Raw genomic sequence first — 72,089 nt, forward strand, 5'->3', positions numbered from 1 at the left:
TTCGAAAATTCAAGATTCCAGCAGTATTTTCAAGCAGATTGCTACACTTACTGAGCCGTCAGTTACGAAATCAATTCCTTATAATGAACGGAACCAGATAATTTTGGATTTTCCTAAGGATATTAATGCTTTAAAATACCCGTGCTATTCACAAACAGAAGAGCACTGCGTTAAATTAGTTACTGATGCATCAGCAGCCATATGTGGAAATGACACTTCAGACGGATTTATAAGATCAAGGATAGCGTCTAGAAACAAAGAGTCAATATTGTGGAATTCTAGAAAACAATTAATCTAGATTTTTGAAGACAAAAGGTGGTAGCATTATTTACCTCTCTATGCAGCTACCTCCACCTGATCAGATCTTGTTTTTTTTCTAAGAGAAAACTTGCAAAGAGCTGAAGTAAAACTTCTTGAATTTTACAATTTCTTAGAAATTTCAATCGCAAATGGACAGCTAAAGATATTGCCAAAGGAAGCTGAAATTACAGAGGAATGATTACACTTGTATGTGGCTAATTTCACGCATATATGCTAATTTATTAAGAGAAACATTTTTTTAGAACGTTTTCACTCCACCCTATTGTACAATTCTTCAATAATAAATTAATTTTTCAGCAAGAAAAATTGCAATGAATGGCATTTTCTGGAATAGCATTGAAAATTTTCGAAGGGGGTTTGAGCACTAAAACCCCATCCAATAAATATGGCTCTTATTTTAACGGTAGATAATCATTCATTATTTGCTCACTTTTCTTTTCAACCCAAGTCTCAAATTCTTTTACATCATCTGACTCATCACTTGATGAAGTTTCCACTTCCTTTTTCTTTCGCCTCTTTTTGGCTTTTTCTTTCTTCTTTTTCTTTTCTTTCTTCATTTTCTTCTTCTTGTGTTTCTTTTTTCCTAAAAAAGAGTAAAAAGAGTCATCAAATATACAGGGTGCCCACAAATAACTGACGGCAAAATTCATTTGTGCATAATTGGCGCTCAAGATGTTCTTTAATGTTGGCAACACTTAACAGTTTCAGTTTAATTCTATAAGCAATAGAGCAGATGATTTTTAAAATTAAAATCTGTTTCATTCTTTGCATTATCAAGATGGATGGTAAACGATGTTTAATTCTCAAATTGCATTTAGAAGGTAAGCGGAATTGTGAAATTTTTAAAAAATTGAAGTATTTAAATGTGTCTAAGAGATTAATTGAAGTAACTTTAAAACGTTGTAAAGAAACAGGTAGTGTATAAGTAAGGAATAGTGGTGGAAGAAAACGCAGTGTACGAACAAATAAATAAATAAATAAAATGCATCCGTGAAAGAATTCGAAGAAATCCTGCACAATCTGCCAGAAAAATTTCACGAGACGGAAATTTATCAAAAATATGGCTGGAATCATCACAATACAGGATTTAAAATTAAAAGCTTACAAGAAAATGACAGTCCATGGATTAACAGAGAAAAATTAAGTAGAAAGACTAAGAAAGTGCAAAGAGCTGCTGAAAAGACATGCTGCTAATTAGATAATTTTTTCAAATGAGAAATTATTTTTGCAACAAGCATTTCATAGTGGCCAAAATAACAGGATTTATGCAACATCAATGTAGAATATCAGTTCAACTAACAGAATTGTTCAGAGGTTCCAGAAACCATTTTCAGTAATGGTTTGGGGTGCTGTAAGAAGGAGAGGAAAACTGCCTCTTCTTTTCATTGAAAAAGGTATGAAAATTGACAAAAATTATTATTTACAAAAAGTATTGAAATCTCACATGATTAAAGAAGCCCAAAAATTATTTTAAAATAATTCATTCACAATTCAGCAAGATTCTGCACCCGCCCATAAAGCAAAGATTGTGCAACAATGGTGCAAACAGAATTGTCCATCCTTTATTTCCACAGAAGAATGGCCAGCATCCAGCTCTGATCTCAATCCACTGGACTATTGCATATGGGGATATAAGGAGAATAAATTGAAAAACCTAAAACCAATGTCCACAGTTAAATTTAAAAATTTACCACTAAAGGTATGGAATGAAATTCCATTCTCTGTAGTGCATGCCGCTGCAGAAGCTTTTCCAAAAAGATTGTCATATGTGGTTAGATTTAAAGGCGCGAAAATAGAAACCATTGCTTAAACATTGATCAACAATGATGTTACTTTGATTTAACATTTATTTTATCATTATAGAAAAACTTGTATTACAGTAATAAAATTTTTTTGAACCGTCAGTTATTTGTGAGCACCCTGTATAGAGGGAGTTCACCAAAGTCATACCCCCTTCTTATTTGGCCAAATATGTGGCACATTCTATCATCTCAAGAATTACTTTTTAAATGTGAGAAATTTTAATCTTTACCTTGTTTTCCTACTATACACAGTGAAAAATGTTTGACACAAAACTGAAGGGACAGAATATTTTTTCATGTTAAAAGATTTGAATTAAAGTTCATAGTATGTTTTCCTGACCGCTATATTAGATGTATTTCAGTGTAATATAAAGTTACAGTATTGCTAAATGAAATTTAAACATGAATGTTTCTGCTTTTTGTTCACTCACAATGAATTCTGCTGCAGAAACTTTTACATTTTTCTGCAGGTGCACTATTTTTCTCTTGCTCTCAATAATTTAGGAATATTTTTTGGGGGGATCTCCCGGATAATCTACTTTCCATTAAATGAGAGCCGACTGTACAAAAGAATATATGAATTATAAACTGAAACTTTATAGTTTTCCTCTTTAGAATAAAAGAAATATATTTATATGGACAAAAAAATAAAGAGAGAGAGAGATAAAAATTTGAATATTAACAAAATTAATCTTTACCACTTGTTTTTTCTTTTGTGGATTCTAAGTCTTCTGTGTCATTTTCATCAGTACTGAAAAAAAATAACAATAATAATAATAAAATTTCTACGCATATATATATATGTATATATTAAGTTACGAATGTTTTAAATTTTAGAATGACCATTTTCTAAATCCCATTTTAACAACAAGAAAACTATTTTTATACCAAAATTACTAAAACTCTCCATTCATAGGGATCTTAGAAATCTTTGTTATAACAGAATTTTTGCTACAATGGTTTTTGATAAAATGAGATTTAACTGTATTACATTACAATTATTACAGTATGGTGGCAATTAATTGAAAAATGCATTTTCTTTTTGCATAAAACTCAAGATTTTCTATGAATACATTCAAAACTAATAATTGAGTAACCTCCTACAAGACTTTATAATATCACAGACACATTTTAGTTAGGAACGTACTAAACTGGCACATAGTTTTATTTTCAACATCTCTTAACCATATGGCAATAAAGGTCGAAATTAGTTCATCCATCGTTGTGCAGTCAAAGGTTTAGCGTGTTCCAAGTCCGGTGAATTCCCGAACCAGTTCAATTCAGTAAACTTGATTTCTGAGCAAGAATATTTGATTCACTTCAAAATGGCATCACCCACTGTCTTGTTGGAAAACGCAAATTCCAAGGGCACCCATATAGGGGGCAAGTGGGGGCTGGAGCCCCCCTTAGAAATTAGAACTTACTTGCTTTTAGTGTTTTTTTATTTACAAAAATGTAAAAACATTTCTTCTCCAGACATTAATGAATAAGTTATTAAAAATGTCAAATTTTAATGGCTCTAATCTGTCCTGAAATCAGTTTCCATGGGCAAAATATCCCACTAAACCATAGGGAAAATATCTGAGCCCCCCCCCCCCTTACAATTTTGCATATGGTCGCCCATGGCAATTTCTGTTCGGGCTTCATAACTTCCCCTGTTCATCATTCCTTCTACGGGAACAAGAGATTTAATTTGCAAAACACAGAAACAACCCAAAATATCACTTTGGGTGGATACTTGGGTGCTTGATTGATGTAGTGCTGATTGAGAGTTTCTCCTTTGATCCTTCTCATGTACTTGGATTTAAATCCCTGAACCACAAAATCTATTGCATCAAAAAAAAAAAAAAAAAAAAGAACCTTCTCATTAGCCATGTTCACAAGACACTTTTGTACCTTGCAAATCCCGGCTCCTGCTCCGAAAAAAACTGGTTGAAAAATTCCCCGTTTATATGTAAAAAGAGGTTGCCCAAAGAACCAGAGAAAGCGGTTTTTACCCAGCATCCTTAGCAACTATACCCAGCAAGTAGAACTCGTTTCCCGTAATAGGTAAAAACTCTGCATTTACGCCAGAAGGAAGCAGGAGGGGGAAAAATCCACAATCCCCTGGTAAATAACCTGAATACGGTGAAAAGCAGATTTTCTGCGGGGTCGAAAGTGTCCTTGTGAATTCGGCTATTCTATGTTTTGTATTTCCATGCCCATTCTAACCTCTTTTTCTTCATACCAGACCTGAGAAGCTGATTCTTCTACAGTCAACATCCTCTCATTTAGACAGCCAGTATTACTGTTGAAGGCATTATATTGATACAGCTGCTGCCATGGAACTGTACTGCTCAAAACTGGTTAATCAAGAACTTATAACATTCATTCAATGTAAAGTTTAGCTGTCACAGGCCAAGGTGTTTTCTAGCAAGGTTGGTTTTAGCATTTCTTGCTATATAAAACTGCTTCTATACCCTCCTGACACTTTCTGTACTAACTACACACGTTCTATTTCCTCTAACGTCTAAGTGTTCTCTAAGCGTATGCTAATGATGACCTGTGCAACAAGTGGGAAACTAACACTGTGGAATACCTACCACCTGGCGGAGGAATTTAAAGACCTGCGACTTACCAGGTACATGGAAACGCCTACTACTTTGATAATAACTGCCATTTGATCTCTGAGCTAATTTGGAGTGCTTTTTTGTAGGCTTATGCATGATAACCCCTCCCCACCCCCAAAAAAAAACATTTCTCAATTGATTGCCACAATACTGTATTTTATTATTGAAACAAGTTGCACAGGCATATGATAGGATTATCATAGAAAAGCATCATTGGTGTTTATAATTTCTATTTCAAACAAAAATAATTCCCTTTAGATATATTATTGAATCTCTCAAATAAAATTTGATCAAACTGCCTTAATGAGTTTTACTAGCAAATAAAATTTTGTAATGAATATAAGTTTAGGACTTTTTGATTATTAAACAATCTTTCGATCAGTTTTTTTTTTTTTTTTTTGATAAAAACAAAACTTAAGGTCATTAAAAACCAAAATTAAAAAGATTGTTTAAAAATTAAGGGGGAAAATCGTTTTTTTTTTAATATGGGGCTATCCATAAATAATGTAATATGTTTTTTTAAATAAATTGAATCCCCTTCCCCCATTTGTCACAAAACTTAGCCCCTCCCCTTGTCATGTGTCATTGTTTTCCATAAGCATATAGTGATAAAAAAGGGGGATGTCACACTTTGTTTTACCCTCTCCCCAGGAGTGATAGTAGACTCAAGTAAAATTTTCTGAAGAATGTTAATTTTTCGTAAACTATGAGGAAAATTGACCCCCTCCCCCCCGTTAAAACTTTTCAAATATGCATACAATATCATTGAAAAAAAACATTTCAAAAGTTTTTTTTTTTTTTTTTTTCAAATAATTTTTCAGTTTTAGAATGTGTTTGTTGTCAACCCAAACTTTTGGGAAACAGCAACCTAAAATTTTCAGAATTTTCGGATCACAAACATCCTTGCCACTCCCCTTTCCTTGAGACAAATTGTCACATTTTTGTGAAATCCTGTTATCCTCCTGAAAGTGTGACATCATTTGAATGACCCCTATAAGGAAAAAGTACTTTGAAGTAGTAATTCAATTCAATATATACTCAGATATTTTCTCCGGAGAAGTAGCCCATACAGAAGGCACTCCTTTTTCACCAATTTTTTTTCTTTCTTCACGCCTTCTAAAATAGAAAAAGAATTAATCCTTCAACTTTTTGTAAAATCTAGAACATTCTAAGAGCAATGCAATTAAAAAAAAAAATTGTAAACCTCTTTTAAAATAGTAATAAAGAGTTAGAATTACGCTTCGAAGCCAAGTTCTTATAGTTCAAAATCATTTGCAATTATAACATTTTTTGTCTCAAAGAAAAGAATGATGATAGCATTTTTCAAGCCAAGATGCCCGTGGTGTGGGTCAATTTTTAGAAGACCATGAAATGGAAAACTTTTAGAAGATTTAGTAAAGCAACAATGAAGTTGGTGAAGACCCAAGTAGTGCTGATTGTTGTGAAAATGTAGATAGCTCTAATATAAATAGTGCTGAAGTAGAAGTTGGTCAATACTTACTATCAAACGGCACGACCTTGAGGGCCACAGATCTGGACGAAATTCTTGATTTAGGTCAGTTCGCACAAAATATGAGCCCAGGTAAAGCGGTTTGACTACATGGTCCTAGTTTGCCTGCGACGGGGGTCCAAAGTTGCTAATTGAATCCAAATAAGCAACGGTTTTTCATTGGAAATTCAGCTTTTTTCACCCTTTTCTTGGAATTGCATTGCAGTATGACCCAACTAAATGCATTCACAACATAGAATAAATCAACCCTCCTTTACGTTGCATTGACAAGAGACGCTGAATGTGTTGAGAGGGCAAATACTGCGTACGAACTTTGTTTAACACGCGCTGCGGCGGCGTGCTTGGGAGAACAGTAACTTTTAACGAAATGAAAAACTTTTAAAATCTGATATTTAAGTAAAAACAATATAAAAGCGAACTAATCAGACCATAATGTCAAAAGTCTAAAGCGGACTTTACCATAAAACACGGACTTTGGCGGGAAAAGCGAACCATTTGGGAGCCCTGCACAGTAGGAAAGATAAAATGGCGGCTGCACGTGGATCGCGGAAAAGGCGGTAGCCAAAAGTCGAGGGGAAAAGTAAAAAAAAAAAAAAAAAGGAATCGGAAACTGAAAATATAGGAATTATAGGAACTTTTTCAGAAATATAGGAATATAGGAACGCTGCGATGCCTGCTCAGTCTCGGGAACACTATTTTTAACAAAACGCAAAAGGTCATTTACCATGATGTTAAAAAGGACAGGACTCAAAACTGTGATAATCTAGAACTCGAGCTGAGTCAATCAATAACCAAGAATCCGTGATAATAAGAGTTCTCGAGTGATTCGATTATGCCCATCACTAGCGCCCTTACCCATCTGCCTTCAAGTATTTATATACAAGTACTAGAGAACCCGACAGACGTTGTCCTGTTCAAACTTTGTAAATTAAAAAGCTAAAAAATTTCAATCAACTATCAGGTGTTTGAACCGTTTTGTTGAAAAAAAAAATAAGTAAAAAGAAAATGTTTTAAGCTGCTTGGTATCGGAATGCGTATATTTATAACAACTTGATTTATTGTTTCTTCATCCATACTCAAAGGATAAAAAGCGTCTTCAGATATTAAGTGTAAAAACTAACTACCCATCTAGAACAAACGGGAAATTCTGCTGCAACATCCCCCATACGAAAAAGAATAAAACAATCGAAAGGATATCGTTTAAAAAAATGATAAAGGTAAAACAGTTCTCTGAATAAGCGAAAATCACTCATCCCCCCCCCCCTCCCGATGTAAAATAAACGCATTCTTCCAACTAAAATGACTAAAAACTCTACATATTTTGAACGAAAACTTTTAAAACTTCATATATTGCCTAATTTGTTCTTCCCACCAAAGATAAAGATCTCCCACTGCACTGATCTCTTGTGTACAGAACTCTACCCTGTTGTAATTTATCTTCAATTTCGGTTGCTCTTTGGGCGATTACGTGCTCCCTTGTCTCAATGAAGTTTTATATGCTCTGAGTCTCTCAGCAGACGACTTATGAGCTTCACTGTTTTCGTGGGATTTGAATTTCTCAACACCAGTTTTGAAACCCTATTTCTCTGAATGTTTTTTCTGCACAACCTTGAAGTTCATTTTGGTACATTCGACATGGAAAACAAAATGCCTTGTTCAATTCTCCAAAATATTCCAACCATGGAAATTGCTCAAACCAGTTTTTCTGGAATTTCCTCCCATTATTAACTGTGGATATTGAATGTCCAAAGGCTGATTGAGGGCCTTCCTTAACTTCATTTTTTCTGATATCATGGTTGTCGCAAGATGTCGTCTCTTCATTAACTATCGAGATTTCTGTATTTGTATTGATTGGCGTCGTTAGCATGGACTCAGACAGTGTTGCATTGAAATTAAAAAAATCTGCGTCTTTTGATTGACTTTCACCTGCATTTTCCACAGCAGGAATCTAGGCAGAAACATGCACTCATAGTAGGTTGGTTTTTAAGTTGCTTTGTTTAACATCGTTTGCACAAAAATGAAAACATTTATATAGAAAAATAAAAAAACAAAACCATCTCAGAAAGTAAACGTGTATACAGATTTTTTTAAGCTGACAATCCATATTCTTTTCTTTGCACCGATTCAAAAATCATTAAAATATTGTATATACTTTTTGATATTTTCAAATGATCATTACGCGTTGCATTGGATTGTTCAAGGACACAAAATATTAGATGAGCAGTTCAGCACAATCCATTCCGACTTTTTCAAATATAGTACTTCTTTAATGCACAAAAAAAGCTTAAAAGAGTACAATCAAGTTGAAGCAAACAAGGAAATTCCCATTACTAGGAACTAGGAAAAATGCACTTAATGCAATGAATTTGATTTAAAACGCCTTACTATGCAATGCTAAAAAAAAATAATTTTATCAACATTTAATTGAACAGGCCCAAAAATTTCTGTGCATGCCCCTGGTGAAACCACCTGCTCCTTACCATATTTTAACTGCAGTTCAATTTTTGTCCCAAAGCATTGCTAACACGTATTAGTCATTTTATAAGGTACAACGGACTTTTAAATTGTAGTATCTTGTATGGCACATTAGGTTTTTAAATGACCAGAAAAATGCTTCACACTGCTTTTAACACTAAAATTACGGCGATCTTTGTAGACCTAGGAATATGGCGGTGGGTCATTTTGACCCATGAGAAGAAATTTGCATAGTTCCTGACAATGTTTTATATTTGCAAACATTAATTTGCACTTTCATTTTCGTTTCAGAAACTAGAGACTTATGCTCTCCTTATATGTACAAAACCATTATAAATACTTCTAGTTCTTGCAATGCTCTAATGCTATTTCTGTTATATTCTAAGGAGGCATTTTATTAGGTTCTATGTTTTAGATCCAGTATGTTATTTAATTTTTTTTTTTCTCAAAAGTGTCAAAATGACACCTACCCACACTTTTGGGCATAACCTTTTAGCTTGGGTTAGGAAAACATTCAGTATTCTTTAAAGCTTTATAGTAATTAAGAGCATCATTATTTAGGAAAAGTCACGGAACTTTTGCAGATAAAACAATTGTTAGGTCTTTAGCAGGGTTGCCAGAAGTTAATCCCAAGTAACCAGAAGTACCTAAACGGAGGGTGCATCCTTGACGATTAGTAAGGCCACACAAACCCATTTGTCAACTTTACCTGTAATTTGGCAGACCCCAGTGACTTTGAAAAGTTTAGCCAATGATACTTGCAGTAATTGGTGGTACAATGTTCTGTATCAGCTTTCGTCCAATGCTACACAAGTACTTGCAATCATGTCGTTCAGGTAATTAGTAGGCCACCTTCTGGGGCATGTCAACTCATCACTATATCTACCACTTAATACAAATTAATCAAGCAAGACTGTACTGGCTAACTTCAATTGTGGGTCAATAAGTCTTTGCATGCAAGCCGGAAGTTGGTCCTTCCTGATCTAACCAGGAAACAAACAGTTTAATAATGAAAAAGCTGAGGGGGAAAAAAAAAAGAACCAAATTGAGACACTTCTGGATACATGTTTTAAACTTAGCACTTTTAAAATCTTTGCAGACATTAGGACCCTATATCAGGCGAACAAGGGCAAAATATTTTTTAACCAAAATTATGCCTCAAGATGCTTTTTTAATCTCTACCTATTTAAACTCTTTTCATTATTACACTACTAGAAAATCACCTGTCAAGGTATGACAGGTGAAAATTGCTTCTACATTTGAACAAAGCAATGGCCTACTGGAAGCTCATAATGAGCATTGCTCTTCCCAGAACTTAAATCTTTCACATTGCCAATGCGTTTAACATGAAATAAATCAGGATAGATCGAGCACACCATTGCCAAAATCATCTATTTGTAAAAGAGCGAAATTCACTTTAGAGCTTATCTTAGGCCCTCCATCTGCAGTTTCTCTATCTTTCTGAAGCAACATAACAGGAAACTCATAAAAAAAAAAAAAAAAAAAAAAAAAAAGCAATCCAAATCTAAAACCTAGTTACCTTACAATTTTGCCATATAATCTTGCAAACTTTTAATACCTCCAAAAATCTTACAATGTAAGGCTAAATCTTACAAGTTGGCAGCTATGAGCTTGCTTGCTACTGTACAGCAAATACATCTCTACATGAATGTCAACTTGATCTCAACACTTAAACTTACAATTTTCAAGAAATATAACACCAATCACAGAACATGAGTTTAAACCTTTTATTAACTTCAACCGAATACAAAATTTGGAATTTGTATCTCAGTAGAAAGTCTTTTTAAATTTTCTTCTGTTGCTTCAATTAAGAGACTAATATGCTTTTGATCTGAAAAATAAACAGTGCAATTAATACTAGATTGTAATAGTATTGTCCAACCACAGATTGCATGGAATTTTCAAATGGCCAGATTAGACGAATCTTTCTATGTGAATAAGGGGGGAAAAGAAAAATTTGATGTGCATATTCCGCTTATTTTAATGAGATCGCTTCTGCAAAAGCTGACATCGGTAAAAAAATCATAGATTCGTCCATTTCCCGCTTGAAAAACGGATGTTTGTCTTTCCATACAATCCGTGATCAGACAGTATATTAATATATTTATGAACTCTTAACTTTTTGCATAAGTTATCTGAATAACCCGATTATTCACAGAATTGGGTAGCACAAGTGCTGTGGATATACTGCAAGAAAGCTAAAATGAGGGACTAATAATTTTTAAAAAATGTACTTCAGTTGCGGTGCACTTAAGGGGGGAAAAAAATACCAAAATACCATGGTGTCATGACAAACTTTCATAAGTCAAACAAACTAAAACAGCAAATATAAAATATGAGGGAATATTAAAAAAGGATAACATTTCAAATTTTAATACTGATTCATATGATTCACATCAAATTCAGAATACATGGCAGAAAAATAATTAAAAATAAACAGTGCAGTAAGTATTTAGAGAGGTCAAAAAGCAAAAACCGAATAAAATTCAATCTTAGTTTATAAAAAAAGCTGGTTAACAGAAAAATCTGTAAAAATCTACCAGGCATATAAATAATTATCCCTAAGTATTTTGTTCCAAGTGTATTAACCACTTCTGGAGCATAGGACATAACCAACTCTATCAAATCGTTTTTTTTGATCTCTACGCAATTATTTCCAAATTGCTACATGAGCATAGTCAATGCAAACCTGAAATTGTATAACACGATGATCCCTTTGCTCACGTTTTCCTCAAAAGGATCTATTTCACCACTTAAATAGATTGATGGCATATGAATTTGATCAATCTCAGCTCGGGAGAAGGCAGCATACTCTAAACACTCAAACAACCCATTGGTTAAGTAGAGAATGAGCTGACGGGCAGTAGGCATCACTTAATAGATTAGGACACGATTTTGATATAATTTTAGAAAACATTAGAACAACAAAAATTAAGTTTTATAAACTTAAATGTAATTTATAAGTTTGATTTTAATGTTTCAAATTCAATCTCGAAAACTTCAATAAAATGCAATCAATATCTAATTCTCCAACACAGTAACACATTACCAGTTAGAATAAATGTATGTCCAATAGGGAAGTTTTCGATTTTTCAATTTTATTTTTATATGGTAGAGTAACATGTATGAACACCATAGGTGAAAAAATTTTTGCGATACGATAAGTAGTTCTGTTTAAATTAATGTTTAAAGTTCAAGCGCTTGTGACGTCAAATGGCATAGGAAGTGATGTCATGCGCTCTTCCGATAGGGGGAGAAATCGAAGGATGTGCATTCGACTTCGAAGACGAAACGTACAAGGCTTATCTCCTTGCGTTTCTGGAACATTAAACCTCTCATCCTCTCGGAAATTTTCAAATATCACCATTGATGTTAATTGAGGAAGATTATTTAGATTGTGTTTTAACGAATCCAGCCTCCATAGTGTGTTCAAAAGGATTGTTGAATTTCTAAAAAATAAAAAATCAGCGTGCTCAAAATGTCCCTAGCGAAAACAAGGGATCTTCAGCGGAATGCTGCCCATTAGTGGCCTGTGACGTTTTAGAAGAGCACTTTTGCGGTGTTTTAAAATTCGGCGATGGTGAATTTTTTAGTTTTGATGGTCAATTAACAATTTCCAAAATATGAACATTTAATAGGTTGCAACTTCCCTATTGCTTCTTTATTTGCATTGCTATTTTATCATAGTGAAATACAAATAATGATTAAAAAAATATCCTTAAATAAGGAGGGATTTAAAGTAAAGTGTCAAAAATGTATTATGTACTTAAACTTTTATCAGATAATTTGATACTTTTTGCTATCTTAGAATCATCAAAATTATCGTTTAAAATTAGATAAATAATTTAAAGGTGCAAATGAAATTTATTTACTGCAACAAAATTTAAGAAAACATTTGCAAGAACCAATAAAGTGCTTGCCATTTTTGAAAGGTAAAAAAAGGGGGGCTTACAAAATACAAAAATTTTAAAATAATGAAATTAAAAAATTAGGACAACAGCATAAAAGATTAGTGAAAGAACAAAAGCATAATAAAAGCTCAATGAAGGTTTTAAAGCCTTAAACAAATGATTTGAGAACCATCTACATTGGTTTTGTGGAGCAATTTTTTTTTCAGAACAATTCAGTATTGTATTAAAAAATCATATATAAAAACTAACTAACTAAACATATATAAAACATAAAACTAAACATACATAAAACTAACTTCAGTAAAAAACATCATCAATGGGCTGTTAAAAAAAAGATGATTATGAGAAAAATGAAGGGCCTTTTTTAAAAAAGTCTTGTGTAAAAAACTAAAAAATAAAGCACTTTAAAGGGCTCATTGTAACAGGTCGCTGAAATAAAGAACTTTAAAGGATCCATAGGATACCTGTTTTTGCTAATACGGAAACTAGGAGGATTATGCAGTTCCATATGAAAAAAGTAGTTTTGAACTGCGTTCAACAATAAATACAAAAAAAATAAGTATTTGGTTATACTTACAATTTCGGCTTCCTTGAAAGTAATATCCGTCTCAATAGCGATAGCTATTAGATTCTTCAAACCATTTACAATAGAATGAGGGGCTGATGCTGTTGTAGGATAACCAATTTCCAAAGACACTGATGCAACGTTCATGACACCCTATGAAAATGAAAAGGAAAGTTATTTGTTTTCTTCCTAATAGTATCTGAGAATAAAATTATTATTGAAAAAGTAAATTCAGTGCTGTATCTGCAGCATTTATTTAATCATTAAATACCATCATTACCTATCATATGAACATCATTTCTTAAAGTACTCTTTTCCAGACTCAAAAACATTGAAATTCTTAAAATCTAAAGGGCCCAAGTTCTAAATTGAACAAACTTTTATCATTGTCAAAGAGAGCGTGCTTCTACTCTTTTGAGTTACATGTCATCTTTTACAGTTGCTTAAAATGTGCTACAATTTTGAAACATTTTTTAATTTCCCAGTAAGAATGTTTTCCACAAGTTTATTTCGAATAAATCTTGACCCCAAACCTCTATAGCCAATTAGCCAAATCGACACCTTTAGACTTAAGGACCTATTAATCACAGGGTTGGTATTTTGTCCACTTTTTTGTAAAAAGTCCGAGACACCGAAAGAATCTGGACAAAACGGACGAAATGAAAAATCAACAGATTATCCATACACAGAGGCGTAACTTGGCCACGTAAAGTAGGGGGGCAAACTTTTTATTTCAAGGAAAATTTATTTGATTCATATTTTGCCATCCAACTAAAATTCTAAAAAAAATTTACTTTTTCAAAAAATAAATGAATTTAAGAAATTATAATAACTTTTAACGCAATGTACGTTATTCAGTATAAACAGAATAGAGCTACAGAGAGTAATGCACACATACATCCGGAGAAGTATCACTCTTTCCCAAAAAATATGCCGACACTCTTTTGCTGTTGTATTTATAGTTTACAGGATCACTGGCGCCAAACAGTTTTGCAATCCTAAAGTACGGATATCGTTTTCTAAGTTGCATTGGTTTTAATTCTCGAATAATTCCATGGACTAATTAGAAAGTTCAAGGAATTCTGTACTTTGGAAATGATTTTTCTTTCTTTCCGAAGTTGTTTTCCAGGATCCCAGGAATGAAGAATCTGTACAGTGGTACACCTTGCTATTAGTGACCTATGCCCTGAACCAAAATAATATTCTACTTCAGTAACGCAACCAGGAAAAAAATAGGGAGGGGAGGAGGGAGCACATCGAAAAAGAAAAGAAACATTTAGAACTGATAGGAAAGGGGGGTCCGGGGGTCCTCCTCCGGAAAAATTTTTGAAACTTTTAGCTTCAAAAACACAATTTTAGACATTCTTCGTTTATGTTAGGGTGACAAAAGGTACAGGGGTCTCAGCGGAATTTCTAGAACTTGAAGCTTTAAAAACGCGATTATAGGCCATATTTTATCGACATTAGGGTGACGGATGGAGCTCAAGGACTGTCCTCGATCGATTTTTTTTATAGGTTGAAATCAATTCCTCCTCCCCTTGCTTTCGCCATTGAAGTTTAAAAAGGCAATTTTAGACAAACGTTGAAGATTTTATGGGAAGGAGGTTCTGAAGCTCTTCCTTGGTAAAATTTTTAAAATTATGGTGCTAAAAACTAAAGCAATGTTTTATAATCGGGGACTATTCCACTTAATTTTTTTTTAAAGTATAGTTTAAAAAACCAAACTGCTTATGGTATTGGAGGATGGCGACATAGGGACCCTTGTCCAAATATTTTCTGAAATTCAAGTCTTAAAACGCGGTTGTAAGACCATATTTTGTAACATAAGGGCCAGTAATATTTCGAAATTAAGACTCCAAAAACATAATTTTAAGCGATTTTCAATGTTGTTCGGTAATTGGGGGGCTTTCCCCTGGAAAATTCGCGAAATTGAAACCTGAAAATGAAATGTCTAATGCTCCATAACGCTTCCGGTGTGTGGGAGGAGGGAGAAGGCTCTTCGGAGGAGCAGTATTTTGATAACTTTCTTATTTTTAAACGAACAAGGAAAAAAAAAAGAGAAAAAATAGGACGGAAAGAGTGGTGGCGGGGGTGATTGCTGATCAATAAGCTGTTACTTTTGAATATTTTTTATTCAAAGATTTATTTTTAAAAGAAATTAAGATTTTCCCGTAACATTACTATTAATTTCTAAACATTACTTTGTTTTCGAAAGACGTCTTCTCATCAATAATAGTTTTAAAAAACGTTTAACTCAAACATTCTATGGGGCTCGGGCTTTAAGCTTCCTTTCTGGTTGTACCACTGTTCTATTTTGACCCGTCCATTGCATGGTTGGTTGTTCATTCATGTGAGCTCTAATTAAAGGATTAAAAGTAAATTTCGCTTTAAGAAAAACTTCGGAATTTTGCAGCAACATTTCCCCTTTTTCCCGAAAACACTCATTTTTTTGGTCATGTAATCCTAGTTTACTACCCGAATTTAGTAAGCTAGGATTACATGCCTATATGTATTGTGAGGGGAGGGGGAGAAGTTCATCATCATTTCGGGATTAGGCGATCAGGTACATGGGCCTCTTCTGGGCTTCAGTTGCGCCGCCTTGATGCAGTTTAAAAACAAATTAATTATAGGTTGAAATTGCTAATTGGTAGTTGAAGACAAGGGTACATCTTTTGCATATAATTCATGACAATTGCATTGATAATATGCGAATTACATTATATTATCATTTGAAAATAATATATTGATCATTTGACAAACAATTTTAAAAAATCCTTTGCTTAAGAACTAGGGGGCAAAATAATACTTTGCCCATAGCTCAAAAAAACTAGGGGGGCATTTGCCCCCCTATGCCCCTCCTAGTTTACGCCAATGTCCATACATAAATTTATTGTTATGGTGTAATAAAATTAATATATAATTCTAATACATTATATATTATGAATTAATCATTTAATATAATAAAATTTACCAATGTGAATTACACTATAATGTATTACAATAAAAAAAATTAAACTCAATTGAAAAGTCAAATGAAATGCTTGGAAACAAACAAAATGAAGATTTATAGACATTTTATTGTTTTATTTTTCGAATTTTTATTGATGTTACCCCATAGTAAAATATTTATGTACTCTGTGTGTTTTAATGGATAGGTTAATACCATACAAATTACAGTGAAACCTCCCTTAACGGACACTCCCGAATAACGGACACCTCTAATTAACGGACATTTTTTCAAGTCCCAGTCCCTCAATACAGGCCATTCTATGTAATTCCCTCCGAATAACGAACACTCCGAATAACGGACAGTTATTTCACAAAAAATTTCCCTTGCGATCGTAGCACTTCCGATTTTTTTTCTTTTCACAGAATATCTTAGTAACTGCTTGCCTTATTACAAAGCTTTTCATCCTCCACAACTGATATTCCACCCCCCCCCCCCCCCGTCATTTCCTTATCACTGTTTCTTAGAATTAAAAGGGTGGTAATGGGCACAGGCAGCAATTGGGGCTTAAAAGTTGGGGGCAGAAAAAAAAAAAAAAAAAGATCTAAAAGGCATGGTACTTTTTGCGGGCAGCAAAAAATGAAAAAGAAAAGAAAAAGTCAATTTTTTTATGGCTAGTTTTGAGAGTATTGAAGCTGATAAGTGAAAACTGATGTCAGTCTAACAATTAACGTACGTTTTTCTTAAGATTTTAATGAATTTTGTACACAATAACTATTTAAAAGTTAAGATAAAAAAGAGGAAACTGGGCGCTTTTTCTAACTGGGGCTCTCGGGAGATGCAATTGAGCAGACCGGCGCCGGTAGTAGTCGGCTTTATGGCGCCGTGGTTTCGTTGGGTTGTTTAATTTTTAGATATGAAAAAGATTTGCCCATATTCAAGGTTATATTGCCAACTGCCAATCGTGCAATAGTGATACTTGAGATAAAATAAATAAATTAACCATAAAAAGTGTGTGGGGGAAGAGGGTTACTCCGCCGAATCGCTGCCGTTGGTAATGCAAAAAAGAGATGTCAAACTGTTTTAACTGATTATTTTAATTGATTGAATGCTTTTTAAGACAAGTGTGTGCTGTCAGTATACCTTTATAAAGAAAAAACAGATTAATTACACTTGACGTAAAACGTAGTAAACCTTTTGCAATTGTTTCGATTGTGTTCTACAAAGGGAACAACAGCATATTTTGAAAAAGGTAAATTAAGTAGTTCCTCCTAATAGCGGACACCTCCCAATAACGGACAAAACTTCTAGTCCCTTGACTGTCCGCTATTCGGAGGTTTCACTGTATTACTTTAGTAGGATTGTGGGTACTCAAAACAGTGTACTGGAAGAGACTAGAATGAGCAAGGGGGCCATTTTTTAAAATGGCCATTAATCTTCATTGGGGACTAATAAATTGACTAGGAACAGCCAAGCTGGGTTCAGAATCTGTTGCATTTCCTTTATTAATATTTAGTACTCCCCTCCCCCCTTTTAAATGATTTTTAATGTTTTAATTTACATACACACTTACACAAACTTCAACAGATCTTAATTTTTACTTTCTTCTATATCTAATATATAGAAGAAAGTATAGGATTCGTGCAAATTTTCGAATTTCGATGGATTCGAACGTTTTGAGGTGTGCTTAGTCCATTTCGACTATTTTTGGAAAATGTCTGTCTGTCTGTGTGTGTGTGTGTGTCACGTCTGTGTGTGACCAGTTTTTTGTGGCCGCTCTACAGCAAAAACTACCGCATGAAATCGAACGAAATTTGGTACACATATGTGCCCCTATGTGAACTTGTGCCCATTGGTTTTTGGCACGAATTCCTCCAAGGGGGGTGGAGCAATGGGACATTTTTTGAGTTACGCGTGCTTGCTATTCCTCAGGAAGTAACTGGCGGAATCAAACAAAATTTGATCCATATGTTGCCATTAACAGGAACAGGTGCTGATTCAATTTTGGTGTCAATAACTAAAACGGGGGTTGAGCTATAGAACGTTTTTTGTCGTCAATTGTGACTGCTGTATATCTCAAGAAATAATGAACGGAATGAAAGAAAAATTTATCGGCAAGTAGCCCTTAGTGGGTATAAAAGCTGATTTTATTTTGGTGTCAACAACTAAAAAGGGGGTAGCGCAATCGCCCGTTCTTTTTTTCCCATTGTAAGTGCCCTATCTCAAAAGTAATGCTAAGTTCTGGTTGAAATTTGGAATATATGTGAATCCATATGCAAACAGGGTTTGGTTCAATTTTGACGCCAATTGCTCCAAGAGGTGTTGATTTTTTTTTTGAATAAAAATAGCTTTACTAATGCAACAATAAGAAAGATAAATCATAATTTATTGTCGTCTGCGTATTTCTCGTGATTTTAATTGTATGAAAATGATCAGAAATTTTATCTCAATGATTTTAAATTTTTAACTGTTGCCGTCTTATGTTTGTTAACAAATAAAATATTTATAATTAATTCAAGCAAGGCTTTTAAAATAACTTTCAATTTTCGCTCTTTGCTTTTGCAATAATTCAGACATTGGGATGGTCGTCAAGTTTTTGCATGTGTAATTTTGTTTTTGTTGTGAATATTGCGTCCTCGTCAAGCATGGGGAGGGATCAGAAAAAAAAAAGAGAAAAATATAGAAGAAAGTTTCGTGACGGCCACAACATACTAGTTTCATTTTCAATTTAAAATATTTTTCAATCAATTGTTTATATACATATTTATATATGCTATTTTTATATTAAAATATTACTTGAATAGGAAGAATCTATATAATTACTTATCATTTTCTACTATATATTACCATTTATTACTATCTTTATATACGATATTTATCATTTTCAAATTTCAAAAACTAAAAACTTTCAGTGCAGGGAAAAAGTGGACAAAATGACTTTTTGTCTGGGACAGTTTTTTCTGGGGTGGACAAAATAGGACAACCCCGAACAATCAGCAGTGAAAATCGAAGATAATTTTTTTTAACTGATGTAATTACTTAGAAGGGCGGTTAGGAAACAGGTATGCCTTGCAGGATGACTGCAGTTAAATGAAAAAGGATTAAAACCTACTTACCTCCATGAACTTAGCTCTGAGGTCTTCACTAGTTATATCCAAAATCTCCGGTGAGAAAACAGTTCCTGAATCATACACTTGCCTTATCTTCAACCCATATGTAAAGGGTGAAACATTTAACATGTTTAGCAGGGTTGCTTCAGATGCACCAACTCTATCTTCTTTTTTAATTAAATGTATTTCATTCTAGAGAAAAAAAGTACCTATCAGCATCACTCTTTTCATATAGGTTTTTATATATTACTCATTTGGACTAGCTTACACTATGAATAACAAATAATTATTTTCATTAAAAAATTCAATTGCTACACTAAAATTCAGAAAGTATTTACTTAATTTTAGAATTTTCTTTATAGTTAGTCAAATTTAGTTTTTTTTTTTTTTTTCACTTTACAACAAGCTTATTTTCAAACTAATATATTGAAAATAAATCCTATTAAAGGTATTACCAATTCTCGATAAATAACGCCAGGAGAGCAACATTTTCCGTACAACTTGCCTATTAAGTAGGCCCAGCAAAAATGTATCATGCCTCAATTTTGAACTTCAATAATTTGATCAAAACACTCAAGGAACCTGGGGACAAACTAAAAATACAGGATGCACACTCAACTTGTTTCTTTAACGATGCATTTTTTAAAATATATTTCACAAAAATTTGTACAACTCTAATATTCTTTTTCCTTTCACATGCAATACACTGAATGCACAAATGTCCTAAATTTATATTAAAATATGCATTTACTGCTTCTTAGACTTGAGCAGTCTTGGAATTAAATTCAAATACTTGGGGGGGGGGGGGAACCATTGAAATGTTTTATTTTTAAAATGAGCAATATTGATTGAAAATTAATATTTGCTCAAAAACAAACAGGACAAACTTCAAACACAACAAACAATTTTCGGGAAAGCTTGTGTTTGACTTTGGCATAGAAAAATGAGGTTACTCATATGAGATTAAAATATGGAAAATTTAATTTAAACACACATTGTTTACATTATTTGACTATTTGTAGACCATTTTAAAACTTCCTGTTACTCTACGCTGATAAAGATAGAATTTTGAGAATTTCTTCTAAAACGTATGAAAAAAAATTGTAATTCTAGGAAATAGTGGTACTACTGCTTAGCTTTTAAGTTGCTCTTTAACCTGTTGAAAAATATGTCGATTCATGTTTAGCAAAATAAAAAAATTGATTTAATTAAAAAAAATCAAACTTTGCCAACTACAGATATTACATGCAAAAAAAAAAAAAAAAAACTAATACCCATGGCAGATGCAACGAGATTGCGATAAGTGAACGCGTTAAAAATATAAAGAACAGCACATAAAAGAATTTAAGTAAAATTTGGAATTGCATTTCAGATCTCTACAATATATTATTAATAACAATCAACGTAATTGAAGCAAAAATCAAAGCAATTTAGATTGTAACATTTTGACTCTCATAAAGGACATAGAATTTGGCTTGAAAATCTTAACTTTGTGGTTTTCATAGGAATAAAATGAAATTTTATTTGCCCCCTAAAAAAGCATAATGAGCATCAAAAATTAAGAAAAATTTTGATTCTCATATCGAATGCAAAGAGGCGGGGCTCTTCGGACATAATATTGTAAGGACTTTTGAGAATCATATATCCTACTTTCTGATTTCGGAATTTTGCCAAACATGTAACATACAGGTTGGTTTATACCATAAAATGATACAACAGTGTGTTGAAGAAAATGCTCAGACTTCCTACTGGAATTTTAAATCATTACATTGTCCTATACAGTCAGTGGGTTCAACCATTTCTGGTTCTGACCAAAGAACAATTTCAGGAGAAAGTTTCATCATAGCATCAAAATAATTTCACTACCTGTAATAACAGGTAGTAAATTCAACATATGACCTTAAGTCGCTTCTATCAAAAAATTTTAATACCTTAATGCAATAAAATATTCGAAGACAATAGAAACTAGTGCCATGCAGTTCCTTTGCTTGAGCAACCAGTTAGTGTTAGTCTTTACAGCTTTAAGGTTTTGGGGAAAAAGAAATTGAAAAATTGTGCTTTGCATGGTCTGTCTATCCAGTCACAGCCAAAAATCAGCTCTGGATAGGTCATGGAATATACATTGCTTCAGCCTTCATCAGCTACACAGCTGGAGACATCATTGATGTACGATACAGTGGAAAGGACCATGCTACACAATATCAAGTAGCTCCAAAGCCACAAGTATAACTAAAGCAGAAAAATCTACTAAAGTTATACTGTAATGCATCGACAAATATACACATGTTCTTTTCACAAGGAATTACAAAAGAATGCTTCATAAAAAAACTTAAGTATTTCATACAACTTATTCTTCAAACTAGAGATGTACCAAGTACTCGGTTCTCGGCCAAATTTTCTCCAGATACTCAAAAATATTGTTTGAGATAGATTTTACAATTAATAAAAAATGGCAAGCATATAATCTACTGCAATCATTTACAATTCAAACTTATCTATTTATGTTACTAGAAAAAAATATATATAAGGAATATAAATATACCCTTGCTTAAAAAATAAAAGCAAATAAAACGTTAAAAAGCACAAATGGGTAGGAACACTGCAGACTCGTGTTTTGGCGTTACAAGGAATGACTTTTTCAAAGCACAAAATGCGAGTTTATGGATTTAAAGACATCCTACAAAAGTTGGATTTTATTGCTGAATATCTTTGCATTCATTAGTCCACATTTAATGCACTGAAAAAAAAAGTTGCTTGTAATGCAGAAACAGGGTCTACAGTGTGCCTGCCCATTTGTGCTTTTAACGATTTATTTTCTTTAAAAAATTATTTATGGCCGGGAGACAACTATAATAAATTGATATAACTTGTTTTAATTCAAACTTGATTAATCATACCTTTTATATATTTGTTTATTTTTTATTTTAAAAATAGCTTTTGTAAAATTTTTGACAAATGAAATCTTAAATGATTAATTAAATTTCAGCTAGAATTTTGTTTTAAAAACTATTATATGGACATGGAGGTCTATACTTCTTCTTCTTCTTCATCAGCACGACAGCCTGGTGCAGGCCAATACTTTCTTCGTCTGCTTCCTCCAGGCGGTACAACACGTTTCCAGGTTTCTCCACCTGTTCACTCCCAAAATTTTAAGGTCCTTCTCAACACTGTACAGCCACCTAGTTGCTGGTCTTCCCCTTCTCCTTGCACCCTCAAGATCTATACTACTATTCGAATAAGTTTAAAATTCATAACGTGTGTGTCTGTGGTTCTTCTAACATAATTGGTACTCGGTAACTCGGCCGGGAAGCGTGAAAGGCCGAGTACTTGGTATGTCTCTACTTCAAACAATATAAAAGAAGGAAAATTGCAAAATGCACCTGGCAGACATACAAAATAAGTTGAGTTGAAGAGCAACTAATTTTTAGGTAATTGAATCAGACTTGCTCTAAACATATATGCATAGAATGTTATCCAAAATTAAAAACATGTGCGCTGGTAAATAAAAACTAATTATACTATAATTACTAAGAAAACGACAGAAATAATTTCAGTATGAGCATTTTGAATCATATCAATCATAGCCCAGTGCTCAAATTTCATCATTAAACTTAGAGAGCTGGAAATCAAATAAAGGAAATACAGTATTAAGCAGATACCTTCTTGCTGTCATAAGTAAAATTTCTTGACCAGGCTTACATGAATACTTCAGAGATTTTACAATAGTACAGAGTATGGTAAATCTTAGTAAATGAAAATTAAACGAACCATTAAATTTGATAGAATTTAAGGAAAAACTCAGATGCACGAAAAAATGTCAGTTACAAAGAAGCGAGATTGCTCAATTCAGAAAAAAATAAAAATATGCATCAGTCAACATACAAACATCCAACTTGGCAACAGGGGGGGGGGGGAAGCAGGGGGTTCTATTAAAGGCATAGTCAGTGGGTTGGGTAGTATCTTAAGCAAAATTTTGTGAAATTCAACATCATTCATATGGAAGAACAGGGATTCTTTTAAAAAATTAAAAAAGCGAATTATAGGATTAAAATTAACTGAGTACTCAAGCAAAATGAACAAGACTTGAAATAAATACCTCAGGTAAAATTTATCAACATAAAATACAAATATATTGAAGCAGTAGGCTGCTACTTCATGTTTTGTATTTTTCGACGCAAATTACTTCTTCATGGGTATTAGATAATGATAGGCAAAAGTAATGTTTGAATCAGACATGCACTAACAGCTTGAATATCAACGTAATGATTTCAGCTTGAGCTGTTTTAAAATTACAATACTTAGGCAACAAAATTGAAACATTGTGCTTTGCATGGTCTATCTATCCAGTCATAGCAAAGAAGAGCTCTGGATAGGTTATGGAATATACATTGCTTCAGCCTTCATCAACTTTGCAGTTGGAGACATCATTCATGTACAATGCAGTGGCAAGGACCGTGCTACACAATGTCAAGTAGCTCCACAGCCACAAGTGTTACTAGTGACAGCAAGCTATCACAGCAACACTATGTGCATAGATCAGAAATATTAAAAACCTAATAGGAGAGTATTTCTCCATTTTTCACATGAAATATAATAAATATGACAATCAATGCATGATTCTTTCCTTAAAAACGAACACATTATTTTACTTTGAATGGTCTGTCTAAACAGTAATAGCCAATAAATAACTGTGGCTAGGGCATGGAATACACATTGCGTCAGTTTTCATCAGCTACTCAGCTGGAGGCATCATTAATGTATGATACAGTGGTAAGGACCATGCTGCACACTATCAAGTAGCTCCAGAGTCACAAGTATTAGCTAAGCAGAAAAATATACTCAAGTAATACCAAAATGTATCTACGTATTCTTTATTATGAGGAATCAAAAGTAAATAATTATTTTTAACAATAGAGATTCTTGTTTTTCAGCTCATTGCAGTGCATTGTTTATGATCATTTATAGTTGAATCATATGGATCATAGCCCAGTGCCCAAAAAGTTTACAGTTAACATTCAATAACAATTGAATTAACTGTACATTAAATAAACTGTATTTTTCATATTTTAAAAGAAATTGAAGGATGTATGCATGGAAGAAATTATACATCTTAAATGCATTATTTTCTATTATTATTATGAAATAAGATACTTTCTTTACACCTATACTATAAATTATTTTGGTTTTAATGTATAAGAATTATAAAGAATTCTTTTCCCTATTTTCCCACTCATTCGCTCTTTTTTGGCTTTTAATGGCCCTTGCTAAACATGAAAAAATGATTCACAAAATAGTAGTGATTCAGATAGTATTTGCTGCAGTTTAAGCCAAGCTGTTCACAACAAATGAAAACATTTTGGTCCCGAGTTTTGTATTGAATATTATTGCATGTTTAAACTCTTGCCTCAAAAAATAAAACCCAGGGACAGAAGTTAATGAGAATACTTAACCAAAAAAAAAATCTTACACAAGCTAAACTTACCAAGATTTCAATTGTGCCCTTGGAAATTTTTGTTGGAATTTGCAAAGCTTGAAAGAAAGAAGTCTTTTCAGGACCAAGGCCTGTATTTTGAGGCTGCAATATCACATCACATGGAGCAAGAGCACCAGCACGGGCAGGAGCTTTTACTTTGTTATCCATGATTTTATCTCTTACTTCAACTAAGTCTTCCTTGGTGAAAACAAATCCTACATTTCCTCGAATATGGGGGACAATTCTGGAAGAAAATTTTAAACCATAATTAACATCAAATTCATTTCATGTCTTTCTCTTATTATACCACCTGCAACGGTAACCAAGGATGTAAGTTGTGAAAAATTTTAAGACTTTCAAATAGCTGAAAATTTAGTTTTTAATTAAGTACAATTAACTCCCGATTATCCACGAGTCAACAATCAGGACATCTTTTTACCTAAAAATTGTGAATGTAATGTTAGTTGCTCACTTTGTTCTTTTCTTTAAGCTCTGATTCATAGACCAAATTATCATAAGGGTTTAATGTGAATACAATCGAGACTAGAAGCTCAACAAAGCGGAACAGTTCTTTACCAGAAGTCCGCTTAACTTATGAACTCGGAAATTCAAAGCTAAGTCACTCAATTAGAAAAGAGGAGAAAGCAAAATGCAGAATAAAAATAATTTTTAAAGGTAAATGTCACAAAAAATTCCTATCAATTATGAAAGCTAATTTGTAATCATTATTTCGGTTTTAGAATATATCATTATGCATTTTTAAGTCGGTATGATTTGTTCACGACAATAAATGTTTCGGCTGATCTTAATCTTAAAAAAAAAAAGATACTGTATATAATTTCTTTGTTTGAAAAAAAGTATTATACATCACTATACAGCTCAGTTTTATAATGAAAATAGAGCAAAATTATTCAGAATTTCTTACAGATTGTCCTGAAAATTTGCCATTGGATTTTTAATAGCTATGAAACTACTTATGAACCGTAAAGGGGAAAACATGGAGTGCAAGGTATCTTTAAATCAGGCAACTTTTTCAAATAAATTTGTCTGTAACATACAGTTGCTAAACCATATAATAGTGCTGAAGTTGTACAAGAAAATCCTTTTTTCATATTATGTATGAACAAACGTTTTAAGTCAAGTTACATATGAATCAACATTAAGCACATGAGGATATTACATTTTCAAATAAAAATTTAACCTTGATATCAATAGTATTATCTATCTGCCATATCGGGAGCACATAACAAAGGGACTTAAAACAATTAAGTTATTTAAATTGCTCAAAAGACTTACTTTTCTAAAGCAGGATTGTTTTCTATATGTCCACGAATGGCTTTCCTGATCATGGTATTCTTGCCCATCAATAGAACTGCATGCTTGCGAAGAGACAAACGAATTTGTTGCATCTGCCTGGAACCAACATTGTCTACTCCCACAATGAAGCATTTTGGATACTCGTCCAACAATTGCTATAATAAAATATTTCATTAAATCAACTAGTTTTTTAAAAATACAAATAAAAAGGAAGGTGTGAGAGGAAAAGAACAATTGCAATGAAAGTGAAACAATTTTCAAGAACAGCCCAGTCGGATACCGACAAACCATGGTTCATATTCAGACCACGATCGGCCTGATTAGACCGCCAAAACAATTTTGAAACACAAAAAAATTACTTGCATGAATCACTTTCAAAATTTTCATGGATCTCTATAAACATTTTTTAACAGTATTATTAGAAATATTAGCTAAGGTATTAAAATTACTATTAAATTCAACAACTGTTAATGTTAATGAGCATTACATCCCTTTAGTTCTGCATGTATTGGGGGAGTTGACTAGTTAACTTTTAAAAATAAACTCTCAACTCCTTAATAGTAAACACTAATTTTCATATTAGCATTTTTGCTTAAGCTTTTTAAAACAAATTTAGCTGTTATGCTAATATAATAAAAATGTCTTCTATTATTTGATCATTTGATATGCAGCATGAATTGTTCCCGGTGCTGAAACATGATTTGACAACACACACTTAGTACAACACTGCCACATCTACAAAAACTACTTTTTGAGAAAAATCAATTTAAATATAATGTGTTCTCTCTTAAATTCATATAGCAACAGTGACATCTCAAAACTAAGGTTAATCCCCCCCCCCCCCTGTTTGGGGTGTCTTCCATTTTAATAGAACTAATAAAACGCAGTGGTTAGAGCACAGATCACTGGAACAGCTCAGGGAAAAATGCCAAATTTCGAAAAACAATGAACGGCCTTGTACAAATGGTTTATGCAGAAAAGATGCGAAGGAATATCTCGACCTGGACCAATGATCCAAGTAAAAGCTTTGATTCTGAACGTGAAGCTTCGTGGTTCTCATGACTTCAAAGCCAGTAGTGGCTGGCTAGAGAAATTCAAAATTTGCCATGGTATGACGCAACTCAATAGTGAGGGTGAAAAATTTTCTGGAAATGTCGCAGTTGATTCTTAGGTCACAAAAATTGAAGAATTGATGAGACATGGGAAATTTATCCCCAAATTAAATTTACCGGACCGTTTCCCCAAATTAAATTTACCATTGGACCATATTGGAAGGTCCTTCCTGAAAAAAACTTAAGCTGCGGTAAATGAAACTACTGCTCCCGGAAGGAAACGAATGAAAGATAGGGTCACTGTATTAGCCTGTTCCAACGCACTATGTTCCCACAAGCTTGAACTAGCTGTTGTTAGGAAAAGTAAGAAGCTGAGATGTCTTAAGGGAAAAAATTCTGCTCTTCATGTACAATATTTAAATTTAAAAAAAAAATGCTAGGATGGATTCCAATTTGTTTTCAAAGTTATTTTTTGATATTTTTGTACCTGAAGTAAAATCTCGACAAGAAGAAAATGCTGTTATAAACATTGACAGACATGATTTTTAAGTTAAATAAATACCTTTGTGCTGAACAGTAAAGTAAGACAAAACAACGTAAGCAGAAGCACAAATTTGTAAATTACAGCAGACACGCGTTTCGGCGTTACAGGGAACGCCTTTTTCAATGCAAAAAATAATGAGCTTATGGATGAAAAGGCATCCGACAAAGGCCAAGAGCAGATAAGCATGCAGCTTAAAAGATAAAAACAGCGGATTAGCCAAACACCAATGACAAAGTTATAAACCGATTCGGAACCAATAGGAATGCAAGCAAAGGCCAAGAGCTTTCACTTAGGTATAGTGATGTGGATCGGGTAAATACCCAGTGGGTAGGTAAATATTTTTTGGGTATTTACCCAAGTCCTGGGTAAATACCCAAAAACTGGGTATTTTACAAAAAAATGCAAAAAGTGAATGAGAATTTTTTTTTTTAAATCTAAATATGAAATAATTGGTAAAACTGATACATACCAGTTTATAATATTTTTTATCGAAAGACTTAATGAAATTATGAAAGAAACATATCACGAACCAAAGAATCTTTCTTTTCAATGCCATAATTGAAGATTTTTTTTTTTTTTGTAACCAGTTAAGCTTTTTACTTTTTGTAGAATTGCTTTTTATATGTGAAATTTGGCTATCAACATTGATTAGGCATATCCAACACATTTAATGTGAATATCATATTAGATTGCTGAGTTGTTTCACACAATAATTCTTTAAATATGTGATCAAAATACAAATTTTAGGGAAAAATTTATTGTTTTGTATATAGTTGGTTACACAAGGTGTTTCGTTTTAACCTGCAAGACCTTTATTTTTGCAACCGTTAGTGTCAGATTTGCGCATGCGCTAGTTTCTAGGTCGGATGCCGAATCCAGCTCCGATGGTCGGTGCCGCAACCACTGCGTTTTAAGTATAGCAGCATAAAAACAGCGTGCATTTGGGGTCAATGCTTTGTTTTGTTTAGCGTGTTGTTAGATTGAAGACAATGTGTAATTCTTTCCAACGATCATGTAAATTCTTTTGTCTGATATTTTTTTTAATTTGACAACTTTGTTTTACGTAAGCATACATTTCTTATTTTTAATGCATTTTTATCTGTGGGTGTGTGGAGATATTGAAAATGAATTATTTTGAATGTTTCATTAATTTTCACACTAATTACACAAAATATTGATGGCAAGTTCAAAAAAAAAACCCCTCCAATGGTGCAGTTTAGGTGCTCATATTTATCTACAAAGTAGGAAATGCTTACATATGTTTTTATGAACGCATAATAAAAAAATATATTTAGTTTGTTAAACTCTCAAAAATTGTTGACTATTTGGCTGCGGAATATTTAAGTATTCGTCCAAACTGAAAACTTGGTTGTCTGCCGAATTGGGTTACTCTAGTAATGAAACAAGTTAAATGATTTTAAAAAACTGAAAAGCATCAAAATTAAAGGTTAGCAACAAAATTAACATCTTACTGTTTAACCAATACTTTGAATGTGATAATTTTAACACACAAGTAACAATACCAATTAGTTTTAAACCATGGTTACAAAACAATAATCTTCCATTACATAAAAATCGACTTTGCTCACAACTCTCGAATACTTAAATTAGTTCACTATTTGAATGCTGAATATTAAAGTACGAGGCAGAGTCAAATATTCAACGTTTTCCAAATGGCAGTGGTTGCGGCACCGACCACCAGAAATGCAATGAAGTACTTGATAGACATCGGTAAACGATATTTAACCGCGCTCTCATTCCTAATGTAATGTAATATAAAATTTACTTTATTCAAATTAGATTAACTTCTCAACTCTTTCGGCATGTGTAAAGTTTCAGTTTTAGGTTGGCATCCTTTGATGCCCATCATATTAGGACTCGACCGATGCATCGGCGCCGATGGTTCAACAATTTAGCCATCGGCATCGGCGGCCGATGCTAACTTGCAGGAAACATCGGCCCATCGGCCTTAAAAACATCGAAAAGCCGATGGAATTGGCCGATGTTTTTGAAAAAAAAAGACCTTTGTTTTACTTTTTAATACAAAGTAAAGGGAGTTATTGTTTTCAAACAAAATTGTTTACTTAAATTTCAGTATGAATTTATATTTAAGTCACCCCTGAAAGAGTTTTTAATACTGCATTCAAGTACCAAACACGTTAATTATTGCGTTGTTTCTTGCGGCTGGATGTACGTATGTATCTCTCATAAGTCATAACTAAAAAATGGTAAGCTGTAGATGGCTAAATTTTCGCCTGTGGGAAGTGCTTAAGTTCCAATTGTGACCTTCCCTTTTTGTTTTCGATCGGATGTTCTAAAAAGCCTATTAACTGATTTTTTTGTGGCTATTAATTACTTATTTCAATGCAAAACTAATATAGTGTCTCAGACTGACGATCATTTAGTGATATATTGCAGAATTGGAGACCATGGAAACAAATATGAGATGGCGAAACCGGTTTTGTTTCATTTTGTTCGATTCCTGTTGAACCGACGGTAATTTTTTTAATTTTTCGATGTTTGTAATATGAATCACAATAATGCAGTCTTTTCTGTATCGCTTCGGCGGAGCTACAAGTTTGGGGCCCGTCGAAATACATTTTGGGGCCGTATTTCTCTATCACAGAAGTTGTAAAACATTTATCAAAAGCATTTTTGTAACTCCTATGGTTATGGGGGGTTATGGGGCCTCTCGCGCAATGGCAACATTTGCTACATTTGAAATCCGCCACTGCACGTCAAAACAAACTCGGGTGCAAGTTTTAAAAGGGTTTTTCTGCTCAATGTTTATTATTATTTTGAACTCTATTTTTTACGACTATTTTTTGTATTTCCAAGAACACTTGCGTGCTCCTCCTCCCACTCCCTCAATTTCTGAAATTAAACTAAAGTTGTACTTCTGAGTTGTTTAAAACTAACACCATTTATAAAATTAGAGATTTTTTTTCCAAGTTTTATCTATTCTTTAGGAAAAATTTAGAGCATTAATTAGAAATTGATTAAAGACGTTTTGAATGGTGACATAATTCGGAAAACAAAGGGATTTTGATTTTTTTTTTCGGAAGTGCTGAAGTAGATTCAGAAACTCTTCCAAGGGGTTGGTGGTAGCGGTTCTGTACTAAAAAAATTAAGCCGAAATTGGGGCCTAAGTTTAACATTGTGAGTTACAACAAAATCAGAGGGTGATCCCCCTAATCCGCCCTCGTCGTTTCAAGCATTTCTTAAATATTTAGCGATTATTTATTTTGGTCAAGAAATGTCATTTTGCGTATTTTTTATACTTGTTTCACCTATATTTTGTAATGCGCCACCTTTTTTTGCATCATTAATAGCGAACGATTTTTTTTCTGTTGTAACTATTTTTATGTATTTATATAAAATCAATGTATAAGTTATTTTCGTTTTCATCATATGTTTAATAATATGTTATAGAAAAGTTTCAAGGATTTTCTACTTTGCAATTTTTTAAAAATTTCAGAAAATTGTTAAATTGGAAAATTTAATTTGAACGTGTTTGCAGTGCTTCATAAAAGATTAATCAATCAAATTGTTCAATATTACGTGTGCAAACATCAAATCAAGTAGTATATATATGTATTCAGTTATTAACTTGGTGTAAATATTGAGTTTGTTTATTGTAGCTGCGTTTTAAGAACCTCGCTCATTTCATGGCTATTTCTTTTTTCCGCAAAATTTATGTCACTGTTATACATTTTATGAAAAATGCCAACTTTTCTATTCATAAATTTTAAAGAAGTATAAAAATATTCCTATTATAATTTAATATTGTAATTTATGTGTTACCTTTTTTGTTTAACTTGATGACTAAAAAATGTCTACGTGCAATCTTTTCACTTTAATAGCGTAATTTGTTGACGGTTTCAAAGTTTTTTTTTTTTTGAATGATTAAACATAATTTAATGCTTTTTAACTATGTTTAGTTTACCTAAATCCAAACATTATTACAATATTACTGAAATCTTAGTTATATGTTCAATTTAAAAAAAATTCAATTCGTTATTAAACAGTCTCTTTGTTTTTCCTCCATTTTTTTTTTTTTTTTGGCTGTTGTTCTTTGTCTTCAGTCAAAAAAGGAGAAGCATAACTACACCCTATACAGATTGTACGTAGTACGATCCAAAAGTTCGAGGGACAAGCTGTATAAAACCTTACCCAGAATAGTTCACATGACTGAAGCACATCCACCTACAAAAGGTCATCTTGAGGGACTATGTACTTCTGCCAGTGTTCATATAACTTTCGGAAAAACTCCTGGAAGCCATTTTTTGCTACCTTCTGTGATGCAGCTTTATCTTCTCCTGACGGAAGAAAGCGGCGTCCATGCAATTTTTTTTTTTTGCTGGGAACAGGTAAAAGTCACACGGAGCTAAGTCCGACGAAACGTGATGTTATTGGTTTGTCATATCAGAGTATTGACCAATCGAACCGTGCATCCTCAACATGAAAGTCGCCTTCTTCCCCACGATGAAGTCAAAGCAGCAGCGAAAGAGGCCTTACAGGAGTTTGCGATAAATGTCTTGAAGGAGTCCTTCTAAAAGCTATACGAACGGTGGCAGAAGTGCATAGTCGTTCAAAGTGACTATTTTGTAGATAGTTTCACGGTAAATTTTTATACAACTTGTTCTCGAACTTTTAGATCATACTACCTACGTATGAGTTTTCATCTTACTATTTCATAACGTTTTTGAGTGACGTAAGTTTACGCGCATGAAAATATGACAAGAGAATTTGCGATAATTAACTAAGGAGGTTTTCAAAATGGATATTTCGGTCATCTATATGTTCTTAGGTACATATGCATGTAAATACGCGCCGAAAAAACTTGTGAAGTTTAAATTGGATGATCGTAAAATAAAAATTTTATCTCGAAATCTGATTTTTTTGGGGGGGGGGGGGGTTTGCAATTCCTTATTCGTAGAAAGGAAGTAAAGTAAAATGAATCAATGATCATTTAAATCCCTGACAATCTTATCAATTTATTTCTGTTAGATATTTTTTTTTGCCATCGGCCAACAGCATCGGGCATCGGCCATTTGGAGGAAAACAATCGGCCATCGGCCGTCTTTGAACAATCGGCCAACAATCGGCATCGGCCCATCGGCCAAAAAATGCCATCGGTCGAGCCCTACATCATATGCATGTGAGGCAAGTATAAAGAGTGAACGATTCCAATCATTCTCTCTTCTTTTGTGTTCCTCAGACTCTTGTGAGTTAGGTCCGGTAGGTGTTGGGGAGTTGCGAACTCCGCCTCCACTTATGGCCAGGGTTTATTCTTATAAACTTATTTTGTTAGTTTATTTATTTTAGTTTCTATGGACTACATTTGATTCTGCATCTTCCACTGTGTGGTATTATCTCTGCTTGTATAAGCATGTAACACTGTTGACTGACTTACGGAATTGCCTTTCGGCTTTTCGTTTAAACATCGTAAGTTATCAGTACCGACCTCCTTCTGCGCATGCGCAGAGTAATTACTGCCTTGGGGTCGAGATTGTTTTATGAGCCCAACCAAGGGGGCGTTACGATGGGCGGGATCAAATTTCAACAGCCGACCAATGATATTCTATGCGGTCGGACGAATTATGTATGGCCGACCACAAAAATCAAGATACTTTCCCAATGACAGGGTTGGCTTTTTGCCGGCAGAAACTGGTTTTTGCCCTGCCGGTGGCAGAAACTGGTTTTTGCCCTGCCGGTGGCAGAAACTGGTTATAACCGGTAAAAACCGGCAGAAACTGGTAGAAATGGCAAAAACTAGAAAACGTTTTTAATAGCTCTAGTAATTACTTAATGACAGGCAATTAAGTAAAATAAAATATATAACTCATTTCATCATTGCAAAAACTTTATAATAGTTATTTAGTAATTAGGGTAAAAATATGTTAAATAACAAGACTGACATTTCTAAAGCAAAGTAAAATTTATCGTAGTTGAAATTGCTATGTGTTAGAAATTTTAGCCTTGTAATGTTGTAAGTAACAAATTTTTCAGTTTGTTTATAATTATTTTGTTTGCATTTAATATAAAGTGTGATATATCAAATATTTAAATAAATATAGATTTTTTTTATTTCATTAAATTCTAAAATTCAAAAACTTGTCATTTTACACTTAATATAACTGAATAAAGCTATTCTCAAAGAACAAAGAGCTCCCCCCCCCCCATTTTGATTTCTATGGAAAGCTAATAATCCAATTATATAAGTACTAACACAGTCTTCAACTTTGCTGTATGTAAGAAACAATATAATTGGTTAGAAATGTAAAGAGTTTCATTGGTTGAAACTAGGGGTGCAACATGTCAATGTTTTGGAAACATCTATTTTTTTGTTAAAACATCGATGTTTTACTTTCAATGTTTTTCGACTATCGATGTTTTGGTTTCGATGTTTTTTCGATGCTGATGTTTTTGCATTTTAATTGAAAATTATCATAAAATTTTGCTCCAATCTTCTCGCTAGGTAATTAAGTTTACTTATGGAGCTGCCAAAAAAAAATCATTTTTTGCACCCGTTTTATAAGAACAATTTTTCTGCGTAGAGGATGATTTTAGGGAAGATCACTACAAGATAGTAAAAGATTAACTAGAGAGTAAAAAAGAGATGAAAGCTATTGGAAGAACTTGACACTGGTAGTCTGGTGCCAGAACTTGCAGTCTATTTCAAGGCACCAGTTCTTGAACTAAAGGAAAATTCTATACGCATTTGATAGTGATGGAAACTTCTGTTCCATCGAAAGAGATGTTTCTCAGACTGGTGGGATAGTCTGCGAAAAGAGAAATGCCCTTCTGGGGGGACAAAGTAAGGAAACTTCTTTTTCTCCAAACTGTCAACACCAATATTCCGGCTTACTTATCAATTTCCTCCAACAAGTCGTCCGTCTATTACCTTAAATTTGTGTTTAATTATTAACTAACAGTACAACACATATTTCTTACTCAAATTAAAAATTGTTAGAGTTAATTTTGTATTTTTAAAATAATTAGCACAACTTTTTCTCATCATTCAGCTGACGGTAAGTGCATGATGCATTTTTTCTTAGATTCTTTTTTGATGTAAATTTACTTTTAGTTTAATTCAGTTTGAAAATATTTCCTTATTACTATAACTAGATTGTATTAACCGGTGCTTGTCTTATTATCAATTTTTGCCCAACTATAATACCAAGCTGTTGCGAAATTATTCTTATTAAATTATATTCATGATTTGAGGTTCAGTATTTTCAATATATTCGTCGGATACGTATTCTTTTGTATTGCTTAAATTAGTGTAGTATATTCAAAAATGTATGTTATACATTGATAAAAAGATCGATGTTTTAATTTCTAACATCAATGTTTTGACGGGATTGAAAGAATCTTCTCAAATTTCTCCTTTGTGCACAACAAATTAAGAAATTGTTTAGGTTTAGAAACAGTGTCAAAACTTGTATTTTGTTACAGGCTGCTGCAGTGTGAAAACAACGTAAAATTTGATTTTGAATGGTGATAGTGTTGTAAATAAATTGTATTTGGGTTAATATTTAATTATTTTTCTTATACATTTTCTATTGTATGTCAGGAATTGCATTTATGTCATTTTTTGAGTTTCTGCCATAAATGTGGCAGAAAGGGGTTTTTGCCATGTCGGTTTTAATCTGTTTCTACCAGTGGTTTTTACCGCCTTGGCAGAAACCTGCCAACCCTGCCCAATGACCATGCTAAGTGGTCGGACGGAATATGTATGGCCGACCACACAAATTAAGATTAGTTCCCAATGACATTCTAAGCGGCCACCGAGTAATATATGGCCGACTACGCATATTAAGATATATACGCTGAGCAAAATGATAGTTCTGGAATTAATATAGACATTAAAACAGCATACACGATCTGTAACTATGCTTTAATCATAATTCAATTATTTGCTGCGATACATCAACCATCTCCGACCCATGCCCTCGAGTGCCGCTGCTTTTGGTCGGACATGATTTAAATAGACCTTATGAAGTTCTATGGAGGTCGATGTATAATATGAGACTTAATATGAATTTCCAGTGAAATACTATATTTAGCGATAATTTAATAAGAATTAAGGTAGATTTACAGCGACTAACCGACGTGTGTCACCGCGGGTCGTATAATACGGCAGGATTTGGATAGCGCTTTCTAGCTGCTTTCAAAGTTCTGCAATCAGCAATGAAAAATCCGAATAACTTTTCATTTTAAAACTCTTTTAAACGGTTTTCGAATTCAATGTACGATTTGAAACTCGCACAGCGTTCCATGACGGTAGCCAGTTTTACACGAACCAAGCACGCACGCACGATGGTCGGAAGTGGTTGGAACTAGTGACGTTGCTAGTTGGAACTGCCACGCGAAGCGAAGGAGGCGTGTCAATCCGCTGAAAGTGTCAGATTTGCGCATGCGCTAGTTTCTAGGTCGGATGCCGAATCCAGCTCCGATGGTCGGTGCCGCAACCACTGCGTTTCCAAATTATGCAGTATCCCGAATATTCAGAGCATCTCCAGTTTGGACTTTCTTCATAACAAAATTGAATGTTGAAGCAATGTCAAGTCCCCAATTAAATGGGTTACTATTAAAAAAAGTTCCTTCCAAATTATAAGTGTCTGCTGACTTTGGGTCTAATAAAAAAAAGTTCTAATGTTCATGTCTTGTTAACAGAATGTATTTCTAGTTTTTCGCATTAATTTGCCTTGGATTGGCTTAACCTACTACAAAACCCATCCTACAAATTATTACATATTGAATTGGAAATCCTGGACTTGTTTATTCGTAAGATTGAATATTTATCCCAAGGTTTTACATTATTTATGGAGACTATAAACAAGAAAATTAGCAATTCGCTTAATATGTTTGATGAAAAAAAAATTAAATGATAGGTTATTGTCAAACTTTTTAAAAAATTCTACATTCACCTGGCGGGAGATTTGATTTCCGCATAAACACCTGTTACTGAAACCTATTTCAAACATTTTAAAAATGTTCTCATAAAAATAGCATGCACGACTTTATTTCGTTATTACTGACAGTTAACTACTGAATTATAATGCACTCGGAACTGATTATCAAGATTCATGATGCAGGTACAAGCGTAATTTATTATGATTTACACAGAAATTGCGAAAGGATAACAAAGATGATTCACTGCATCAAAAATTAATGACATGTACTCAACATTAGTGTAGTGCAAGACGGCATGGATATCTCGAGCTTACTCAAATTAAAACACTATATATCATGGTAAGTCACTGAATACAAAGCATGATCAAGTATCTGTACTTACCACCAATTTAACGAAGTAATTTTTCTTCCATGTTTCTCTGTCCTCCCTGCCCATCTTGTTAGTAGATCAAGGATTGCTCTTGCGAGTTTAAGGACTAGGATAGAAAAAGACAATTAAAATTAGATATAAATACTTCAAAAAAATTGAATCTTCCTTCATTATTCAAATCACTAGACTAAAATAACAGTTGCCAGGATGAAAAAATGTATTAAAATAGTGCAGACTTACAGTAACTTGTGAAAAGAATTTCGTAAAAATAAGAAGTGTTGCACTTCTTTACCCAAAAATAACTGTTCGAAAATATAAAATAATTGATTTTGTAAATAAAACAGCAAACCTAATTAATTAATTACAGTTTGTAAATAAGATTTATTAAGATAATTCCTTACCAACTTAGCTTTACCGTTCACTCAATGAATGAAATAAGTACACATAAAACGTTGAGTTGTTTATTCAGCACGCCATTAGGAAAGCGTTTTCCTTTTGGAGTGATAACTGCGAGAGTCCCTTTTTCTTTTAACCAACGGTCGGGTGAAACACTACACATTCGCAAAAGAGACAACAATCGCAAACGACCAGATTTGCAATCGCTATTGGATGTCGAATAATCGTAATAAGTGGGAAATCGGGATAGGAGATACTGGTCGATGACAATTGCAAGTACTTGAATATTAAACTTATCTTATCTTTTTTGTTTTGTTTAATTTCTAGTTTTTGAATATTTATACTATCTCCTGTTCCACCGTGTTGCTTTTCTCGGATGACTTTTCATCCAGAAGCTCACATTTCTTTGCATTGAAAAAGGTGTTCCTTGTAACACCGAAACACGTGTCAGCAATATTTTGCAATATTTGTGCTTTCTGACGTTGGATAACTGATTTTTTGAATTTTTCAATGAGAGTACAGCTTTCGAGAGAGGGGTAAAAATCGTGATGATGCAATATTTGTTTTGACGGTGAATCTGCGCTTTGTTTTTTTTTTTTTTAACTTCTAGTTCTTCAATTGGAAAAAGGACGTTGCTACTACTCCTCGAAAATAAGCAGCTATGATTGGCTAAGGTAGTCTACTCCAGTAAGGGCTACTTATTGGCAAAGTAAGCGCTTATTTTGGCGAAAAGGTTCTAATTCTACAGGAAATAAATTACTTGACGCTGATGTGTATGATAATTTTGTGGGATCCTTATTGTGATGAGGACTCCCCTTGGATTTGTTTTTTTTTCTTCTTTTTTTTTGGGGGGGGGGGAGGGAGAATGTACGAGTATTCCATAGAGTCCCTAGGAGATTTTTAGAGGGCGGAAGGTGTTAAGAACTACAGTCGAGCCTCCATATATCGAACTTCCACATATCGAAATTTTCTATATATCGAAATCCAAACAAATTTCAATGTTCACTGCAAAGAAAAAATGTTTCTATATATCGAAAAATTCTCTATATATCGAAAAAAATTTTGAGACATTTGTAGATTTTTTTTTCGACTTTAGACTGTTTGTCTCATGAAAAATGAAGGTTAGGGGAGAAAATTATGTTTACTAAAGGTTGCTAAGAAACTCATAAGAAATCTGGGTTTGAGGGGTGTGCAGGGCCCGATCAAGCCAAACTGGTGCCCAGGTCCTGAGTAGAATTTGGTGCCCCTCCCCCATGAGAAAATCCGCACAATTTTAAAGTCAATGTTTCATACTAGAAACTACATTTTAAAGGAACATTACTACATTTAAAAAAGGAAACCTGGGATTTGAATACTAAACACTTGATAGTCACCAAACTAATCACAGTTGCCTCTTAAGGCGAAAAAGAGTTAAAAAAACAATTTAAAATTGCAAAAAAAAAAAAAAAAAAAAAAAATCTTACTAATTCTGACAGCAAACTTTAAAAAGGCTTCTTTCTGGCTTTAACAGAGGCAAATGTGTCGATCAAATAATCGAAATCTATGTTTGATGTCACAGAATTTTCAGTGGTCAATAAGGAAAACACCTGTAACTTATCCTGAGAAATGCAGCTTCTCAAATGAGTTTTGATTCTTTTCAAAATTGAAAAGGAACGTTCACTGGAACAGCTGCTGATAGGCAAGGTAAGAAGAAGCTGCAGGGGTGAATCCACATTCGGTGTATGTGTAATGTTTAGTGATCTTATCCTTTTAAAACATTCCCCAGGAGAAGGGTTACGTTTGCGAAAATTTTAAAATGTGTTAATTCTTCTAGAAAATGTTCATCTATGTCATTTTTCTGAAATTCCAGTGCTAAGGAACAACGACTTCTTTACGCGAAATTTTTTTAACTTTATGAGTTTTTGAGTTGATTTTTAAAAAATTTTGAGCCCCTTCTTCCTTAAAGTTGAGAAAAAGTAAAATAAGCATTTTTTTAAAGAAAAAAAGGAAGTATGGAAATTTAGACTAGGCCATTTTGGTGCCCCTAAATTTGTGGTGCCCAGGTCCGCGGACCCGCCGGACCGTGCGTTAATCAGGCCCTGGGGGTGTGTAGATAGGTCAATGTTTCTTTCTGGATTTCTTAAATTCCCTCAAGTTTATTTCAATTCTTAGTTGTTAACATTAACACTGTAAAATCAGTTTCAAGTTATCCTTTTTGTCTGTTGGTTGTCATTCCTAGTCTTTTTAGCTTCAGTAAAAATCAATCAAGTTAAATAGATTGATTTCTTTTCTTTTCTCTCGATTACACTGTCAAAACAAAAATCCCCTCGTGTTGCGAATCAAGTTGAACTGCCGAAGAATGAAGATGTATGAAGTCGCAAAAATGTAATTTCTGTTAATTTTTCAGTTATTAACTTTCGTTCAATCTGATGCTCGCATAATTTAGAAATTGGGTTTCATGCACGAAAATTAGCTTAAATTTTAATGTTTTAGGAGATTTTTATGATAAAATAAGATCGTTTCCACATATTGAAATTTCTATATATCGAATTTTTTTCCAGCAATTTGCTACTTCGATATATGGAGGTCCGACTGTATATATTGGAAAGGAGATCTCTTAGAGATAACTGCTGTCTTTTCTGGAGACTTTTGGGGAATGTTTTTCTCTTTATAATATAGCTTGAGTTCTTGAGTATTAAATGTCCTCATTCACAGGGGTGCCCACCTAGGGGGGGGGGATCACGGCATTTTTAGGGGGTGCTTCAGGGGTATTTTTCTCATTTGGGGGGGACTCTTGCTCGGGGAGGGGTGTTTTTTGCTATATTGAGGAGATGCGTCGTAGCCCATCGGGAATGAGCACCCCTGTCATTCAAATGAAGCTTTTCAGGGACTACTGTCCTTAATTTGATACGTCGCTTGAACAGGACCGTTGACGTTGTTTAGGAAGGAATATACGCGGAGAGAGAGTTCATGGTGCACAGACTGCTTTAATTAGGATTTTAGGGGGTAGTTTTAAGTAATATGTTCATCTTCATTTCAGAGGAATATTTTCTTTATGGAGGGGGGTACTCCGGTTATAGACGCCCATATGGGCAGCAAGTGAGGGCTTAAGCCCCCTCCCCTTAGAAAGCACAGAGGTGTCCCCCCTAAGGGCAAGGGCGCACCCCTCCCCCAAATGAGAAAAATACCCCTCAAAACACCCCCTAAAAGTTTTAATGGCGCAGTCTGCGCCATGACCCCCTCCCCCTAGGAGGGCACCCTCGGAAATCAGAACTTCCTTTATTTTAGTACTTTTTCTTTGCAAAAATGTATTAACATTTTTCTAGCTACTAATGAATAAGTTATTAAAAATGTCAAATTTTAATGACTCTAATCTGTACAGAAATCGGCTTCCACGGGGAAAATATCTGGGCCCCCTCTTCTTAAAATGTTGTATATAGGCACTCATTTTCCGGGATCAATATGATATATCAATTCTCCGAGGTTAAATGGAGTTAGGACATCGATCATGAGAAAGATTTAGGCACTCTTGATACTATTAAACTGTTTCTTCATTCCAAGATCGTCACTTTTGGGGAACATGAGGTGTCGACTGCCCCCCCCCCCCCCACCCTCATAAGAAAATTTTTGGACTAATGTTAACTGCTTATACTTTATCTTAATGAACATTGGCAAGGTTGACGCTATTCCGAAACTGTTGACTTTTTTTTTTTTTTTTTGTTCAGCATCATTTCTGTATTTCTTTAGGAGAGAAATCCGACACTGCCTGTTTCGGTTTCTGACTTTGTATGAATATCGCGCGTCAGCATTACGTTAACGTCACATGTTCCTAAGCATGAATCTCGCTTTGTAAGCGTGTTTCTGATCTACACACAGACAGCTTATTTGGACGATATAGTTATGAATCCCCTACTGTATATATATGCACAATGGGAGCGGGGAGCAAGAGCGTTCTCGGTTCCAGGGCTTTATCTGCGTACCTGCAGACCCCGCGGTGCAGGGGGCCCAACGTCCGAAGAAATTGGGGGGGGGAATAAAAATAAAAACTACACCAAAGGCTTAATTACGTCATAAGCATACTACTAGGGGAAGGGCCCTACACGTTTTGGGGCACAAAATTTCTAGATCCGGTACTGCTCAGTTCAAAGTAAAATAAAAAACAGAGCCCCTGATTAAGGAAAAAATTGGCCCAACAATACAGGGCCGATAGAGCTTGAGTTTTCCTTCAAGATCTTATAGTTTTTTCAATCCGAGACTACCGTCCTTTAAGTCCAAACTGTCCAAATAACGGATCTGCCTCACCACCCCCACATGACTATATAGCCTTATTGTGGCAATTGTCCCTGATAAAAAAAATACTTTGCGCTGATTAACTAATACGACGACCAGCCAGCAGGGGCGGATGCAGAAAAATCATTTGGAGGGGTACGGAAAATTGAATAGTCAACCCCCCAACTTCGATCTTTCATAACAAAGCTTTAAATCTTTAACGTTTCAAGCCATTTAAATACTAAACCCAATATAATGCTAGACAATGGGCAGTTTTACTCAGGAACATTGCCATAAAGATTATAACACAAGGGCAAGGTTATTAAATAAACCCATACCTCACTTGAGTTTTTAAAATTAATTTATAAAGAAAATCATAACACTTCATAACATATAAGTTTTACTGAAGAATTCAGTAACTATTTCTGTGTGAATTTCAAAACAATTGCTGATTTGTTCTTGCAACCATGATACAGTTAACATATTGATACTACATGCCATTTCCATTAAAAATCATGTTTTTTTCCCCCAGAAACTACCATATGAGGCCCCTAGTTTCAAAACCGGATACTTGTAGGAGCGGACAAACGCTCAACTTGCAAAAAATCCGGTTTTGAAACTGAGGCAGACCTTCCCGCCCCATTTCAAGGGGGAAAGAAGCGGTTTTTGAACCTAATATTGAGCAGGCAAATAGGCCATATGATTCTCTACAAGATTAACAAAAAAAAAAAAAAAAGAAAGAAAGAAGATCGAATTTTTTAAAAGTATCCGGTTTTGAAACTAGGGGCCTCATATGATTTCTTTCATTTTGCTTTTTTTATAAGCTGAAAAAGAAATCTATTATTTCGCAAATAGGTTCTTGGATCAAAATGACTCTTAGGTTCGCCTACAAATTAAAAAAAAAAGTTAATTATTGATTCCTTTCAAAGAAGAATTAGTGGACGAATCGCCATAATACGGTCCCTTGAATTCGAAACCATCGATTTAAATGTATTCTGCAATTCTGGGTTTCTGACTCCAGTAATACTTCTTTAGCAAGCAAATATGCTGTGTGTGTTTTGTGTTCTTTTTAATTAACTAAGTAAAAAAATGCAAAAGAAAAGTCAATTAAAAAGTAATAAATAAAATAGTGAAATTAATTCATCCTTTGGGGGGGGGGGGGCAACTCCCAGCCAGTGTAGCCTAGATTAGGGTTGGCGACAAAACCCCTCCTAAAATGTTGGTTTGTATTAATTTGAAGAAAAAAAAAAGGTATATCCTCTCTAATATGCACACTTGAAGGATACATGAGCAGTGTATGTCTGAGACAATTTCTTTTACTCATCATTTGTCCTAACATAACTGAACCAACATTTATTTACAATATTAGCAATCAAACTTCAAATGATTAAAATGTTTTTTTTTCACCACACTTATATGAAATGGATATAGCTGTTAAAAAATACATAGTAGCTAATTTGAGGGGTTGCACAAAATTTATAACAATCTGGTAGAAAAAATTAAATATACAGACACATAGATTTGATACAAGAACTTTATTTATAGCTTCCAAAAATATATGCATAGTGGGTACCAATTCAGATTATCAAATCTTTATATCTTTATTTCTTCATGAATGAAACAGAAATATAACTTTTAACAAACTGGATTTGATCAAAAGATCCTAATTCAAGGGAAATGGAGCAAGCCTCCAAACAATATGATAAAAACTTTTTAAAAATTAACCAATTCCTCTTAAATGAATTGCTATGAGGCATGTTATGTCTACAGATACTTCCATCCTTCTTTCATGACAAGCAGACAAATTACACAAAATACTTTTAATATTCTGCCCTAATGTCTCGTAAGTTCTACCATTATCCTGCTTCACACTGTTCCTTCAATGTTCTACGTAGAATGCCTTTAAAGACGTCTTAACAAGCTTCTAGGCAAAGATCTAGAAAAAGGAGGATCCAAACTTTAAATCTTCAAGACCATGTTAATACTTAGTCTTACATGGAACTTAAAAATTTACTTTCTGAATTTTCATTTAAACTATTTTTCAAAAATTAAGGGTGCTACAGTAGAATACCTTTATAACGCCGACCTGTATAACGCAATTCTCTATAAACCGCACAACTTTTCAGAAGTAAACAAAAGGTTCTGAAGTTTAAAAAATTCTTCTGTTTTGCCTTGCAAACATAAAAGTTGTTAGGAAAATTAAATTTTGAAACAGTTTTTCACCTTTTCATCTTAATTCAAAGCTTTTAAATGAAAATTAGCATTCACAATAAAATGAAAATACTAGATGGTTCTTGAAAATGCAGCTGTTATGCAAACCATGAAGCTAACAAAAGTGCAGGATATTTCACTTTCTTGTAATAAAGAAAGATATTTATTTGTGAATGACTCATTGTATCATTTCTGAGAGTGTACACGCACGTAAGTCTACACAAACAAAAGGAGGGACATGCTTGGGGGGAGGGGGGAGAGCCGTTTCTAGAAACATTAACTCTAATGAGTAGGGTCTTGTCGCAACTCGTAATTGCGAAAAACATAATTTGAATTCAAAGTTACTTCCAATTTAATGACTGACCGACAATTTCGTTCGTAAAGTGTTTTCTCACGAGTTTTAAACAAAGCAGATTTAATTAAGGTCTGCGTATAGTGTCTCTAGATATATTAGTATGTTAATCATAAATTAATAAGTGGCAACAAAACAACCTGTACTTTTAAAATGATTAAGAAATGCATGATTAATTTAGAAAATAAGTTGAAGACATAAGGTATTTGTTTTTTTCAGTTACATCATTCATTTATTTATTCATCTCAACCAGGAATGTATGCATGTATTTTCAGATGTCGTTAAATCTCCCCTCCCCTTGTTTCAAGCAATCAGAAAAATAATTGGTTAACCAGCATAAATCATCAAATTTTTGGGGATATTTCGATAATTAGGAATTTGGCGCGGTCGTCTCATTTTTAGCGTAAATAATTTTATTATGTTAACCCTGCTGGTTTATAGCAACCCTACCTGAATAGATGTTTCCGATCTCTTTGTTTAGATTTGCAAAGAAAAATACCTTTCGCGCAGGCGCTGGAGCCAAAAATTAACGCCAATGAAGGAAGATCGCCAAATTACCAATTATCGAAATATCCCCAAATTTTTTATTCTTTGAAGTTCATTTTCATGTTTTGATGGAAGAGTTATGTTCACATACATTGAGCACAAAAATAACCACTGTGTTATTTGAACACGCACACACACACATACACATTATCAGAGATGTTTTCTGCCTTTAACACCATCCATATTCCTTCTTTTTCAATTATTCTGGTACCTACAGTTGAATTTTCGCTATACACAGTTACTTTGAAGTCTTTAGAGTCATTAACACCGATAGAACACCGTCCACTTTGTAGCACAGCTGAATACTACGCCATGTTATGGCTGACATTAAAAAAAAAAATTTGAATTTTGACATCTGGAATTCAAATTATGTTTTTCGCAATCACGAGTGTCTGTGTGTATGTAGGCGTGTGTGTTTGTGTCTGTGTGCAGGTATGAGTGTGGGTAGTTGTGTGTATGAGTGTTTGTGGTGGTAGGGGGGGGGAATGTGTATGTGTGTGTAGGCATATGTGTTTGTGTCTGAGTGCAGGCATGTGTGTGGGTAGTTGTGTGTGTATGTGTAGGTGTCTGTATATATGCGTGTGTGTGTGTATGTGTGTAGGTGTATGTATGTGTGTGTGTACGTGCGTATATGTATGCGTGTAAGTGTAGGGTATTGACGCAACCTGGAGATGACTTTGGCCAGAGGAACAGCATCGTGAGGAGCCGGTCGACGGTGATGTTGCAGAGGGTGGTGGCGGGAAAATAAAGTGATAGCACATCAAAACAGTCAAATGAAAGCAATAAGCAATCGTGGTTGCTCAAAAAAAAAAAAAATAATAATAATAATAAATAAATTAAAAAAAATAAATAAGTAAGAAATAAATAAAATAATAATAATAATAATATTTTAAATTTTGACATCTTGAATTAAAATTATGTTTTTCGCAATCACGAGTGTGTTTGTGTATGTAGGCGTATGTGTTTCTGTTTGTGTGCAGTGCAGGTGTGAGTATGGGTGTGTGTATGTGAGTGTGTGTAGGTGTATGCATATGTAGGTGTGTGTATGTGAGTGTGTGTAGGTGTATGTATATGTAACTGTGTGTAGGTGTATGTATGTATGCGTGTGTTTGTAGGATATAGACGCAACCTAAAGACGGTTTTCGCTAGAGGAGCAGCATCAGGAGGGGCCGGTCGACGGCGGTGCTGCAGAGGAGCGCGTGGGAAAAATAAAATCATAGGAACATCAAAACCCTCAAGTGAAAACAATAAGCAATGTAATTGCTCAATAAATAAATAAATAAAATAGAATAAAATAGATAAAAATAATTTGAACTTTGACATCCTGAATTCAAATTATGTTTTTCGCAATCACGAGTGTGTGTGTGTGTAGGCGTGGGTAGTTGTGTGTATGAGTGTTTGTGGTAGGGGGGGAATGTGTATTTGTGTGTAGGCATATGTGTTTGTGTCTGTGTGCAGGCATGAGCGTGTGGGTAGTTGTGTGTAGGTGTGTGTGTATGTGTAGGTGTCAGTATGTATGCGTGTGTGTATGTGTGTAGGTGTATTTATGTGTGTGTATGTGTTTGTTTGTACGTGCGTGTATGTATGCGTGTAAGTGTAGGATATTGACGCAACCTGGAGATGGTTTTCGCTAGAGGAGCAGCATCGTGAGGCGGCCGGTCGACGTTGATGCTGCTGAGGGTGCTGGCGGGAAAACAAAATGATAGCACATCAAAGGATAGCGGATATCCCAAATTTGCCATTGCAACTGCGCATGTGCGTGGACTTAAGCTTTTTGAGTCAGAGGTTTTGCTTCCCTTGGATGACCACTTGGATCTACGACCGGCTGGCATCAAATTTTTGCGGTTACGAGCCTGACGTCTTATACCGATCAGGCCACTACGGCCTTCTCAGATGAGGTAGCCTTGACAGGCTGTTTTTCAAAAACACTTCTAATGAAACACTCAAATTTTGGCATATTTTAAAATCTTGAGAAAGATATCGGCTGGGTTACGGCAACATGATTGATTCCTTGGTGAGAATGGTAACGATTAATTTAGTTGGCGTATTGTTATACATTTCAATGCAAATTTTGGCTCACTTTATTTATTTGGCGGATTATATAAAATTTTAATGGAATTTTTAACTATTTTTGATGTCCTAACTGATTTATTCACAGAATTTTTACGCTTCTACTTTGGAATAGAGGTGTTGCCAAGATTTTTGAAAACTCCCCTCTCTACGACGATATTCGTTACCATTGAACTTTTTTTCTTCGGGCAAGTGTATTTCGACGGTAGCGCCATATCAAGTTACTCTGCCAAAAGCTCCACAACCGAGAGAGAGCCTCTCATAAGTCTTAGTGCATGTTTAAATATTCTATTCAGATTACAGTGCAATGTGGTAAGTTTAGCACTTTGGCACATGGTTTCAGTTCTTCTAGTTAGTTGGGTCAAATGGGGCAAAGAAAGAGATAATTTTAAAAAATTTCATCTTTAGATCCTTTCTTTTCTTTTGGATCAACTGAGACACAAAATATTGTGTTTTGTGTCCAAGACTTCATTTTCAGAGAGTAACTTAGTCAGAAAAATGTGACATTCTGCCTGTCAGCCTGTATGTTAGTGAATGAAATCATTTTCCCGACTGCGCGTGCGCGACGCAACGTGTTTATCAGTTTATGTATGTATGTTTGTTCCTATGTGGCGTTGTGGATGCTAAACGCCTAGGCTAATTTTGATAATTCTTACGTCAATCGATTTGTCTTAACCTTGGAAGTGTCACTAAACACATGACAGTAATTAAAATTCAACATACCAACAATCAGTCGCCATTTTGGGATCATGTCGCATGCTAATGGGCGGGGGGGGGGGGGCACAGCGAGCGACAAATGCAGGTAGCGTTTTCGCTGTCTGAATTTTTTGTTGACTGAGTCTACGAATTCAATTCTAATCTTTAAGATGTTGTATTCGTTTTTGCCTTGATTCAAGGGACTGAGTTTCGTGACGTGTACTTTCTTGATGGGCTTTTTTAGTTTTGCGAGAAAGATTTGACTGACGACGTTTCCGATTTCGCGTCGTCATGAGTTATACAGGCTGTTTATATAGCTGTGATGTGGTTGACCTAAGTTCGCGCATTTTTGCTAAAGGTCAAGCACATGTATCTTTAAGAAGAGTTCAAATGATCAGTAGTTTAGACCACTGCAAGTTACTTAATAAACCTCATGATATAAACTCTCTCAATGAAATGACAAGATTTCGAAATTTACCGTCTTATAATCATAATAACTAAGTCAATGAATATTAACTAAAAAGTGTAATATATATATAAGCCCAGTAGAGTTTAGAATTTTATTAAGTACTACTGAATAACTACCCCATTGAAATAGGTTTATAATCGATACACACATAAGACAAAATTTTTCATTTTTCATAAAAAATCTGATTTAAATTTTATAAAATATAATTTAAATAAAAAAATTCCAGTTTTTATTTTTTCAAATTCATATATATCATTCATATTCAATATCATGATTTTTTTACGCCTTGATCATCATCATCATTATTATTATATTCCAAAACTGATACTATAGGTTTATGGTAAATAAAACAGGAAATAAAACTCTGTTTCGAATCTATTTAAATATCTTTTGAAGACTGCATCAACTGCAGTGTGATATCTCGTTGCGCTAAGATTGCAATCATTTGACATCGTTAAATTGAATTCTCCATTTAAAAATTCAATTAATGGTAGATTTTTATCATCTGCAAAACTGATGTTGAAATCCCTAATCAAAATAATTGGCAAATCATCAAAGCTCTTCCTAATTTTATCTAGAAGTAATGCAAAAGCTTCTTTAGAATAAAAAAATAAATTTTCATACAGAAATTCTCATATTGCATTTGAAGACTTATCCGGTGAAATATAAACCGCAACCATTACAATTAGCTGTTCATTTTCAGAGTGGCAACGGCAAACACAATGTCACCGATATCAGAAACATTGTTTTTTCTCATCTCAAATAATATCCAGTGCGCCTAAAGAGGTTTTCATTTCAAATATATTTTTCAAGGGTGAGGATTGAACTCACGATCGGTAGCATGTTCGTTTCTAAAGACTGCCTGACGCGCTGCCGATGGCGGCACTGAACCTCGAAATCTTGACGAAGAAATCGCTTGTAAAGGAACAAAGCATGCGCTGTATTCCAAAGGTTGGTGAGGTGACTTGTCTTTCGGTTTCGGTGTCGTGAAATGGACGGTTTTTTCATACCTTAAAAATGCTCAATGCCCCTAAAGAAACTTTCACTTAAAAAAAAAAAAAAAAAAACTGGAAAATGTTTTTTCTTCTTCCTCAAACAGCACAATAAAGAAAAAGTCTATAATTACATTTATAGGGAAAATCACACATGTTGGTTACAGAAATTAGGTATTTAACGAAATAAAAAATGGTGATTTTTTAAAAATCTTTCCCAAGAAAGGGAAAAGTGATATTGTGGTAAAGACTGATATCCTTAAACTATTCAAAGTTTTGATTTTGAATCAGCAAGTCCGCGAATATTCTAAATTATTCTCATTTCCTCAAAATGACCCATTTTGCTCATGGTGAAATTGGTTCAAAATTTTGTGGATAATTTGTATTAACCTAAAATTTAAAAACGTCTTCTAAAATTATAGCAAGATGAATCTAATGTCAAAATGCAATTTAAATCAAACTTTTAAAAGCAACGATTTGGTTGTTGTAAAACTTTAAGTATGAAAAGAGGTCAAAAATGACCAATTTTTTCCAAGTGTAGCAAACCTAATATGATTTGCTTTTTCACTGTTTCTAATTTCAGAAATCGTCAGAAATAGTAACAACTGTGTATATCATTTTAGAAAATGTCGAACTCTTTCCTGTCAAGTTTACTTGGATATATTTGCAAACTTTTTAAAAATCAGAATTCAAAAGGATACCTCCGTTTGCAAGATTCGCCAACTAAGTATTTCACACCTCAATGTAAGTAAAGCTTGATCACGGATAGATGGCGGATGACCTTGAAGCGAAATATCATTTGTGTCATTCGTAATAGGTAGAATCTGCCAGAAAGTACCGAATAGTAAGAGGTACGGTCTCGTTAATCCTATCTATTCCACAATAATACCAAAAAACCTATTACAAATGATACAAATGATGTTTTTGCTTCAAGGTCATCCGCCTTCTTTTCGTGGTCAAGCTATAGCTTGGTATTTTCTGAATTGTTAGCAAATTTATCATCAAGGCATTTCTATCTCACAAAAATCGTTTCTAATTGCTGCTTCCAGTACAGTATAAAAACTCGTGATGTCGTGATTCCCTGTAAACCCCTTCCCCCATTTATGGTACACATGTAGCATGAATAGAGAATCTGAGGCCGTTTTGAGTTTCTAAGCGTCTTTACTATACATTTACTAAATATACTGTTCAACACAAGTCACGAAACCCAATATAAATTATTTTATTTTAAAGAAACTATTAGTTTGAGATATAAACTATTTTGCTAGTTGCAACACATATCTTTTGAAATGGAACGCCATTTTTATTCTCTTTGCTCCGTTGTGTGATCAATATGCCCCCCTCCCCATTTTTATTACTCAGCATTTTTTTTAAATTTATTCATTTGAAGTCATTGGTGAAACTTTGAATAATAAATTTTAATTTTCATTCTATAAGACATTACGTTACACTCCAAGGTCCCTTGTTCCTATCTTTACAAGTGGTTTAACCGATTGGATGGGACCCTAAGGACATATGAGTCACTCCACGTCAAATGATCTAATTTTTCAAATCGTCTCAGCACGACGGTCCCCGAATTGGATGAAATTTTATACAGGTGTAGAGATAACTTTGAAACTAACCAATGAAAAATTTCAGCTTTTGACATCCTAATCCTGAGGATCTAGGGTCTCCCAAATAAGTGATACAAAATGGCGAATGAACTTTTTGTGACAAAAAGCCATTTTTAGACTACGATTGCAGAAAATTTTAACACACTAGAGTCCTGAAATTTTAAGAACTTAAAGTGCAATTGGCTGTTAATACTATTGGCTGTTAATGGTATTTTTGTGAATTTTAGCTCATTAGATTTTTTATAACACGCATGCAAACTCATGAAAAAACGCGGCGGGGAAATTTTTTCCTGGATTTTACGTTTTCATAAAATTTGAACAAAAATAATTCAAAGGCTCGCACTTCGTGGTTATGTTGTAAAGTGAATTGTTAAGACACAATTGGAGGCCTAAGAACGTGAAAAAAACCCGAACATGCAAATTCGCCAAGTTTCATCGACGCGTCATATGTTCGATAACATTATTTTGTGCCTATGTATCAGCCAGTGTTGAGCACAGTAGCGGATACAGTCGGCGGGCAACCGGTCATTTGCTCGGTGGGCCGGTCAACTAACAGCAAAGTCCTTCGGGCCTGTCTACTAATAAATTTTGCGAGCATGTGTTTAAACTAAATTCGCGAAACACAGCCTTGGCTCCTCCTTACGCATGGGCTAAAGCTTGTGGGTGAAGGGAAGCAAGACCCTCACCAAGAAGGGGGAATTTCCGAAATGGGGCTGACAATACATTTTTAGTGGTTCAATAAAAAATAAATAATAAATAAATAAATAAAAAAAAACTGGGAAACACCTTAGCGGTCTTAAAAAGTTAAAATACTTTTGGTCCATTTGACGCTTTTATTTATGGATGACAATTCACAATTGATATAAAATGCAACTTACAACAAGGGTCGACGTGAGGTCATGTCAGCTTAGTTGGAGAGTATGGGCCCTAATCGGAATTGAACTCGTGCAGAGGGTAAAATATTCTAACGGTGAAAGGTGTAGAAGGGGGACGGTGAAAAATTGACATATGTCATTTTTTTCACGGATCCGCTTTTGCTCTCGGCGACCCTGTTTTGTTTATAACAATTATAATAAAAGTGACAAAATATTTTTCCCGTAAATTTATTTTAAAAAATGCAATCTTAAAATACCATTGAGGAGCATGAAAGATTTTGCATTATTAAGATTATCAAATCAAAGGCCAAATGTCGCCGAAATGCGAGTTTCAAACATTTTTTGACGAAAAATCAAGTATTCTCTGTATGCTGTACAAACTCACGGTTTCGCGCCCTTCAGTTTAAAAAGAAAATAAGTTGATAAAAACCAATGTTGAAAGACTTCCGGTGGTCCCCAGATTCCCCTCCCCCCCTCCTCCAGTATCATCGAAGATCGTGTAAAAATTAAATTTTTGGGCTTCAATTTTGAATAACTTCATAAAAGAACAGCCGAATCCATTCTCGCCATAACATCGAAGATCATCAATAGTTGCGTTTATGGAATTCCAGTTTCGAAAATTTGCTAGAGGAAAGTACTCGAACCTATCCTATTTTTAAAACATTCCCAAATATGGTCTAAAATAGTGTCTTTAAAATTAACAGTATCAAACATTTTCTGGGAAAGTGCCCCATCCTCTCCTCCCTCTTGGCATCATTAATAAAGAACGTTTTAAATCTCGTTTTTAGTGCTTCAATTTCGAAAATTTTGTGTGGTGAGCCTCCTGAAAACTCCTTTTCCTAACATAACTGAAGGTCAGCAAAAATTTCGTTTTTGGAACTTAACTTTCGAGTAACTGCCGGTGCCCTAGCCTTTACTAAAAAAGGATTTTAAGACTGCAATTTGAAAATTTTCTAGTAGCTGGCCTCGGAATCTATCTCGACTTAAAATCACCAAAGATCTTCGAAAACTGCGTTTTTAGAGCTAATATTTTTTTAAAAATTTCAGAGGAGAACCCCCGGAACCGCTCTTTATACCATATACTCGAAGATAATTTAGAATTTTGTTTTTGGATTTCTACTTCCGAAAAATTGCAGCGGGAGAAACCCTGAACCTACGCTCCCCTAACATCCCCAAATATTGTCTAAAATTGAGTTTTTAAGACTACAATTTCAAAATTTTTCCAGGGGAGAAGCCCCCTGGACCTCCCTATTTCAGACTCAATGTTAATCTTTTCATTAAGTTTATATTGCTAGTACTTTAATGACACCCAAAAGCCAGAAAGCTTTAAGTCCATTCTCTCTCTCTCTCTTTGTATTGATAAATGCGTTTGAAAAAAATAAGCGGCTGCCAAACTCGTACCCGCCCGCCTCCCACCAGGTTTTGACCTCGCATCGAGTCTGGGGTTCGTCAGGGTATGGCAGTATAAAAAAGGGAATGCTTATGACAGGGCCCAGTAATATATGTTTGTGCCGAGGGACCCATCACGTTCTAAGACGGCCCTAGTCTTTCCATGAACATCGCTAGATCAGTTTCATAAAACGGGACAATTAAGAGTAACTTGTTATGACTGCAAAAAAGGACATACTAGACAAGCAGTGTTATCATTACGCGAATATTCAATCAAGTTCCGGGCATTATAAAATACTTAAATGGACAATTACAATCACATTTCCCCCCAAAATAAGGTTTAGCCCATACTATATCAATTTGTTCACCATTAAGCGCAGAAGTGTTCCTATCTGATGTTAAATTTTGTATAAATAAAACATATTTAGTTGTTAAGAATAATTTCCTCATATTTGAGTGATATCCCAATCGTCAGGTAAAATTTAATATCTATATGAGCTATGGGACCGCTACATCTCCTAATGCCAGGGCCAAATTTTTCAACCAATCTGCCACTGGTTGAGCAGAATCAGCATACTGTTTGACCTAGGATTGTATGTATTTGGACAATCGGCCAAGTTAAGACAATTCCATCTGAATGAATCTAGCAGGGGAGAAGGAAAATTAGCGGTGGGATTTGCGTTTCATTATTTCTCAAGGCCCTTATTTATTGCATTAATTGAGGCTAAAATGACTGGAAACAAAATGAGTTTCTATGGAAACAACAAAAAGAAAATAAAATGTTTTGATTTCGTTCAGAAATATATAACTGCAAAATGGTAAGCTCTAAATTAAGTTGCAAATAAAATAAATCAATTGTTTTTGAGATATCAAATATAGTTTTCATTTAAAAATTATTGCAGTGAATAAATTGTCACTTTTAATAAACTGAGTCGAAATAATTAGGAGGCAAACGCGCACATCTATAGCAGAGAAACTACTATCCCTGAAAGGTACTAAACGTGTCCGCTTCCGCCTGTTAACCGGATATTAGCCTCTCCATACAATCGGTGCTTGGTTGGTTTATTTAGTTTTAATGGCGCAAGAGCGCTTGAGGGCTATACTGCGCCAAACGTTTTTTTATTGTACATTATTTTTTTTAAATATAAAGTTAGGATATTGTAAAAGTAAACGTGTTTTTAGGTAAAAGGTATAAAACTTCAGTAGTTTAAAATAATACAATCGATGGTGAGACAGTATATTAAAATGCTAACTTCGATGCAAAACTCTAAAGTGTCTACGAAAAATGCATTTAATATCAAATATTGAACAAACAGGTACTCGACCTGCTCGAGTTCATTCGGAGGGATGGAAGGAAATGGAGATGAAAGCTGAACGGTCACTGACGAGTACTACAAACCAAAAGGAACATTTAACTCCCCATGCCAAAATTATTCCGACTTCACGTGCATTCGGTAACCGGGCAATGTCAGAAGAATGTCTGCCGATGAACAAAAACTCGTCTGCCAAAAATGTAGAACAGTTCTTTACGGTAAATGATAGAATGAATGGTGATAGCATCAAAGGTAAGAATGATTTTGGAAAACAATCTTAAAAACTTTCGTAGCTGATTTTAACTGCGGTTCATTCAGTTTCAAACTGATTTGCAATGTAACCTTTTCAGTAATGTAGGGGAGACCGGGGCAAGATGACTATGTTAACAATTTTTGTGGTTTATTAATTTCTTTTTAAGGATAGTAAAATTAATTTTACATGAGCTGTTAGAGTAGTCCTTTGTAGTATTAAATATATTACCATTTAATTTTTCAAATAGAAATAACGATGGATATTTTTATTTTTTCATAACCTTAACAAATCGTCATCTTGCCCCAGTACTGGGGCAAGATGACTTTGACCTTGGGGCAAGATGACAACGTTGAAAAAGGTTGAACATATTTTATGTTTTGAATATGTAACCTAGTTTTACAAATGATAACTGTGTTTTTACATCTTACAAAGTATCAAATTAAGCGTAAAGTTGAAGTGTTAAGTTGTGCAGCTAACAATAGACTCAAATAAAAATGCCGTTTTCGTAATTGGAACATTCCTCATGCCACCACTCTTGGTTTTACAGCCCTGGATCCATTCTTCTGTTGGAGGGTCACAATATTCCATTTTCCAAGCAAGGCATCTTATTACACCAATCTTTGAAGTTGATGCAACTGGATTCCTCAGCATGACTTGTATAGGCTTGGGCCTACAGGAACTTGGTTTGAGTTTTTTTACTCCCTTTTTAGCTTCACGAGCTTATTTTCCCTGTTTTTTTTCCCTTCCGATTTGCTCCTTGTTCTGACATTTCTTTGATGGGTGTGCTTGTAAGAATGTTGAGCTCAGTTTTCTGCTTTTCCTTTTTGTTTTCTTACATTGTGTTGCTTTAGTCATTGCACTGAAATCAGAAACACTAACAGGCTTCTTTGGTGCATCGGAATCAGTATTTGCCATAAATTCTGCCATTTCGTCTGGACGGTTTATATGTAGGTTTTCTACTCTCAAGGTCTGATGATTAGCACTATAACTCTCAGTTTCAACTCTAACAACGTCATAGTCAGCTAAAAACAGCAGAATTAAGAGTCTCGATCCCTCATTTTAAATCCTTTATCGACATTTCCAACTGTAGCTGCTCTGAAGTAATCGGTGCTCAAAAGCTCACCAATTTTTTTGTCTGTGATAGTTTGTCCTAGATGAATGACCATAAAGTTGTCACATGCTTGGCTATAGTAGGTTTTTATGAAGCATCAGGAGCTAAAGATGATGCGATGTGCGGGGTGGCAACCCAACCATGATAATGTTTTTTCACTGCAATATAAGATAGCCTGCAAAATTATGTGAGGTTTATGATTGTCAATAATCAACAGAGCAGGAGATTCTTTGCTTTTCATTCAACTAGTTTATAAATAGCCTCTGGTCACCCGCTTTCGAACGATACCTCCCTTGATTCAATACGTCCATTAGCCGAAGGGAAGATAGAAGAGAACGCAAGGTCGCGTAGAGAAACCAGGGTTGGCCGGATTGGACCCAATTGGGTTGGACCCAATGGGTTTTTTTGAAAAAACCCATTTAAAAAAACCCATTATTTAGCCCACTTTTGGGTTTTTTAAAATTTTCTGAGAACTTTTTTTTTTTAAATAATTTAAATACTTTTGCAATTTAAACTTTTTTATTTCTTCTTCACAATAAGCAATGGACATAAAAAATGAATTTTGAACTTTAATAGTATTTCTTAACTCTTAAGGGCATTAAAAAATGCTTCAAAGATTTTAAATAAATATATTTAACTTTATTCCTTCAACTGGTCAATAAGGAACTCAAATTATCTTGACTAAGTCCTGTCACGTCAGATTTTCTCAATGTTTGCAGATTGCACAAAGGGTACTACTTTAGCTAAAAGGCTGTCATGTGAATTATTTTCTGCAAACCAACACGTCACAAAACTCGAATAAACAAGGTATATTTTTTAGAAATTAACAGGTTTTACAAATGGTCGGACAGAAAACGGAATAGAATGTACAGTATTTTCATTATCTCACGAAAAAGTTTAATATTTCTTACTCCGTACACAGAAATAGAAAAACAGGCAACATAAAATTCAAAGAAATGTCTTGATTAAGCTGGAATTCAGTAAAAAGGGATTTAAACTACTTGAGGTTCTACAGTAGTTTTGCATAACAAAATGAAATACAATAAAGTAAAATGCAAAAAAAAAAAAAAAAAAAAAAAATGTCGAAATTAAAAACAAACAAATAAACAATAGATTTTATCACTCAAGAAGTAACTTTGCCTTAACTGTTGGTAATCATGGAAACTAAAAAAATCTGAAACTTCACCATTCTTGAATTTTGTCGTCTTTTATACCTTTCTCCAGAAAACGCTGAATTTTCCAGCTTTTTTATCAAGACAATTTTTGTGCTTTGTCCGTATACTTATGCTACAATATGCTACGAGTACCCCACCTTTCCCTAAAAAAAGACAAAAAAACCCACATTTCTTTAAAAAACCCAGCTTTAGTTGGTTTTTTTTTGGGTTTTATTTAAAAAAACCCAAAAAACCCTGGGTCCATGGGCTTTTTTAAAAAAACCCGGGTTTTTGCCAACCCTGAGAGAAACACACATATAAATAAGCGTTTATAGGATTTAATAAAATGGATAGAATAGTTAGTTTAATAAATCCCGAAACACGGGCAAGGGCTCGTCATCTTGCCCCACGTATCGGCATGTCATCTTGCCCCGGATTGCCTGTTTGAACGAAATCTTCTCCATTGCCAAAAAGGAAGGCGATTAATTGACATTTCTTCTTGGTAATAGGTAGTATTTAAACTAAGTTACTCATAAATACGAAAGAGACGCGATATATCCTATCTTAATCTGTACTAGAGCTTATTTACCCACGCATAAATGTTATACCGTGACAACGGTAAACAATCAGAGCTTCATAACTAACACAAATATGGCGATTTCAGCGTCTTTATACTATTGCTGAAAGAACAGCAGATAGGAGAGCCAGTAGCATGCAGTTGATGCTATTACCCAGTTTAAAACGGAAAAATTACGGCATTCGTCATCTTGCCCCGGTCTCCCCTACGCTTTTTTTTTTTTTTGGCAGCTATAATTTCTCTTAGCAAACGCAAAACCTATGCCAATTCTAAAATCTAATTCTTGAAAATGTATCTGTTGTTGTTGCTGTTAACGCCACTAGGTAGACTCAAGCCCCATTGTGGCAGAGAGCATGAATTTAAGACAGTTATAGTTCAGCGGTTAGAATGTAGTTTTTCCGCAGCAGCGTCTGTAATATGAAACAAAAACATGCGGCCTTTGCAATCTTAGCACGACATTGGAGCAATGTTTGTTGAAATAACAAAATAAATTATATTTTTTTGAGCAATCACAATTGCTTATTGCTTTCATTTGACTGTTTTGATGTTCTATGATTTTATTTTCCCACCAGCACCCTCTGCAGCACCACCGTCCTGTCGACCGGCTCCTCACGATGTTGCTCCTCTAGCGAAAACGGTCTCCAGGTTGCGCCAATATCCTACACTTACACGCATACATACACGCACGTACACACACAAACATACACACACATACATACACAAACACACTCAAACACATACACACACACGCATACATACAGACACATACACACACACGTACACACAACTATCCACACACTCATACCTGCACGCAGACACAAACACACATGCCTACACACATACGCATACCCCTTACACAAAAACACACATACCCCCCACACACACATAAACACACACGCCTACATACACACACACACACACTCGTGTTGAATTCAAGATGTTAAAATTCAAATTATTTATTTATTTATTTATTTATTTTTTGGAAAAACGGCCAACATATGAATTGTTTGATTATTTTTTGCCGTAATCAGGCGGGAAAATCTTTAAATTAACTTATATAAGAAGTTTGATTATGTATCAGAGAAGTTATAGCTTTCCCGAGACACACACATACACACACTTACTCATACACATTTGATAAATAATAAATGTAAAATTTGAGAAAAAATACTTCCCGAATTGGACACTTCTAACTATTTGTGGGTCTATTCTCCTTCCCATAATTATGAGCACGTTCTAGGATCGAGGGGGACCAAGCTCCTTCATTATTAAAATATGTTTTAAATATTTTCTTATTATTTAGCATCCCGCCTTTGCTTGCTAACGCTCAACAACTCCTGAAAATGGTTTTGAAAACTTATTCCGATTGCGATAAGTTAAAACGCCTACTAGTAAGATTTTTTTTTTTTTTTTTAAATACGCGTTACGATTAGAACAGCGTTAAAGTCCTCCTCCTCTCCCGTAGAAAATGGAACTTAATTAATGCGCGCAATGCTATTAGAACGACATGAGAATACTGCTCCTACTTGACAAGAAATAAAAATCTTAATTAAAATGATCATTAAAATAAAGAAAGAAAGGGAACCTCGAAGTGCACACCTTCGGTTCGAATCAATTTCTCAAAGCTATAGCTGAAAGGGGGGGGGGGGACAGCAAAATGGCAATGGTTGAAATGTCGTTTTTAAATTCGTGGTCTCCACAAAAATTTAGCTGTTTAGCTTAGTGCTTGAACTCAGTTCAGCCTATAGTTTTTGCTAAAATAAGCTTATATCTTCTGTTATAATTAATTGAAAAAATTGGAACGAATCTCATTTTGAGCAGAAAAAAACTCTCTTTCGAATGGTATGAATTGTTAAGAGTGTTGAGGATTCTTTCACTCCTCCATTAGGTAATTTATGTGAAATTAACTTAAAAAGTTGTTTGCAAAAATAACAAATTCAAAACTAAAACGCTTCTAGGTGCGAACCCCCGAGGTTCGTAGTAAATTCGTACCAGACTTCAAGGCTGTAGATTACGGCTATGGTTATGACATTAAAAATTATTTGTCGTGTTGCAGAGAAATCAATGAATTTGTTAATACAAAATCAGAAGATAATATACTTATTTTGCTCGATTCTAAAAAAAGTTCCTCACCAATGATGTTGAAAGTTCTTGAACTAAATTACTTTCAGCACAATCAAAATCAACCCGTTGCTATTTTTACCCCTCGTACGGCAAAAATATTCGTCCGTTAAATACATAGATATAGTATAACTTGATGCACAACTCCGTAGCAATAGCCACTGGCTGCCATAGAACGTGTGCATGTGCTAAGCAGATCGGAAAATCAGCGATTCTGATACACTGGTGGACAATTGCTTAGGACGGATTCCAATGGGCTATGTAACGCGTAAAAACGTAAGTGTAATTCAATGCCAAGTAAAATAAACTAATGTCAGAACTCTAGAACATTGCAATGACAATAAATTATTGTGCTCTGAAATTCAAAAGGCATTGAAAAGTAAACTAAGAAAAACAACGTTAAAAAAAGCACAAATTTGCCAGTTACAGCAGACACGTGTTTCGGCGTTAGAGGGAACGCCTTTTTCAATGCAAAAGTAATGAGCTTATGGATGAAAAGACATCCGACAAAAGCCAAGAGCAGATCAGCGTGCAGCTTAAAAGATAAAAATAGCGGATTAGCCAAACACCAATGAGAAAATTATAAACCGACCAGGAACCAATAGGAATGCAAGCAAAGGCTAAGGCTTCCTATTCACCCTCCGTACCTAAGCTTTCTCTTTGGTACGGAACCCAGAAAGAAAGAATTCAATTGGACAAAGATTAAGCCGAAGCTTAAACAAAAAGAAAATGTCGGTAACCTTGAACCGCAAGAAAGGAAAAGCTGAATGGAAGAAAAAAACATCACGAAATAAAATAAACAGAAACAAAAATATTCGAAAAAAGGAAAAATAAAGATAAATAGAAGAAAATGGGGGGGGGGGGATGTCAACAAGACAAAAAAGTAAAAATAAACAAAGAAAGACAGATAAAAATGAATGGGAAAAAAGGGGGAATGGGGAAAGGACAGTATTAAAGATATGGGAGCCAAATGTTGGGAAAATATGGAACTGCTTTAAGATCATTAACTAAGTTAGAACTGTTCCTCAAAATATGAAAAGATTCCCAAAAGTCAAGATGTGATGAATTGGGGCATTTTTGGATAATCTTATAAGAGTTAAAATCAAAAGAGTGATTCGAATCTTAATAATGTTGAGCAATACTAGACTTATTTAATTGTTGTTTTTTCACATAATTTGGATGCTCTTTCAAGCGAATTTTTAAAGCACGCCGAGTCTGTCCAATATAGGCAAGTTTACAATTACAATTAATTCTATAAATTCTACAACAATTAAGAGGGTGAATAGGATCTTTAAGAGAAGAGAATGAAAGTTTATTAATAGAAGAGAACACCACCTGGAATTGAAAACGTTTTAGAATCTTAGCAACCTGATAGCTTACAGATGGAAAGAATGGCAAAACAACCAAATTCTTTCTGATGAAGGTTCGGTTAAGAACATTAGTTTGGGATTTATTTGAAAGTTTTTTATAAATGAAATCAATTAAAGTTGGCGAATAATCTCTATCAATTGCCACCGCTTTAAGATAATTAAGTTCCATTTTAAGAAGTTCCGACGAAGAACAAATATTATTTGCGCGATAACGCCCTGTAACGCCAAAACACGTGTCTGCTGTAACTGGCACATTTGTGCTTTTTTTAACGTTGCTTTTCTTAGTTTACTGTTCAGCACAAAGGTATTTATTTATCTCATTGAAAAGTGTTCAAAGGACAAAACGCTCATTTTGGACTGAATAAGTAAAAGTGAATAAATGTAATTACCACCCCTAGTCATACCGGCGTAAGATGTCAATATGGGAAATGGCTACCATGGAGAGCGATGCAAGCTTCCACACGTTATGTGATATTTTACATAACATTATCCAGCAGCTGTTGGAGTAAAATATCCCATTCTTCTGTTAGTCACGGATAAGGGTGTCCTTGCTTATTGGAGGGCCTTTGTCGACAAGCAAGACTGCTCCCCAAAGCATCAAGAACATTTTCAATATGATTCAGATCTATAGAACGTGCTAGTCATCTGATGGGGTTGAATATTTTGAGTGATCTAGACACTACTGAACGGCGATTGTTAATGACATGTTACATTGCCAACTATGAAAACGAATTTATCGCTCACAGCACCTCAGAACACTTGAACATGAGGCAGTAGAACAACATTAATGTATCACGAGCCGTCGTTTTTTGTGTGTATCGTTTGGAAGCACACAAGCGACGTACGGTCATTGATCATAATCTACCCATACTATGACACAACTTGTAGACATTAGTTCTTTTCTATTATGTTTGCCGGCTTGTATGTTGTACCACTCTCATTTCATGTTAGTTGTCGTCTACAGTTAGACGACAGACTGAACCTGCTTTCATCTGAGAATAGTACACAAGCCCAATCGACTTCTCTCCAAATGCGATTATGAAGGCATCATTACAAATGAACAAAACACTGGTTTGTAGATAATGGGATGTACGAAACAAGCTGACTGGCGTGTATTCTTACTGCGTTTAAACATCTGGCTAAAGTTTTTCGGGATATTTGCTTGCTAGTAGCAGCAGGAAACTGCTTTGCTACCTCGGTAGCTGTGTTGCGCTGGCTCCTTTTCGTTGCTAGCACTATGTACCAATCTTCTGCTGACGTTGTATTGCGTACACGACCCCCCTCGTGACATTTGCTACACATTCCATTTGTTTGAAATGATTTCCAAACTCTAGAAACAACCCTGTAGCTGACGTCGAACTCCCTTGCAACATCTAAATTTTTCTACCTTTCTTCGATGTTGCCAACCACACGGCCACCCATAAAATCATCTAAGGGATGTCGGAAAGACATACGGAAAAATGCAACTTCGTGAATTGATTCTTTCCCGTCAAACTTTGCTTTAGAACAACAATGGTCATCACGCACCCAATTCTTTATATAGCTTATCAGCGCTACCACGTGACTATCAACTTCGTGAGTCTAAAATTTGCATACTCACAACACGTCTTACTGTGTCCCGAACTTATGCTAATTTACATATTTTCTTGCCTTCCATTTTGTGGTTGCTAACGCTGCTTTTGCCATCCGTCCTTAGCAATTGTCCACCAGTGTAGTTGGTTTTTGGATAATTTGAGCTTTGCTTCATGCAGATTCCGGAGAGTTTTCTTCAGCGCAGATGTCATGCGGAAGTACAACTATTTTAAAATATTATTAGTATCTTATATAATTAAAAACTGAGTCTATGTACCAACGTATCTATGTCCGAGTTACTTCTCCCTAGAGCCGCTATATAGATAGGCCGACGCATCAGCTTAAGTTTAGCCATTTTGGAACGGATTTTTCATCGTTGCTCTGCTAGGGTTACCACAGCAAAGTTTCGGATTTCGCCAAATTTGCCAACAATTCACGTGCTGCTAATAATTGCTTACAGTGAACAATTACCAAACGCGATAACTCGCCAGAAAAGAAAACCACTCAAACACGCTCTCCGATCCAAAATGGCTAATCTTAAGCTGATGCGTCGGCTCGTATATATAGGGGCCTTACTTCTCCCGAACGCCAGACAACTGACCATCGAACCAGGTATCGATGGATTCGTAATCTTCCCATCTTTATGTTTGGCTATTTAACATAAGCCTCCGATATTAATTAGCGGAGATATTATTTAAAAACTATTAATAATTATGACACTTAGATTTCGACAAAATATCCCTATTTTTCGAAGGCTTTCTTCCATTCAAATTATTATTCAACTCAACTTTCCGTAACAATGCTTTTATTAAAATTTCTATTTAGAGTCACAACTGACTACAACTGTATTTATGACGAGGACTGCATACTAAGTGCCTTGCCTCCATTATAGGACTCGACCGATGCATCGGCGGCCGATGCTAACTTGCAGGAAACATCGGCCCATCGGCCTTAAAAAACATCGAAAAGCCGATGGAATTGGCCGATGTTTTTTGAAAAAAAAAGTACCTTAGTTGTTTTACTTTTTAATACAAAGTAAAGTGAGTTATTGTTTTCACATAAAATTGTTTACTTAAATTTCAGTATGAATTTTTATTTTAATCACCCCTGAAAGAGTTTTTAATACTGCATTCAGGTACCAAACAAGTTAATTATTGCGTTGTTTCTTGCGGTTGGATGTACGTAAGTATCTCTCATAAGTCATAACTCAAAAATGGTAAGCTGTAGAAGGCTAAATTTTCGCGTGTGGGGTGTGTGTACGTTCCAGTTGTGCAATTCCCTTCTTGTTTTCAATCGGGTGTTCTAAAAAGCCTATTTACTCATTTTTTGTGGCTATTAATTACTTATTTCAAGGCAAAACTAATACAGCGCCTCAGACTGACGATCATTTGGTGATATATTGCCGAATTGGAGACTATGGAAACAAAGATGGCGAAACCGGTTTTGTTTCATTTTGTTAGATTCTCGTTGAACCGACGGTAATTTTTAATTTTTCGATATTTGTGATATGAATCACAGTAAACAGTTTTTTTTGTATCGCTTCGGCGGAGCTACAAGTTTGGGGCCCGTCGAAATACATTTCTCTATCATAGAAAATGTAAAACATTTATCGTAAGCATTGTTGTGACTCGGGCCCCTACGGTTATGGGGCCTCTCGTGCAATTGCAATATTTGCTATATTTTAAATCCGCCACTGCGCGTCAAAACTAACTCGGGTGCAAGTTTTAAAAGAGTTTTTCTGCTCAATGTTTATGATTACTTTGAACTCTATTTTTTACGACTATTTTTTGTATTTCCGAGGACACTTGCGTGCCCCTCCTCCCACTCCTTCAATTCCTGAAATTAAACTGTAGTTGTACTTTTTAGTTGTTTAAAAGTAACACCATTCATAAAATTAGAGTTTTTTTTTTTTTTTTTCAAGCTTTATTTTTTGTTTAGGAAAAATTTAGAGGATTAATGTAACAAAATTGATTAAAGACGTTTTGAATAGTGACATAATTCGGAAATCAAAGGGACTTTTGAATTTTTTCTTCGTAAGTACTGAAGTAGATTCAGAAATTCTTCCGAGGCGTTGGTGGTAGCGGTTCTGTACTAAAAAAATGAGGCCGAAGTTTAATGTTGTGAGTAACCCCAAAATCAAAGGGTGACCCTCCTAACCCCCCCCCCTCGTCGTGTCAAGCATTTCTTACATATTTAGCGATTATTTATTTTGGTCAAGAAATGTCATTTTGCGTATTTCTTATATTTGTTTCACCTATATTTCGTAATGCGCCATCTTTTTTGCATCATCAATAGCGTTCGATTTTTTTTCCTGTTATAAGTAACTATTTTTATGTATTTATATAAAATCAATGAATAAATTATTTTCGTTTTCATCATATTTTTAATAATATGTTATAGAAAAGTTTAAAGGATTTTCTATTATGCAATTTTTTAAATTTCAGAAAATTATTGTTAAATTGAAAAATTTAATTTGAACTTGTTCGTAGTGCTTCATAAAAGATTAAACAATCAAATTATTCAATATTACGTGTGCAAACATCAGATCAAGTAGTATATGTATTCAGTTATTAACTTGGTGTAAATATTGAGTTTGTTTATTGTAGTTGCGTTTTAAGAACCTCGCTCTTTTCATGGCTATTTCTTTTTTCAGCAAAATTTATGTCACTCTTAAAGCTTTTATGAAAAATGCAAACTTTTCTATTCATAAATTTTAAATAAGTATAAAAATATTCCTAATATGATTTAATATTGAAATTTATCTCTTACCTTTTTTGTTTAATTTGATGACTAAAAAATGTCTACGTGCAATTTTTCCACTTTAATTGCGTTATTTGTTGACGGTATCATAGTTTTATTCTTAATTTTTTTTACTGATAAAACATAATTTAATGTTTTTTAACTATGTTTAATGTACCTAAATCCATACATTATTACAATATTACTGAAATCTTAGTTATATGTTCAATTTAAAAAAATCAGTTGGTTATTAAACAGCTTCTTTGTTTTTCTTCCTTTTTTTCTTTCTTTCTTTATTTTATTTTATTCTTTTTTTTTTTTGGTTGTTCTTTGTCTTCCATCATACAGCAGTCAAAAAAGGAAAAACATAACTACACCCTATACAGATTGTACGTACTACGATCCAAAAGTTCGGGGGACAAGCTGTGTAAAACCTTACCCAGAATAGTTCACATAACCGAAGCACATCCACCTTCAAAAGGTCACTATGAGGGACTATGTCAGTGTTGCCAGATGGTCAAATCCAGATTTCCCCAGTTCCCTTCCAACTTTTCTCCAAAAAGCGATGTTTTCTATCAAAATTCCCCAAATTCAAAAATTATTTTTCCACTAATATTTTCATAAAATGAATCGACTTCCCCTGATATTTTTGTCTCTTGAAAAAAATCCCCCCCCCCCCAAATAGCCAAATTTTCTTACAAAATTCGTCATCTTTTTTTTTCTTCCCATTTTCGCTTTTTTTTTTGTCTTTATCTTTTTTTTATCTTTACTAATAATAAAGCTGAAAGTCTCTCTCTCCGGATCTCTCCCTCTCTCTCTGTCAGGATCTCTGTGACGCGCATAGCACCTAGAACGTTCGACTGATTTTCATGAAATTTGGCAAAGAATCAGTTTGTAGCATGTGGGTGCGCACCTTTAAGCGATTTTTCGAAAATTCGATTTTGTTCTTTTTCTATTCCAATTTTAAGAAAATTTTCCCGAGCAAAATTATCATAAGATGGAAGACTTAATTATCAAGTTTTCATAATGTGGAACCGTAACGTGGGCAAGCCAATTGGCGAGAAATTCACCATGCATTATTTGTAAATATACAGGGGAACCAAAATACCTCTTAATTTTCTACTTCGGGCAAAGCCGTGCAGGTGCCACTAGTCATAAATACAAGCGCCTGACCCGAAAGATAAGAAATAACCAAATATTTTTTTTTTCTACTCGCATTTACTACTCTGCTTCTTTAAATTTTAACTATGATTTTTGTATATATTTATCCAAGAATATTCTTCATCACACCTATTTTTGCCTGTTTCACGTATCAACTAGTAACTCACGCAGAACTATTAATGCGAATTCCGTACATAATATTCCACATAATACGAAATGCGAATTCCATAAAGTAGAAGAAAACTAAACCAACGCTGTTTGATACAAACAATGCAACTACCAGATGTCAAGACGCAAATTTAATTACAAATTTTCCCGAGGTTTTTTTCCCCCCAGGTTTCCCCCAAGAAAATTTTTTTCCCCGAAGAATTCCCCTCAAAACCCATTTCTCCAAAATTTCCCCAGAGAGCACTGGATTTCCCCAAAATGGGGAAATTTCCCCCAATCTGGCAACACTGGACTATGTACTACTTCCAGCGTTCATATAACTTTTGGAAACACTCCTGGAAGCCATTTTTCGCTACCTTCTGTGATGAAGCTTTATCTTCTCCTGACGGAAGAAAGCGGCGTCCATGCAAATCTTTTTTGCTGGGAACAGGTAAAAGTCATACGGAGCTAAGTCCGACGAAACGTTACGTTATTTGTTTGTCATATCAGAGTATTGACAAACCAAACCGTGCATCCTCAACATGAAAGTCGCCTTCTCACGATGAAGTTAAAGCCTTACAGGAAGTTGCGAAAATGGCTGCCAGTGCTTCTAAAAGCTATACGAACGTTGGCAGAAGTGCATAATCGTTCAAGGTGACAATTTTGTAGATAGATGTGCTTCGGTAATGTGAACTATTCAGGGTAAGGTTTTATAAAGCTTGCCTCAAACTTTTAGATCATACTACGTACGTATGAGTTTTCAACTTACTATTTCATAACGTTTTTGAGTGACGCAAGTTTACGCGGATGAAGACATCACAAGTGAGTTTGCGATAATTAACTAAGGAGGAGTTCAAAATGGAAATTTCGGTCATCTATATGTTCTTAGGTACATATGCATGTACAGACGTGACGAAAAAACTTGTGAAGTTTAAATTGGGTGATCGTAAAATATAAATTTAGGTCGAAATCTGATATATATATATTTTGTGATTACAAATCCTTATTCGTCGAAAGAAAGTAAAGTGAAATGAATCAGTGATCCTTTAAACCTGACAATCTTATCAATTTATTTCTGTTAGATTTTTTTTTTCTTTTTTTTTTGCCATCGGCCAACAACATCGGCCATCGGCCATCGGCAATCGGCCATTTGGAGGAAAACAATCGGCCATCGGCCATCGGCCATCTTTGAACAATCGGCCAACAATCGGCATCGGCCCATCGGCCAAAAAATGCCATCGGTCGAGCCCTATTCCATTATTTTATATACCGATAGATGGCAGCACCGTCACCGGATCAAACAGTTAATGAGAATTTAGAACTAGTCCAAGAGCTAATAGCTACCTGGTGCTAGCACCCCCAGAGGTATCGTTTCACTTGGAGGACATTGAGACCACGAGCATATTTAACGTCGCCCAGTCCCCTTTAATGACGACGGTGGGTCTTCGACCAGCAAGGATCGAACCCGAGACCCTCCGGCCCCGAGTCCAATGCCTTACCGATCAGGCTACCACGGCCCTTTATTAAAATTTGCAGCGTGAAGAAAATCATTGAGACGAAAGATCTGTTGCCATTTTTTTTCTCGAATATGAACAATCAAAATTCTAGCTTTTGTTTTAAAGGCTTTTCTTGCAATTAGGGGATTTAAAATGTTTACTTTTTGATTATTTTTCTATAAATCTGCGGCAAAATTTTACTGCTTTTTTTCCTTTGTTCACGCCTGATTGTTGAACACGCGTCACTTGACATAAATTTCATTTTCGAGGGGGACTGTGCAAAGCCGGGCGACGCAGCTAGTAGTTCATTTAAAAACAATTGAAGAATGAGTCACGTGACAGCCGATGGAAGCAAGACACATAATCAACTTGAGCTGCAAAAGAGGGTGGGAATTCAAATGCGGAATGTGAGAAATCGCAGGAATGCAGGGAAACGTGGCAATTATCTGCAAAGCTTGAAGATAGTGTTTCTGCATTTTTTTACAATGTTGCCTATTCTCTTTATAAGGCTGCTTACCCACTCGCACTCATTCGGAAGGCTCGCTGAGAGCGGATCAAAAGCACCTGGGATCGATTTGTTCAGACCAGCGTCGTCGAGACAGCGAAGCTGCCTGCAATTCGAAATATCCCGTTCGAGGACGGACAGCTTCAGACACATGTTTGTCTAGCACAAACAACAAGCCCCGTCAACAGAACTTAAAGGCACATTCTAAGAAGTTTGAATCAATTTATAATGGTAAGCACACATGAGGCAGTGAGAAGCAAAGGGATGTACGTGGCAAAATTAAAAATTTGGAGATAACCGATGGTGGTGACCAGTGCACACAAATGGTAGGTGAACCTCGCCTCTGTCGTGGGGCAAGAGATGGTGCTAGTAGCCCCGGTAGTTGCTGCTGTATAGCATGATTTAGAAACAAATTTCAATGAAAGCCTACTTAGGATGTTATCTTTAAACGCGTTTTACTCAAAACTTGAAAATGTCCACTTACATCCCTTTGCTTCTCACTGCCTCATATGACGCGTACAAATGGTGTTCAATTATTCTTATTTTTCAAATGAAGGGTGCCCGCATTTTCAAACATCTGTTGAGGTGATTGAATTGCAAAAGTATCAACAATTTGGCGTTAGAACTCCCTTAACTCCAGAAAAATATAGAATAATTGAATAAATAAATAAATAATAATAATAATAATAATAATAAAAGTAATGAAAAAATTGTAGTTCTTCGATTTTAATATGCTATGAAAATCAAATAGGTATGAAATTTCTAGTATTATCAAACTCTAAGTTCTTCCTCAAACTGAAATTTTAAAGGATGCTTTGAAATGTTGAAAAAATCGTAGTCAAGTCCCTTAGGTATAACTCGAAAGCATAAGGAATGGTTTAAAAAACAAATTTTAGTAAAAAGCTAAGGATTTTTTAAAATTGTTTATTTAACTACACCATTTATTGAGCGGTAACAGGCGACATGGTAGGGTAATTGCGTATTTAAGCACGACAAAAGTCACTTATGCAAATGTATGGACTATTCATGCTACTACATACCAGTTACGGATCTCAAGACGGGTCGTGGGTGTCATGAATCCCTCCTCTCACCAGCTTCTAAGTGACTAAATACAGCCTAAATTTGAGTTTAGGACTAATATTTAGTAAAACTCACCCAGACTCATTTTTTTTGGCCAAAAAGGACACTTATTAACCCTCTTCCGGAAATGACCTCCTCCAAAACCAGAGGCTGGATCAACCTTTGCTACATTCGTGTGTGACTACTACCGGAGGCTTCTTGTGACGGCCATAAACCTTCATCGCCATGATATAGTCTTATTACATTATAGTTGGTGTAACAAAACACTAAAAAAATAAATAAAAAGTGTGAACACGTGCAGCTAAATTTACATTTTCTGAAGCCTTAATGAGCTTATTAACATTTGAAAATTATAGTGTACTCTTATATACTTTTGGGGGATGTTATATACTTTTGTAATAAAATATTTACAATATAATAACTTGGGGATACCAAACTGTCCTTCCTCCCAGGGCCTGATTTACCACTAAGCATGTGAAGCCTGACTTAGCGGGTCCCTTGCTCCAAGGGGCCCCAAAACTGTACACCATATAGAAAATTATACAAAATGTTGGCTTTACTTTGTTTGACACAGTGTTGAAAATCAAGAGCGATCTATAAAGTGCATAGCAATGTGGTTTTTAAAATCAAAACAATCATTTTCTACCATCTAGCAATTCGCTCAGATGCTGTACACCCTCAGTGTACCTCAGCCTGTAGTACATACCATATCAGGAAATGTCTGTACTTGCAACTCAATAACAATTTCATAGACTGAACTGTTCGAGGGAGCACTGGTAAATGTGTCTAGCTCGCTGTCCTGAAGTTTACAATTCTGGCCTGCTTCTGGCAATGACTACCGTGAAACGGTCCAACTACAGGCCACTTTTCGATGTTTTCAATGAAAATTCCGTGTATATTTTTGAGAAATTTGAGGACTTTAGGGATGGTAGCTATACATTTCGTCTTTTGATTGGTTGGTTGGTTGATTTGATTTTTATGGCGCAAGAGCCCTTGAGGGCTATACTGCGCCAAACGATATTTTATTATGTGCTATTTATTTTTCATTAAAGAATAAAGTAAATAAAGGCATATTTTGAAGAAGAAAGCATAAAACTTCAAGTGCTAGTATAAAAAAAGTGCAGCCGATAAAAACATTTTAACAATTTGAAGATAAAGACAAAATGGACGAAACAATATCTTGAAAAACAAAGGAAGGACGAAATCACATAATGACGAGACAAACACTAAATTAAAAAGGAGAATTCAATCTCCTGGAGGAAGGAGTACAAATTGCGATGGGGTGGTTCCCCCAGCAACTCCTTCAAAGGTGGGTTAAAATTATTAAAATATTTATAACGAACTAGAGGACCCGACAGACGTTGTTCTGTTCAAATTTTGTAAATTGAAAAATTTCAATACACTATAAAGTGTTTGAACCCTTTTTGTTGAAAAAAATTAGTAGAAAGAAAATGTTTTAAGCTGTTGGGTGTGAGAATGCGTATATTTAATGCAATTTGATTTATATAATGCCCACTGAGCAATTGTTTTATTAACTATTTTTTCTCGCGTACTTGAAAGATCTTCATAGATTGTATGATTTGTTCCTTCCGCCATACTCAAAGGATGAAAATCGTCCTCAGATATTAAGTGTAAAAAACTAACTTCCCATTTAAAACAAACGGCAAATCCCGCTGCAACATCCTCCATGTAAAAAAGAATAAAACAATCGAAAGGATAGTGTTTAAAAAAATGATAAAGGTAAAAAAGTTTTCTGAATAAGCGATAATCACTCATTCTCCCTCTCCCTCCCCTCCCGATGTAAAATAAACACATTCTTCCGCTAAAATGACTAAACACTCTTTAAAAACCAACAACAATTCTTCGCAATTTAAAATATTTTGCCAAATGAACAAAAAATACAATAAATTATATTAACAGCAGCTTTAAAATGCAAACAAATAATCCCGCAACTCTATTGTTTCTGGCCTAATTTGCCAAGCTACCACGTTACTGTAATCCAGCCGATCGGTGAGCGAAGCACACTCCGACCGATGAGCGGTCTGATCTTTTGAACGAAAACTTTTAAATCTTGTTCTCTCGCTGAGCATTTGTCTCACTATATTTCCTTGTGTACTTAAATAATCTTCATATATTGGGGGATATCTCGATAATTGGGAATCTGGCGCATGTAATGCTGACATTACATATTACTTATTTTTTTGGCCACGCGAGCAGTAAAAATGTGCGTGTGTTGGCGCTTTTGGCGGGGTTTTGTTTTACTGTGGAGGAGGCGAATTGGCGAGGAACTTGCCTGGGTTCCGGGGGAATGTTTTGGAAAAGAGAAGGGACGAAGAAGAGATTGATAGTGGGTGTATAAAGCACAGTGCAGTGCAGACGATTCGAATGCAGCCCGTATGCCTTGTTGCCTTGAGAAAAATGAGGTAAGGCATTTTTATTAATGTATCAATAGAAAATGTGCTTTTCGTTGATATTTAAATATTTAGTGCCTTGTTGTGGGCTAAGTCGTATTTGCAACAACATATAGATATTAATTAATTCAAGAAAATAAAAGCTAAATAATTATAGTAACGGCCCTGTTTTCTTTTTCCATTCTAACGAACCTGATAATATTACAAATGAACCTCCATATATAATATATTTCACCAATAGCACTGAACCCAACATCATCACATATGGTGCCG

General features: G+C 34.6%; 1 protein-coding gene and 1 non-coding gene across 2 annotated transcripts; both read right to left on the minus strand.

The window, feature by feature from the left end:
- Positions 1-10,451: 10,451 nt before the first annotated feature.
- On the minus strand, positions 10,452-37,415 carry LOC129230718 (60S acidic ribosomal protein P0-like). Its single transcript, XM_054865137.1, has 7 exons — positions 37,351-37,415; positions 36,962-37,055; positions 26,041-26,216; positions 24,754-24,988; positions 19,278-19,463; positions 13,227-13,367; positions 10,452-10,569 (listed from the first exon to the last, which is right to left on the minus strand). The coding sequence occupies exons 2-7, from the start codon at positions 37,013-37,015 to the stop codon at positions 10,546-10,548; spliced, it is 816 nt and encodes a 271-aa protein (XP_054721112.1). The 5' UTR covers positions 37,016-37,055; positions 37,351-37,415; the 3' UTR covers positions 10,452-10,545.
- LOC129230779 (small nucleolar RNA SNORA73 family) lies at positions 21,322-21,538 on the minus strand. Its single transcript, XR_008581181.1, has one exon. It is a non-coding gene; the product is annotated as a small nucleolar RNA SNORA73 family (small nucleolar RNA).
- Positions 37,416-72,089: the final 34,674 nt, after the last annotated feature.

Source organism: Uloborus diversus, chromosome 9 (genome assembly GCF_026930045.1).
Source record: "Uloborus diversus isolate 005 chromosome 9, Udiv.v.3.1, whole genome shotgun sequence".
Lineage (NCBI taxonomy): Eukaryota > Metazoa > Arthropoda > Arachnida > Araneae > Uloboridae > Uloborus > Uloborus diversus.

Excerpts from the sequence above, each read along its gene's own strand:
- LOC129230718 (XM_054865137.1), bottom strand. The coding sequence starts at position 37,015 with ATGGGCAGGGAGGACAGAGAAACATGGAAGAAAAATTACTTCGTTAAA. Across the intron at positions 26,217-36,961 it reads ATTACTTCGTTAAATTGGTG|CAATTGTTGGACGAGTATCC; the intron begins GTAAGTACAGAT and ends ATTTTATTATAG. Across the intron at positions 24,989-26,040 it reads AACAATCCTGCTTTAGAAAA|AATTGTCCCCCATATTCGAG; the intron begins GTAAGTCTTTTG and ends ATTTTCTTCCAG.